General features: G+C 45.9%; 3 protein-coding genes across 4 annotated transcripts in view; all 3 read left to right on the forward strand.

Annotated features, from left to right (window-relative positions):
- Nucleotides 1-3,342: 3,342 nt before the first annotated feature.
- On the forward strand, nt 3,343-26,786 carry LOC142578188 (solute carrier family 23 member 1-like). Its single transcript, XM_075687589.1, has 13 exons — nt 3,343-3,569; nt 4,189-4,236; nt 4,335-4,379; nt 5,519-5,659; nt 6,277-6,434; nt 8,354-8,483; nt 13,339-13,520; nt 15,158-15,272; nt 16,164-16,305; nt 19,534-19,787; nt 20,521-20,798; nt 21,416-21,597; nt 25,350-26,786. The coding sequence occupies exons 1-13, from the start codon at nt 3,567-3,569 to the stop codon at nt 25,556-25,558; spliced, it is 1,887 nt and encodes a 628-aa protein (XP_075543704.1). The 5' UTR covers nt 3,343-3,566; the 3' UTR covers nt 25,559-26,786.
- Nucleotides 26,787-46,668: 19,882 nt separating this feature from the next.
- Nucleotides 46,669-54,872, forward strand: LOC142577747 (uncharacterized). Its single transcript, XM_075687202.1, has 5 exons — nt 46,669-46,817; nt 49,029-49,138; nt 53,505-53,531; nt 54,641-54,709; nt 54,769-54,872. The coding sequence occupies exons 1-5, from the start codon at nt 46,726-46,728 to the stop codon at nt 54,810-54,812; spliced, it is 342 nt and encodes a 113-aa protein (XP_075543317.1). The 5' UTR covers nt 46,669-46,725; the 3' UTR covers nt 54,813-54,872.
- Nucleotides 54,873-59,980: 5,108 nt separating this feature from the next.
- Nucleotides 59,981-72,089, forward strand: part of LOC142579067 (sodium-dependent dopamine transporter-like) — a 140,474-nt gene continuing 128,365 nt past the window's right edge. For both annotated transcript variants that reach the window (XM_075688898.1, XM_075688902.1), the window contains exon 1: nt 59,981-60,170. The gene's annotated coding sequence lies outside the window, so the exon portion shown is untranslated. The remainder of the gene's footprint in view (nt 60,171-72,089) is intronic.

Below are 72,089 nucleotides of genomic sequence, written 5' to 3' on the forward strand. Positions count from 1 at the left end.
TTATTTCTGCCGTTAGAGATTTAATTTAGTATCTTTGTACCCGGTTTTCTCCTGACATATTTGCGGGAGACTTGGTTCTCAAGTGGCTAAGATTTTCACATACGAAATTATCGTTTATTTTGATTGGACTATCCATCGAGAGGCAGAGGACTTGCTTTCTTGATAACAATTAAGATATCTCACAAAGCAAGAATATCTATAGGTATATGTCTGCAGAGTGCGAGATACAAGCAATAGGTGTACCTATCCCAGGCTAGTCCTCATGTTCTTCAGTTAATCTATACCTTCCCTCTGGTGCATATTAACTAAACAATGTGAGGAACAGCCACACCAATCACCGGCACGAAAAGCGATTCGTGCACTAGTTCCTGCTCGTATTCAGGACACTCGTTACCTTGATACCGTTGTCAAACCTTGTAGGAAATAAATTATGGTAGCCTATGACTTTAATTTGCATCATGTCCCTTGGGGTTTAAAAACGGACTCTTGTGGAAAGCGCTTGTCGGAATGGGCAATTAACCTAAAATGTTATTGCTTAAACTTGATTTAAACTTGAAGTATCTGGCCCTTGCGCCATTAAACATCAAATATTCATTCATTAAACTTGAAAGTAGTTACGTTTATTCAACGTCTTTCTAAATCAACATTGGACCTGACATTTGCCAGTTCGGAGATTTCTGTCACTTCCCGGTCTACTGTCGACTGTGCCTCAAAGAATGACCATCTGCCTATTAAGTTTCATATTGTATGCCCTCTTATTTCTTTGGAGTCTAAGGCCCCCACTTTTGTCAATTGCAAAAATTTCAGGATGTCTTGTAAACGGTCCTTAACTTTCAGATAACGGTATCAGAGCCATGAGTCCTTGCTCTTTATTATAATGTTCCTTCAAAAAGTCTCAGTTTAATGTAAACATGGATAAAAGTACTTCCTCTGCTTGATGGAATGCGTCGTGTACGCGGGAGTACAGACGGCGAAATGCCGCTTGGAAAGAGCTGCTTTACGATCAGTGTCTGTATAACTAGAGATATTATAAGTTCGCAGCTACTACATTAAAGAGAACAGTTTCGAATGTCAAATATGAGCATGATGAAAACCATGATCACTTCTTCTCTAAGCCCAGCAACAAAAGAGCTCTGCTCAAATTTCTTCGGTGTAGAAATTCATACCGACACCAACGAATAATACGTCTATGATTATTTCACCACGCGAAATATCTGCTTCTTCAGAATTAATCGGAAAGCACTTGGAACAACGCTAAATATCAATTTGTCCGAATGGGCCCCTAAGGCCTTCCATCGTGGATGACTTTGTTGAAGTCACTGTATCTGAGCTTTCCATTATCATTAGATCTTGCCTGCCTCAGCCCCAGGTCCTGATGGCATTTGCAACGCCATGCTAACTTCAAAATGCTGTTTGCACTGTCTTCTCGAGACCTTCTGAACATGGTGAATTATTCTCTGAAAAAATGCTTGGATTCCCGCAGAATAGAGGACAGGCAAAATAATTCCGCTACTTAAGAAGCAGGGAGCTTACTACAATCTACAATATTAAGCCTATTTCTCTTACGTCCGATATGGTAAAACTTATTGAAAGAGCTTTATATAACTGCACGGTGGGCCATATATCTGAAAATGTGTTACTGAGCCCATGTAAAATAGGCTTCCGGCATGTTCTTTCCATTGGGTGTGCGTATGTACACTTGGAAATTCGTGTCCAACTTACTCGGCATAGGGAAGAATTTAGTGCACTAGTGACTCTCGACATAGCGACAGTTCATGATAGCGTGGAATACCGACGACTGCTGGTCAGAACATAATCCTACAGCTTTCCTAGATATAAAACGCATGGATTTGCAAATGTCTGAGAAACAGAGAATTTTACTGTTTTCAAAACAGCTTTTCTTCAACACAGTTAAAAGCAGACAAGAGGGGTGCCCCAGGGGGCTGTTGTGTCTCCTGTACTATTTAACCTGGTGATAAGTTCAGTTCTGCTGCGCCAGGATGTGCATGTGTATGTCCATGCAGACGACATCGCATTTCTTGCGGCAGTGAGAGACATCAATTCCCTTTACCTGTCTTTGCAAGCATACGTTTGTACTCTAGAGACGTGGCTTCACAATCTTAATCTGCCAGTAAGCGTAAACAAAAGAGCAGTCTTTGTCTTTCCGCTTTCAAGGCCGATGCAGCTATCGTTTGTATAGGACCCTTCTCTGGGTAGAGTCGCTTAAGTGGGTATCACACATGGCGGAAAATTTAACTGCTGCTCTCATAGAAACTATTGCAACTAGAGGGACACTAGCCGTAGGTATACTACGTAGAATCAGTAACCGGCGTTCTGATATGCGCAGTGACAAACTAATCATGACTTAGGGTATGTTTGATCGATCGCTTCTGGGATTTGACTGCGTTTTGTTTTCCAGAAGTGCAAAATATAAAATAAGACCACTTGTTCTTTTATAAATAGAACCTCTTCGACTACGTTTATGTCTTCCTAAATTCGTTGTTAACAATGTGTTATACAATGAAGCGTGGCTACCTTCCCTTCACACGAGATTACGCATGCTTACGGTTCAAACCTACTTAAGAACTTATGAATCTCCTCTACGTCCTACACAATATTCGTTAACTTGTGAACCAAATTCACTTTTTTTAGAACACGTAGACATGGTTACTTACCCTACAGGTTGTAGTTGTGCAGGAAAAATGAGCACCTATAGATGTTTGTATACGGGAAATCATTCCATTTGATATGTCCACGTTGTCACTCAGAAGTGAAATTGCAGATATTTTTCCCAATAACGCTAAATTGCTGACTTAAACATATTTGAATGCCCTTTCGCAAGACTATTTGGCGCATTTCTCAATAAATGTTATAGCGACTGATGCTTCCTCGTGTGAAGAGAAGGCAGGCATGGGAATCTACTCATCATTCCTCGATTGGTCTTATTCACTTGGCCTGCGGGATTATACATAAATTTTTCAAGACGAACTCCTGGCAATAGTTCTTGCTTTCTGAAAGTTATCCCTTTATGCTACAAGAGTAGTTACTGTCCAAAATTCTCTTTCTGGGTATGCAGCGCGCTTAAGGCGTCTACAAAGTCGACAACTTTGAACATGTATTGTGCATTACTTTCGCCCCACTTAAGTTTAGTTCAGTTAGCATGGGCACCAGGCCATTGAGACATTCATCCTAATGGAATAATAATATTCAATAGTTTACTTACTCATTCTTTAAGTCCACCCCTTACTTTAGATTTTTTTCAATATTAGGTTCATGTCTACTTGTCTATTCAAGGTTGACTACGCTATTATACATTATATTATTTCATTTATTATCGTTTCCTTTTCATCTTTAATGATTGATTGATTTTCCCTTGTTGTTGTTTTTTTAAATGAAACTACCATCCGGCTTGTACCCAATGCGTCATGGGGGGTGTGTGCCATTATATAAGGCATCATCGTCATCATCAGGCTCGCGCAGGCGCGTGAGGAAGAAGAAGAAAAGTTGCACGCTCAAACGCTCACGTTCTCTGCTGGGTCCGCATCGAGCCTGCAGGAAGCCGCAAAATGGTAAGTAGAACTCGGCATTTCAGCAATGTCCCCCAAACAACATTTTCAGCTCCCGTACTTCCACGAAGAGCGTCCTAAAAAGGTCGGCTCTAGCGATGTTCCAAGGGTAGTTTCCTCTTCCGTTTTTGTCGATCACTGACAGCCGTTCCTTGATTTCGGAGGCTCACTCAAAACAACGTACGCTAACATGTTTTAGGTTGCGCCGCTGCAATACAAGGATATGTGATGCGCTTAACTTTGTTGTCGAGTCGCAGGAGGTGTAACGATTTGCGATTGGTCAATCTGATATGAAGCAGCTGTTTGCAGAAAACAAAAGAAGTGCCAGCTTTGAGGGTAGTACGCCGATCGATAGTTACGGATCACAACGCCGCAGTGGCGAGTTACATACAGCTTCCCCGAGGATAAGTCCCCACATTCAAATCGCCTCAAGATCACCGTGGAAAGGACTATAGGTGCCATCAAGGTAGGTAGCTCAAGTCTTATTGTCGGCAAATGAGCGAATAGCAGCATAGATATGGCTGCCACCTATAGGTACACACAAGTCCCCAATCGAATAAACATAGCGTCATAAAAAAGGAGAAAGAGAAAGAAGCTTATCAGTCTTTTTCTACCCCCTCAGGACCTGTCAGACTACAAAACGGGAACGCCACCTCGAGGTGGTCAAGACGTAAGCCCAAATTCATTCTATTTAACTGTGAGCGTACTCATACAGCGCCCGCGTTGTATCGCGTGCTCCAAAGGCAGGCATCAATGCTTCGTGCGCAGGAAAATGCCGTCCCGACATCGTCAAGGAATCGCTTCCGCGTGCTGGTGAGTGGGGACCGGCAATTGTGGCGGCATCAGTGCCTCGCTCTCGAAAACTTCGAAAGCGCGGACCTTCCGCCACCTGTCCCCGCGTTTCTGAATTGCATCAATGCCACCGCGGCTGGCGGCGTCTTCGAACGACCGAAGTGCACTTGGCGCTTTCGGGATTCGACTTCAACAGGAATCGTCCAATGCGATGAATTTGATTATTGCCCGCTGGCGCACTGTTGGATCGCCGAAAGGGAAGTATGCATGTATACTGGTACCTTAATTACGGTGCAGTCGTGTTTAGTCTGAGTTTCTAAACCGTAGAAGCAAGTACGTAGAAGCAATTTTCTGCGGTTTGTTTTAAATGCCGCAAGCAAAACGAAAGAGCAAAACAAAGTCAGTTAATCTTTAGAAAACAAAAATTGTCGATTGAAAGAAAATGTTCAATGGGGCATAATTTATGAATGCAACACTAAAAGGATCCTCTCGTGTAATATTAGCTGTGAAGATTCACAGAATGTATTCGGAATCCCGCTTCCTGGACATTATGGGTCATACCGAAACCACTCCTACATTTGAAATGCCGACACCTTTGCGTGGATGCTTACAAACTGGGAGCTTGCTTGTTGCTGGCATCCGCGTTTGATACTTTTTTGAATAAGGAAATTTGACAAGCTTCTGTGCAAACCTCTAGGTAATCCGATGTCACGCTGTATACCCAAGGGCCCTGCTCAAGACAATATGATTTGACTACTCGTAATTCTACTTCTCCCACACTTTCCTCAGCTGCTTTAACGGTGACATGCGGCAGTTGTTCGAATAGAATGGCCAAAATACCGTGTCCTTTCTCCATCTTGCTAACTTTGACTTGGCTTGGTTCTGGAGCTGAATCGTGAGGCTCGTGTGTAAGGGAGAAAACTGTCACATAATTCCGAGTAGCACAAGACCATCTCTGTATTTATCTCTGCATAAAAAGTACTTTAACCTTTTAGTCTCACGTTGGACTGAGGCTCGTGTGTAAGGGAGAAAACTGTCACGTAATTCCGAGTAGCACAAGACCATCTCTGTATTTATCTCTGCATAAACCGTCCTTTAACCTTTTAGTCTCACGTTGGACGTGAGCAAATTCATTGGACGCGCCGTGCTTCTATCGATAGGGAAGGCTTCGACCGCGGCTTCCAGCGATGCTGCACTTCGACAAGGAGCAGCCGCACAAGAGGAAGCGAAAGAAGTTGGCTGCCTTTTACGACGTGCACGAGCAGCCAATTCTTATGTTGGCCTTTCTTCTGAGCCTGCAGGTAAGACGGCGTAATTTTTCTTCCAGACGCGTAGACAAACAATCATGATCATTTAGCGGCGGTAAAGCACAAGGCGTTGCCACAAGATAGGGAGAAAAAAGAGCAAGCATTTTAGTAGTTTTGTAGTTATTCTTCGTACTAAAAAGGACACATGGTAAGGTTGTTTGTCGTAGCTCTCACCTCCTCAGTAGGACGCAGTACTAATAATACAGCTGCCCTCAGAGTGAAAATGGCTTCACTGGTCTACGTACTTTCACGTTCTCGACGCTTTTATACTTCCGAAATCTCTTGTCAGAGCATGATTTATTTACTGAATTATTGTTTGTCTCACTTAAGCCAAACCGTTACTTAGGTTACTCAGATATCATCGTCGATCTCCTTGGGATGATCTGTAATCGCGAGCTCCGACTGGCCTGTCGTTATCGTGCGGCAGTGCAATGTGGTACAGCCACTGGAAATTATAGAGCAAGAAACTCCCCAATGATCATTCAGTTGGCGCTCTGTGCTGCAACACTGCTACTATGCGTCTGTCTGCGTCATTCCTGCCAAATATGCGAGCAGAAATCCTTCACAGCGTCGTCTCTGTGGTAACTACGCCGTCGGCCCTTTTCCGGCAGCACTACATGACGGTGCAAAGCATGACGGTGCTCCAGCCCAAGGTACTGTCCGAGTTCCTGTGCACGGACGCGGACAACCCGGCCATCGGGCTGCTGGTGGGCTCCACCTCCTTCATCTCGGGCATCGGCACGCTTGTGCAGACCACCGCTGGAGTCAGGTGCAACTGCATCTTGCTAACGATCCTCGCGAGTTAATTCAGTCTAGGTCTTTGAACGTTGCCGGCAGATTGCAGAATATAAAAGCCTTGAGCACAACTTCACGAGTCAATTCAGTCTAGGTCTTTGAACGTTGCCGGCAATTCACAGAATATAAAAGCCTTGAGCACAACTTCTCTGGCGCCCCGTGATTCAACCCTACTCAATGTAAATTGAGCGACTCCACGAGAAATTTGCGTAGCAGTTCCACCTCTCTACGCAAGTCGTCACTGTTCTTCAGTGACACACCGTGGCAATTAATGAGAAATAATTTACTGACCAGACTCTCTAAGCGCCTACCTGAACGCACCGGAGCGGAGGTGCGTTTAGTAAAAATAAGAACGGTTTTCTAAGTCTTAAAAATCGCCAAAAACCGCAAATGAATCGTCGTGTGTTTATTTCAAGGGCTGACGCTATGTACCCCTTGTGTTGGATTGTAGAAATAGTTTCGAGTCCAAGTCCTGTCTGAGAATGTTTAAATGGTAGACTTCACCAATATTTCCTGTGCTTAGGCGACATAAGTGTGTGCGCATACTTAAGCAAGGTTGACATTTAGGCGAGTTGGTTATGGTCCGATCATAAAGTGAAGGCAGTGGGAAGCACGTTCAGTGCGCATACATTCTTTCCTCGTGACGTCACCATTGTGACGATGACGGCAAGGTTGACGATGGCGCAATAGTTGACACGGAAACGAATTCAGGGCATGCACCAATGGGGATTTCTTGTTTTATTTCTTGTGAACTCTATGAATTAAGAATGCCAGGGGATTAAAAACGCGGCGATATCTGCCACAGAAACCACGAAAACTGGGTGCAGTACCTTAACAGCTGCCGCCGCAATAAAAAAGTTGACAGTCACATAAGGATACGCTAAAAATGACGAACGCGAACGCCTGCAAGCACACCGGACATTAAATAAATTACTTGACATTCGCATTCGAATGAATTCTTGCTTCCTATTACTTATTTTCTCCCACCTAAGGTAATGGGATTGAATTCCTTTATTAAGCCTACCTTAATTAACTCTGGCTGAATTAACTTTGTCTTAACACCAAATGTCGTGAATTCGGCCATTAATGGTGGCCCCACAAACTTTTGTGCCATTGAATTTTGACCACGCCAGAAGTCGGGAGTTCGACTCCCACCAAAGGTCGTGGGTTCGAGTCCCACCAATTGTTGTGGGTCATCAATTTTGGTCCCCTTGATTTTTGGTGCCATAACGCTGGATGGTCAATTTTTCGATAACGCCGGACGACAAGATTTTTCTGCCCATGAGGCACATAAGGCTTTCACCTTAATAAGTAAGAATAGACCAATAAAACCTAAATAGCTTTATTAGCAAAGAATAAAGAGGCACTTAACCGAATGTATTCGTCATTCTGGCCCACCTAAAAAGTGATACCAAAAGAAAGGCGCAACAAGAACAGAATAAACACAAAATCGCTGTTTTTACACCAAGAGAATGTACAGTTTACCAAAGCAACAGTGATAAGCAACTTAAGAATACGGTAGACGACAAGGACAAGTGAAGCAGCTTATAACCAATTGTATTTAAATCTAGTGCCTTGGTGAGATGAACTAATGTGAAACTTAGCAGAATGCGTTGTTGGGAAAGTTGGTTCATTGTATTTGGAAAGATTGGTTGCGCTTTGTAGACGATCACAAGGAAGGTCCTGTCTTCTTCCTTGTGATCGTCTACAAAGCGCAACCAATCGTTCCAAATATAATGTGAAACTGGTGCCCTGATGATGGGGACTGAAGACAAGGTGAAGATAGCCCATTCAAGGGCCCCTTATACTGCCGTAGTTTTTCTCGTTTACTGAGTGTCGGCCCACTATCTACGTTTTACGAGAGGATAGCGCGAGCACTCATTGTCTTCGCAGGCTTCCCGTAATCCAGAGTGGCGCCTTGGCCCTAGCATCACCCGCCCTCGCCGAGCTGAAGTTTGACAGCATCCCGTGCCCGGCGAACAGCACATTCGACGACGGGGCCTGGGTGACAAGGCTCCTCGAAGTACGCCTCAACCTATTTTTTTGCGATATCAATTCTGTGGACACTGCAGGCGCATTTTGCGCCATCGGCTTCGGCGTCGCTGTTGCCGTCGCCGTCGTCGTGATGTTCCGTGTAAAGTCCAAGCGCGATAACATGGCGGCCGCGAGCTGTATGCTGTGGGCGCGAGTGAAAGCGCGCAAGGGTGAGCCGAGAACGATGGTGGCTCGACCTCGCATGCGTAGGGAGAAAAGCGAGGAGAAAGCGCACTCTCTTCTAACGTGTGAAAGACAGCAGGAGGAGGCTTTCTTCTCTGGCGGCGGCTGCGTATGGTGCGGCTGAGCACGGCCCCGCGGGCCCTAAATTGAAAGTGATCTGCGGTGGGTACAGACAGTGTCTACGCGCGCCGAGGGCTTATGACTTCATGCGCCGCCTTTTCGCCACTTAATCGGCGGTGAAGCGAGAGGCAGTACGAATGACAGTTCGCTCGCTCGCTGCTGCTGCCGCTGTTCCACACGCCAGCGTTTTGACAGCGAGTGTCCGCGGTCATCGCAAGTGATATGTCTTCACGTTCGCGTTTGCTCGCGTGACACCAAGTTTCTGAATTTAGTTAGTGAGCGAATGTTTACAACTTTATGCGGCCGATAAAACTTATCATCCTTACTTAATATAGCGGTCTAATGATTTGCTGTCGCAATCGATGCTTCGCCTTTTGTGCGAAACTGTGACTTTTTTTTTTACCAGATTGCTGTAGCTGGAGCTTATGCACGAACATGTGAATGCAGTTAATTCGTGCAGTAGACCGGACTTCGGTGATTAAGGAGTATGGCGCAGAAAAATATTTTGTGTCGTTCTCGGAAACAATAGCTACGTGCATAGAAAACTGCACCCCTTGCACTCTTATCACGGAGTGGTTTCGTTCACCCAGAAATGCATGGATTACTAACTCACTGTTAAAGTACATTATTAAAAAAAAAACGTCCGTCATCGCAGCCTTTTAACCTTACATTAATATCCCGCTGTCAGAAATATTCTCCAACCTTATCTTCTTTATTAAAGTGCGCCAAGTGCCGTTATTACCAGGATCTTATTGTAAAAATACACAAGCAACACGACGCGCTACTGAAAAATTATAAAAGAGTTTCTGAACAAAAATTATTACTCAGAGACAACAATAAATATAGAGCAAGGCGGAGGAATGTATACCGATCCTCTTAGAATAGATAACGCATTCAGTGAGCCTTTTTGCGCATCTGCGGATACGCAGCAGCCGGCGTGTCCTTTACCTGCAATACGTCGGTGTAGTCATTACTTTTATCTGCATTCGACGACTTCAGATGACAGTTCACCAGGTCATCACATCCTTGAACACTACAAGCGCTGGCTTAGATCACATTGATCCTTGTAAAGTAAAACTAATTTCGCATGACATATCGTCAGTTTTGGCACTAATCATTAAGAAACTGTTCTCTGCAGGCGTGTTTCCGAGCTGTCTTAAAGCTGGTAGAATAGTTCCTGCTTTCAAGAAAGCTAATCAGACTTCACTAAGGAATTACAGGGCAATTTGTATCCTTCCTTTTTTTTTGGTAAAGTGATTGAAAAGATTTTCCACACTCATATTAATGAGCTACTCAAATACATTTAGCCTTTTGTCTCCTCAGCGATTCGGATTTCGCCAAGGATATTCAACCGAACTGGCACTTATTACTTTAACTGAAAAAATCAAGCAAGCTATTCACAGAGGTCTAATTGTGGGTTTTGTATTCATCGATCAGACGAAGGCATTCGACACGATAAACCATCGCATACTGCCTGTTAAACTCAAATCAATTGGTTTATCTGGTCCTCCACTAAACTTTATTAGAGACTCCTTGAGTAGCCGGTCTGAAATCGTGCAGGTTAACGGCCATCTCTCATCATTCGAGCTACTTAACATAGCAGTCCCACAGGGATCAATTTTAGGCCCACCTTTATTTTTGATGTTTATTAATGACCTACCCACTATTCTTGCTAAGACCAAGTGCGTACTTTACGCTGATGACACTTCCATCTTTACATCCAGTAAAAAACTTACCACACTCCAGTCTAACCTTAACGCCGACTTAAACAATATTACTTTATGGGGCCAAAATAATCTTCTGCACATTAATCCCACTAAAGCCACATTTATGGTTTTCCATTCCGAACGAAATTCAATCGACGTCCTATCTTCTGTCCACATTGGTGATTACGTCATGCTGGTTTCGAACGAAGCGCGATTCATCGGTGCCATCTTAGGTACTGAACTAAAATGTCATGGACACGCCTGATCACTTGTGAAAAAGATTGCATTTGGCATCCACATTATCGTCAAGACAAGAACTTATTTTACACCTCACATCGTACGATCTTTGTATTTTGCTTATATTCATAGCCATCGTTCGTATTGTGCATCTTCATGGGCCAATACATATTCTACGCGTATTGAACGTCTGCAGCGACTTCAGAACCAAGCTGGGAGACTAATGACGTTCAGCCCATTTGATTTGTCCTGCAGGCCACTGTTTCCTAAACTTAACAACTTAACATTCGTCTGTTACAATTATTCCGTCAGAAACTATCCATATTTGCATATAGACTCATCGCACACGACATCATTGAATATATTGATCCTGAACACATTACTAACAACAGTACCCGGTTTCGCCTTCGCAATAATGTTTTTTTACCTGCGTAAGGACGAATTACAGCAAGTTCGCAGCCCTCTTCTCTGGCATAGCAATATGGAATTCATTACCTTCCGAAATAAAATCATCACACAGCATTCATACATTCTCCGCGCGCACCAAGAAATATTTCATTCAGGAATTAACCGACTCATCTTAATTTATTAATTAACTATATTGATGTATTTAGTTCGGGTGTATAACTTTTGTATTTGTATAAATAATTAATGTTATTGATAATTAAACTAGATTTGTCTCTCATATCGGGTTGATTATTCTTGTTAATATTTGTTGTTATTCTGCTTCTGCACATATGCTTTCGATTATTTTTCATGTAATTTGAATAATTAACATTACCATTAACTTATGTATCCAATTTCCCTTTATAGACAATCAACTTTCCTAATTATTATTCTTATTGTTCACATGACCGTACTTATTTGCTGTTTTTGTATAATAACCATATTTATGTAATCATAGGAAGTCCCCCTGGCAGTTTCTTCAAAACGCGGGGACCTCCTCCTGTAATACTATTACTATGTAACTCGAACATGATTGTTGCAATAAACTTGGCTTGACCAAGATAAAAACCCGATTTCATGGCTCAAGGGAAAATCGCCTTCTTAATAATTGCTGAACGTAGTTAAGTCGACAGCTTCAGAGTAAGACCCTTCGTCAGGTACTCAATGTAGATACCGATTAAATACAACATGAGACATTTTAGGCATTAACACTGGCTGAACGAAGAAACCTTTAGACAAAGGCGAATGCTCCGACAAAGAACATGTCTACCATCACCACTTGGCGAACAAGTACCCGTGTCGAAACGTTGGCAACCGGCTGAAGCTCACCTGGTTGTGTAACTGTTGATTAACAGGTTTCAATCTTTTTTGATAACTCTGATTATTAAAATTCACAGCAAATTTGTCACGGCAAACGCATTCCGAGTAGGCCAATCATAGGCGGGCTTAGCAATAATTTCAGTTTGCTCTTGGCTGGAAAAACGTCAAGCATGAGATAATCTACGCCACTCCTATTCATATATTTTCGATGAGTCGTGAATGTAAATTTATTTCCTGAGGTGTCTGGCATGTCGACATAAATTAATAGAAGTCTTGTCATCATTGCTAGAACGGCCTGTAAAATTTTTCTCGGAAAGATATTGACTTCTTCAGCACTGAAGATCAAGACGACGTGTCTCGCGTACGAACCTGAGCGGACCAAAGTAGCCTCCACTAGGGAGATACCATTGTTTTCCAAAATGGCACTTGTCCCCATGCCGCCATATTGGCAGTGCCTTGAAATAAAATTATGTAACTTTGACACATTATTGGAAAATTTATCAGAACTTCTGATTGAAGAGGAGTGTTCAGAGCTTAGCACTTGTTTTTGTTTCCGATCTAATGTCGCAACAAGCTCGCGTTTTGTTTGTCCGCGCCACTCAGTAAGACACCTGACCATTTTCCTTGCTTTTCTCAAAAAAAAAAAAAGAGGAAAGAAGGACCTGTTAGAAAGACCAATACAGGAAATAGGCTTTCCTTGTTCTCTTACTGTTAATCCAAGTCTCCATTTCGCTGCGACACTTCTATCAGGTCTCTGTATCTTCCTCGCTGCCGAAGACAGCTCAGGGACATAATAGATATTCAAGTAGGTTCATGTTACTGACTTGTAACTTGATTAGATACTGAAATCATCAACTTTATGAATGCGGTGAAACTAAGTCTCTCCTCTGTTCGTTGTCGTAAATACGATTTTGATCGGCTTGAGCAGAGGGGTAACATATTGGTGTAGCATCACGTGGTAGGTAGACATGTTGATGCTGTATCCTGGGTTGCCATGTTAACTCTCGTTATTCGAAACGCGCATCACGGGTGGATTTTTATTGTTTGGGACAGCACAGCCGTATATGTCAAATTGGCGTCAATTTTCACAATAGGTTGACTGTTAGAATGGCTCAAACCACTTCTGTAGAGTTCCCAATGCATCCACATTTATGTCTCGCATAAATGTATTATGCAGTCGTTTCCAAGCTCATATTGAAGACTATTGAACGCAGTGGGCATTATAAGGTGTGAGAGGTCGCGCGAGAATATAGAATTCGGGAATATTCATCTTTTCTTCTTTTTTTTTTTTGTCGAGCCGACGCTTACAAGCACGAGGGCGCACAATTGCAGGTGCAGGCCGGCACAGCCGTGGCCGCCTTCACTGAGGTGTTCATGGGAGGGCTGGGTGTCGTGGGCGTGTTCCAGCGCTGGATCACGCCTCTCACCATGACTCCCGCCATCGCGCTCATCGGCCTCTCCAACATCTCGGCCGCCACACAGCCCGCGAGCACGAGCTGGACCATAGCCGCGATGTGAGCAATAGCCGCCAACCGAGTATCTCGCTCCACGCGTTTCATTTTCGCTGGCACGCGGTCGGGGGTTAAGACTCTCCGATTCACTACGGAGCCTGTAGACATAACGCTTCTAGCCACGGTGAGCACATTTCTGTATGCCACTTCTTAAAGCGAAAGCTTTATTGGCGGCGAACTTGCGATTTCGCCGTGGCGGTGCTCCGAGGAGGCACATGACGTCACAACGAGCGCCTCGCCGCGGATATTTCTCTTTCTCTCGCTCCCTGGTCACTACTGCGGATGCGCCACCAGTAGCACCGAGCCACAGGAGTTCCGCCGATTCGCAGTGCCGCGCCTTTCCGCTGCCGCCGTTTGGTATGACGTCACGCCGTGTTCCTCGTCGTTGCGCTCGCCTCCGCTCGCTTCGCCAGCTACGTCGCATGCCTGATAACATGTCGGAGGATTGAAAAGGAGAGCTCGTGTACGCCGCAACCACAGTTGAGGCGGCAGTATGGATGGCGACAATTCTGATAAGCAGGAGGAGGCCTGGTATCGAAATCGGAACGAGATAAAGAGGAAACGAATCGCCCAGAAAACAGACGAAAAGTGCCCCGAACGACTGGCTAAGCGCCACAACATAGCTTGACAACCAGACTAACCTGTACTTGCAATCAAGATTAACCAAGGCTAACCATGCTATGCCTTAGCTTTCGCTACGTATATCCTGGCATAGCCGAGCTAAGCCACTGCCAATTTTTTGAAAGAGTTAACTTTAGTGGTGGTAAAAAAAAAGACTACGGATATTAACCTTTAGGTACGTTAAACCCCGTTTCTACGTGTGTATCTTAAGTTTCACTGTACTGCGCACGACTATTTTTTTAGGCAACTACAGCGTTTGAAGGGTTGTCCTACCGCATTTCTTCGGTAGTTACGAAGGAAAAGTTATTATTTCTTGGTAACGCTATAATAGATATAATGCCATAATAGGTATCTGACCTCTCCCGTAATGATCTGGACTGACTGGAAAAAAGTATCCTCCTACAACTTGCACATTCTTTCAATAGAGTTTGCAGTGCCTTGGAATAAAATTATGTAACTTTGACACATTATTGGACTGTTTACCATAATTTCTGACTGATGAAGAATGTTCAGAGCTTAGCGCTTCTTCATTTCCGTTCTAATGTCGCAACAAGGTCACGCTTTGTTTGTCTGCGCCACTGAATAAGACATTTGACCTTTTTCCTAGCTTTTCTCAAAAAAAAGAAAGGTAAGAAGAAAGGCCAATAAGAAAGAACTATTCAAGGACTAAGGAGCTGCAGAATCGTTGTTTCGATAAGCAATGACAAATAAACGTCTGGTCTAAACAAACAGGCGACCAACAATGCCAAGAGCTCTGTTGAACGATAGCGACCAAAAATCTATCTTGCGAAATTTGAGTGAGGAATAAATCAGTAAGCCCTAAATATTATGCCCAGTTAGGCTCCGGCGTCGCTGAAAGGGCAAGCTTTGTAAGGCAGAAGCCGAGGAAACATTGGAAAGGTAAAGTAAGAAGTGGTCAGAATAAACAAATAAGAAAGTTGGGAGAAGCAGGAGTGGCTGCGATAAGCGAACATTCAGGGTGAAGGTAATATTCTCTTTTTTTTTTCTTTTTTTGGCAGCACCGCGGCGCTTATCACGCTCTTGTCGCACTACCTAACACCCTGCCGTCCATCTTCAGAAATGGCGGCCGTGAAGAGGCTGAACGACTGCATAACGTTCTTTTCCATCCTTCCGGTAAGAATCAATGGTATTTCAGAAGCTGCAGCAGCAGCCACTACTGTTGACTACCGCCTGCAAGGAACCACTTACTACAAAAGAAATATTTCGGCAAATGGCGCTAATTGCACGCCGCATCGTCAGCATTCCGGCGCTCTATAAAAGTACGCTTGCAGCTGTAGTCCTGTAGTTAGCTCTAGCTATCACCAAGCTAACCTCGCCCTCTTGCGGAAGTATCAAACTACAGAGGCCCAGTAAATGTAGCGCTCTGGAGGCAGCGCCAAACAAAGAAGAAACTGAACATAGTTGGTCCAGTTCCTTGGTCCAAGCGGCGCTGCGTCCTTGTTATCAGCATCCGCGGTTCGTAGGCGGGAATTAGAAAAGAACAAAATCGAGAAAATAGAATCAGAACAGCATACCAACCTCGGTTGTGTCAGGGCTTCGATGTCATGTTGATGTCATTTCGATGTCGTTATCAGTGCGCAAGTTGAGGACGCACGAAGGATATATTCGAATTTCATTTGTAAGAGAAAATGCTATTGTGTTTACTTTTTTTATGCGTTAGTATTAGGAGGGTCAAAGCGAAAAAAGAAATTGCATTGTCTAGGAAGTGTGGAAAGCTTTTTTGTCGCTTGGTAGAGGTAGAGAGGGCATGGGGAGAGCTCGTCAGTTGCACTTCGCTCCTTGAAGACGCAGGACCTGTGTCGTGTGAGCTCCTGAAAAACACTTTGCATGTAACGTGGTGAACGTTGTTTAAGTCATGGATCTGGGACCTGAAAGGTGTGCTACGTCATGCTAACGCTTTTCTCTTTGATGATTTTATCGCTAAATCGCCACTGATTTTTTTTTATCTTGCTCTTTTTACCGCGCAGATATGAGTTTCGGTTTAAAATATCTTTTACTTTGCAGATCTTCGTCACCGTAGCCATCGTATGGCTTGTCTGCCACTTTTTGACGGTGCACAACCTTTTCCCGCAAGATCACGCCGGTCGCACAGACCAGGTGACAAGCCTCATAAGCAATACGCCGTGGTTCCGTGTTCCGTACCCATGTGAGTGAGCAGCCGTTAATTTGTGTGCACCACGCTCGCGACGCCATGTCTAACGAGCACTCAAGTACATAGAGACTTGCTGAGAGCCGAAACAGGTAGCCTAATAAAGAATGTATCTTTAGGGACATCGAGTCACCTCCTGCTCAGTAAATGGTTGGAATTTTTTTTTGGAATGCGTCATCGGGACACGGCATACTATTCTACGAAGTCAACACCAGGTGGAGCTTGTTATAAGTACAAGTATTACGATTTTGCAGGAGGAAGAGCTCGAGTAACGATGATAGTGTGTGAGCGAGGAATAAGATTTTCCACCGCTCGTGAGAGCTGCGCGACTAGCGGCGCGCGCACACACACACACACACACACACACACACACACACACACACACACACACACACACACATATATATATATATATATATATATATATAACAATTGGTACTGATTCTTCAAGTATTGTTGATATATATATATATATATATATATATATATATATATATATATATATATATATATATATATATATATATATATATATATATCAACAATACTTGCAGGATCAGTACCAATCTCTAGAAAACGAAACTGTGTGGTAAGTGATCTACTCTACTAGCTGATGAGCCTATGGGGCTGAAACATGGTGGCTAACATAGAAACTCAAGTAGAACAAAAATAAATTCACGCAGAAACTCCTCCGGAAGCTGTCTAAGTATGCGTAAGCATTGTGCCACTTGCTCATCTCCACGCAGCCGAGTGTCATTATCAATGTTATGAAGCGTGATTTGACCGGCACAGACACTTATCAACCCTCATTCGTCTTTATCAACCTTATCGAGCATGTGTTCTAGAAGAGTTGATGGTTAGGCTAGTTAGTTTTCCATAATTGAACTAGTAACTCAGTGCAATAAAACCCACAGACACCTTTCAACCAACCACCTGTCCACCTTTCTTGTGTCCGTGGTTTTTATTGCGATAAGTTACTAGTTCAATTATCGACCATAGTTCGGTCTTTATCAACTCTTATCGGTTCTTATTGACCTGAACATCCAGCGAAGGCTTTGCAAAACCACCACTACAATTGCTGAGGGGTGTATGCAATGCTTTATTGATGGTTCGGATGTTTGTTTTGATCTTGTTCTCTATTGAAACGTAGGCTGTTCTCTTCTGTTGTATGCTGATTGTATGGGTGTGCACGTAAGGTAGAGCGCTTGTAGCCTGTGCCTTACGCAAGTATGGGCTATTGCATATTTTTTTGCTTGCTTTCGGGGGTCTGAGCCTTTGTTAGAGAGGTATGAGCCATTGCATTTGTCTTACGTGACGGACGGACACATTTGTTCGCTCGGTAGACATAGAAATGTTTACGCATTCAAAAAAGAAAAGGAATACGCAATAAGCGATGGAACAGAAAATGATAGGCGCAATAATGAGAGACAGGAAGAGGGCGCCTTGGGCGCGTATCATATCATTTCGGGCAGCAGAGGACGCTGTATAACGTACGGACAGGTTCATGGTGTTGGTTCAGGAACTCTTTGTATCTTAACACTTCCCGCTTTCCACTCATATACAGGGTGATAATTTTTTTAAATTTTTATGGAATTTTAAAATCGCCCGTGGCAGATAGCCTAAATCTCGTCCTTGAGTTGGATTCTTTGAAAAGGGGGACGTTACTATCACGAGAAATTGAAACACGTATTCAAATAATTAACAAAAGTCACTAATTCTTCATTAGGTACATTACGGGACATATTGCAATTTACGAATTGTAGCTGGCGAGCTTGGAAGACGTATACACTTGAAATTAATTTCCAGGATGACACCACTTTCGAGATAGATATTATTTCCCAAATTGTGGAACGAAATGTATGGGCGTTCCAGTTACTTTTGTGCTTCGATGCATGAAAGAGCGTTTCCTTTAAAAAAATTTAATTATGCGGTTTTACGTGCCAGAACAACTTTCTGATTATGAGGCACGCCGTAGGGGGGGACTCCGGAAATTTCGAGCACCTGGGGTTCTTTAACGTGCACCCAAATCTAAATACACGGGTGTTTTCGCATTGCGCCCCCATCGAAATGCGCCCGCCGTGGCCGGGATTCGATCCCGCGACCTCGCGCTTAGCAGCCCAACACCATAGCCACTAAGCAGGTTTTCTTGAGAAAAAAAAAGGAGCAGCAGTGCATTTTTACGGCAAGTTTGATAGCGCACATCTCCAAACTAGCGCAACTCAGTAAAGTCCTTCCAAGTGGATACTTGCCTTGCAAGCTCACCGGCTAAAATTCGTATATTGCGATATGCGTCGTAAAGTAATTCAGAAGATAATTAGTGAATTTTTCGTTGATTAGTTGAATATGTGCTTTGATTTCTCGTGCACGTAGTCTCCGCCTCTCTGAGTAATCCAGCTGAACGACTGGAATTATGTGTGCAAGAGGCTATTTTTAAAAATTCTATAAAACTTAGAAATGATCCACCCTGTATCTTTATACAGGCGCGGCACTTTCGTCTTACAGAACAGTGGCAGGATACTTTGGAGACCAACCTACATTTACATTGTAGGGTGTCTTCCGGGCACGAAAGAGATGGGCTGAACGCAAATGCGTACGACAGCGCTGCAAGAGACTGACACGAAGAATGGCGTGTGCATCGTGCCTTTCGCTCTTGTCTGTGCCCTGCATTGCTGTGTCGCACGCAAATGTGGACAACGATTTGATATATTTGAGAAATGTAATATATATATATATATATATATAAGTAATACGTTAAGCGGAGCTATTTACCATAGTCTAAGCACCTCATGTTGCAGCGACAATTTCAAAGCTTGCCGTCAATATATAGGCACGATACCACGTCGGTACAAGAAAAGTCGCTTTGTGTCGTGTTAAGAGGCATTATGTTTTGTGGTTGTAACTCCAGCTCTCACAAGGCCACTGCTGTCACGACGCCATCCGTGACTGCGTCGACAAAAATCTGTGTTTTATTAAAGGATGGCGTCTGCCTTCTTTTGCAAACAACATCCCGAGAGTCTAAGAAAAACTGGTGCTTGCACAGTAGACACCTGCTCTATAGTATATACAGAATAACAAGAGAAGGCGACACTTCCGCGCCGTTTATTTTCCTAGTTTTCTCTTTTCTTCGGCCAGAGAGTGTTCGAGGCTTGCAAAAAAACTTCTCAACCCATGCATTTTCCTATCGAACTAAAAATGCCGCGCGCCCACTTGCGTTGTGCGTTGCAGTCCAGTGGGGCACCCCTACGGCTGGCTGGGAGTCCATGGTGGCCATGGCGTTCGTGAGCCTGATCACCATGATGGAGACGGTGTGCGACTACTATGCTTACGCGGTGGTCGCCGGCCTGCCTCCGCCGCCACCACGTGCCATCAATCGCGGTATCTTCATCGAGGGCCTGGGATGCCTGTTGGCGGGCTGCTTCGGTACCGGCGTTCTTTGCGGCTCGCAGGACTTGAACCTCGGCCTGATTGCCCTAACCAGGGTACGGCTTTGGCTCGCACGCCCTGCGCTGCCATCGCCACAGTTACCGGGTTTCCCGCGGGGCTGCCAGCACGCCCATTTTTCCACTAGTGATGTTCATTCGGCGTTTGCCTTGGTGGGGCGCGCGATCAGACGGCGCAGCAACCATGAAATGGCTCTTGCTATTGGTGGAACGCATGACAGTAGAATCTCGTATACGTTTCAATCGCAAGGTGTGGATTTTTTGTGCCAGCGGATCGGCATAAGCAGACTTTAGAGCGGCAATAAGGGTTCATGAATATTTTCGAGGAACTGGTCGCCAGCTGTATTCCGCAAAGATACTACAACGCCAGCCGGGGTGTCTGGGAAGGTTTTTCTTTTTCTCGTTATTTGGCTGTAATGTTCCCCAGAACGGGTAAGCCGTGACGTCTGGGCAACCTTCAAACGCTTATATAAGTCTGATGCGATGTGCCCGCGCCTTTTCGCCAGCCGAAACGAGAACCTGGCCCATAATTCTATCTTTTTTTTTTTCTTGCCACGAGGAAAGACAGTGCGCGTCATTAGAGGGCATCTCGAAACTTTGAGGAAGGCTTTGTCGACAGCTTACTTGGTCCACTTTTTCCGTAAACGAAGCTAAGGAAGCAACATCGCCAACACTAAGCTACTAGTAAAACTACGCGCGGTGAATGGTCACAGCTAAGTAATGCGAACGAAGCCCCGCGGCGCAAACTGCTCCTCGTCTCGCGCACGTGCAGTGTGCCAGCCTACGCGTGGTCCAGGTGGCAGCCGTGATCATGATCGTGTTCGGGCTGATCACCAAGGAGAGCGTGTTCATGCTCAGCATCCCCACGCCCATCGTCGGCGGGCTGCTGCTCGTGCTCCTCTCGGTGCTGGCGGGCGTAGGACTGGCGCACCTGCGTTACGTGGACTTGACCTCGTCGCGCAACGTGTTCATCGTGGGCGTCTCCCTAGCCTCGGGCATCGTCATACCGATGCACGTCGGACCCGCGTGCGATTTCGCCATGACCCGCAAGTTATTTTCCGCCGTACCTTCGCAGTTGCATGATAGACGATATCCACTACGGGCGATATGGGAGAATTCTCTCAATATTTTGACGAACGTGCCTATAGATGCTTAGACGGCAACGGGTAATAAAAAAAAAAACTCGAGACGGAAGCCGTGGCGTAACACCTAACCGTTCCTTTCTTTTCTTAATACACTGGATGGCCGCGTTGATTTGACGTCACCTTTTTCAACAGTGGGCGTGTATTCTCAAAGTAAAGATATGGCGCTAGAATTGTTTGTGTAAGCGCAGATGTTGTGAAAGCGTCATGTCGGACATATATTGTCAAAATTTTTGTCAAAATTTCGACATTCACGGTTGTCGAATGTGCAGTGGCCAGTGAGGCTGCGTGAATTATGCACAAGTCATAAGAATCAAATAGTGATATAGATGTCCATTAGAACAAAAATAATTTCAGTCGATAGTCGTAGTCCAGCTATATGCTGTTTCGCGCAAGAATGTCGAGGGGTGCACGTATGCGCATGCGCATAAAAAGGGCACGTACTGTCAACTGATGGTGCGCAAGTATTACCGGCTGCCCACCTCCGTCATTCGGTTAGAGATTACTTCACCGATGTCCATGTAGTTCTGTGCCGTTCAAGTTCACTTTTGATATTTCCGCGCATCGTGCGACAACTCGTTCCTTGGGGGAAATCTTGTTTGATATTCCAGAGGTCCACGTGATCGACAGGGTGATCTACGCGTTCTTCTCAACTGGATCTGTAATAGGAGGCTTCGTGGGATGCTTACTGGATCACACTATTCCAGGTAAGCACACTTGCTTTTATTTTTGTAAATATAAAAAGAAGTCGCAATTTCCCCCGTAAGACGAATCATCGATTGCGATTGCAAATGAGTGTACAGCTAGCTATAGAAAATGAGGATAGTAGCTTTATCGGCCCTATAAGCTTATCAACATAGGCATACTAACTAATTTAACAAGCCCGGTGCCACGCGCGCACAAGCAAATATGAACCCATCTCATTCGAGGACCAAGGAAACTAGCTGTCAAAACGCTGCAGTGAAGTAACGCGGCAGCAGCGGCGAGCGAATTGACCTTCGTGCAGCCACTCGCCTCAATGCGAACTAAGTCGCGAGAACACAGCGCAGCGCGGACTCTCGGACTCTGTACGCGTCGCGGATGGCTTTCAAGATACGGCGGCCCAGCCGGGCGGCCCGAAGCTGCACGCGCACCCATTTCCTATCCTCCCCGCGAAGCCTTGCGTGCGACGGAAGGCGGCTCGCTTCCACCCCGCTTTTGTCCGTTGCGTGCGCGAGATTGAGCAGCGATCGCTGTCTCACCCTCGCACGCTTTCACTCGCACATACAGCGTACGGCGCGCGGCGACAATTTTATCGGCCTTGCGCTTTTTACGGAACTTCACGGCGGCGCCAACGGCGATGACGACGCCGTGAACGACGATGGCGATGGTGGAAATGCGCCTGGAGTCTCCATCTAATTGCTATTGCAATAAAAGGAATGTCATCAAAACATACTGGTAATTGTCATGATGGGCTCGCACAAACTTGTGTACTTATTAATGTACTCTTTCGGTAAGGGTAATTTTTATCAGTGAAACTCACACACTATAGGACTCGGTGGCTGCACGTCCTTTTTGCATCCCTGATAGCAGATATAAAGGAACTCAAAACAAGTGTTTAAAGTTAGATGGTTTTGATGGCGCCGAAAATTCGTGTTGCAAGCCCAAGTTGCTTAAAGTGCTCACAATGATCAAACCGGGCTTGACGAATGCGGCAGTGAATTTGGTAGGCATTATCGCTTATTGCTTGCTTAATTGAATATTTCTAAAAAAAGAAACAATGACTATCCACGTGTCTGGCCCCAAAAGCACCTTGTAAAGTGTTAAGTGAGAAAGAAACTATATTGTACTAATAAGAGGTACCATAAGCTATCTTTGGTGAGCTTCTGTAAACGTGTCAGCTGTATAATAGTTTTGAAATACTATAGCAGACGCACCATTTCTTGTTGTTGCCTTCTCAGATCGACGATTTCATTACCATTGCACTGAAATATGATATTAACGGCCGCATTGAACGAAACGCCCCGTAAGTTCGATCCGGCTCTGTGAGACAAGTGGCCTTTGCACACATCGAACTTCATTTAATCATCCTTATTCACCCCCATCCCATACCCTTGTATGCCCTGAGGCATTTACCCTCGCATTAAAAAAATTTCGTTGTGTCATTGATATCTAAAGCAAACCAATCAGAAGGACGCGATTATCATCATCAATAGCCTGTTTAATGTCTAGCGAAAAGCAGTGCCGCAATATCCCGATTTCAAGTCAACAGAACTTATCCTGCGCATGCAAATTTTCTAGTGCACTACGTTTCACCTGTTGTCACTAACGACTTACTTTTCCTTCCTTCGGCACGCGGCGATTAGGTTAATTATATATTACCGCATATCTACAATTGTATGTATCCCATCATGTGCCCAACAAACACTTTTAATGCGTCGTGATCTGGAATATTACGTATTCATGGCCAGTTCCTAAATTGTACTGCCATATGTTTACTTCCGTATTGGATCAAATAGGAACTCCCACTACAGCCGTGGCCTTCGGCTCTTAAAGGGCCCCTGAAACGGTTCGGACAAATTTTGTAGACGCGTAGGGTTCAGCTTAAATAGAACATTCACACCACAATTTAAGTGAAGCGTTACGTATTAATGGAGCTACAAGCGATTAGAACTTACCCTCCTCCCTAGCTATGCTTTTCCTCCTCAACTCGTTCGCCGAGCGGGCGGGGCTAAGCTCCACCTTCACTGGTTCAGCGTCACGATGCGACGTCACATCGTCCACTTCCGGTTGTTTTGGAGCCCGCCCGCGCGAGACCTCTCCGCTAGCCGCTTGGTGGTCGACCCCAAGCGAGAGCTATCGAAACAGCGTGCGTTGCGAGCATTCTGTCGTAGCGCCGACCGTGTCTTGTATTCCTGTAACCACAGGCAAGCTGGTCATTTCGGCAAATGACTGGAGGCATAAACTCAAGCTGATGAAGGAACGTTAGCGTAGACGTACGTGAGCGGCCTGATTGGTCTGCACGGTCTATACACTTGTTGGCGCAGCGCTTAACCAGCCAAACAAAGCGCTAATATTGCTCTAACCAAGTGTAAAACATTTTAAACATTTATAAAAACAACGTGTTGATGATTACACTCCTGCGAAAAATACACACCAGCAACAAAGAAGAATACATTTCGTTGCTGCTACTGTGTATGGTTGAGCTCTGTGCCACCAGGTGGCTGCACCGTGCAGACCATTCACATTTGCCCTTCTGCTCATCTCATGGGTCATCCCGTTACGGCACAGTCAAGCGGCCAAACTCTGTCCCCTTGCGCTTGCGTTTGCCCTAATACCGGACTCACGAAACGCTATTGCGTTAGTAATCTTCCGGTGTAAAGTGACGGCCACAAACGCGCAAATCCTGGCGCCGATCGGATAGCGGCAGTCCGATGCCCAGCAGCCAGTTCGCTCGTACGCTGCCTTGCAGAGGGACACGATGTCGCAGCTTGACACATTGCCACTCGCTACGTTTGCAGTCCACAAGGCAACAAAGTCGAATCATAGTGCTCGCGAAAAGACTGAGACCGATTCTGACCGCGGAGCTCTCGTCAAAATAGAGTACGTTGTAACACAAGCAGACGACACTTGCTGTGTGCCGGAAGTGCTCAAGTGTACTGAAAAATTATTCTTGTGTATTCTCTTTATGTTACTTTCTTTTCATAAAAACAAACTAGCTAACATTCCAACTATTATGAAGATCATTTGTTTACCATAAAGTTGGAAAAATTATCGATCACGCGCCCTTGTCAGCCAATCGGATAGCTCGCCCCACTGACGTCGTATGGGTGATTTCGGTCATATGGGTAGGGGCGGCTTAAAATTCCGCCGAGCACTGTGCTGCGATCGGCAGCGATGTGCATTTTTAAAACCTTATAATAAATTACACGCTTTACGCGGGGCACTTAGATGTGTCAATTAATGATCAGAAGGACCTACTCTAACGACTCAGTACGTTTGTAGAAAATCGTCAAAAGCATTTCAGGGTCCCTTTAAACACTTGAGTGTGCGTTGTTGCACAGTCGGCGCCGAACGTTTACGCAGTGCGAGTTATATGAAGAACTTGAATTTCTGCTATGTTACCACGTGCTCCCTTTATATTCGACGTATCATCGGCGGATCTTGCGTCTCTAGTGTCTCTGTGAAGTAGCTCGACTGTCTTCGTGTGCTATACCATCATTGCAGTTTTTCATGATGCCCCAATCACTCGTCCACCAAACGTGTCACATTACATCGATCATCAGCACAAGGTAGAGATTGAACAAAGTAGCACGAATTATTTCTTTTTTCAGACATTTATACCACCATCCTCCTGCCCAAATACTTGTCGGCTCAGACAATAAACATTTTCACGACGTCTTAGCTCACACTGTATAGACAAGAGTAATTTGGTTCTGTAGGAACGAGCTTGACTCTGAATGCCTGTGCACGTGTCCAGGCACTGAGGAGGAGCGGGGCATCCTGAAGATGCGCGAGTGCTTCGACGAGGCCGGCGCGCGGGCCATGCTCGCGCGCGATCCGCTTCGCCATTGGCAGTTCTACAGCGTGCCGTGCTTCGAGAAGCTGCTGCGGAAGTTTCCCGCGCTGCGCAAGCTGCCCGTGATGCCCGAACGAGAGCCGCACGTCTCGTACGTCGAGGACGAGTGATGCTATAGGGGCTGGAGCCCATTCGTTAGAGACAAAAAGGAAAGATGCTTATAAGTTATCGGTTTATGTACATTTCTTGGTGCTTCGATTTCCCACCGCTCAAGGTTGGTAACCGGTGTTTCTGTTGTCTACAACGGAAAAATTTGTTTCTGGGCGTCCAGCATTAGTTACATGCATAAGTTCAAACGCGATCAGATCTAAATCGAATGAGCTGCTTTAGTGGGTTTTTAGCTTCGCCTGCATTTGTAATCAGCTAAACACTTAATTCAAGCTCCGCGATGAACATTTGGGCCCACAACTTGCTTTAACACTAGCAAGGGAACGATTGCACGTAGCAATTCCTCGGGGTTATAAGAAATATATGTTCTGGTCAGGATTTCTCTTTGTTTCTTTTTCTTTTTTTCCTCAATGCGATGTCATTAAAGATGGGCTGCACACACTCACAATCGAAGTGCCATAGTTGAGTTACCGGTTCCGAGTTCTGGTCTAGTTTTTTCTTGTTCTTGTTTTAATTTATGCTGATGTACAGCCTACGCCAGGACGCATTCTGCAGGTTTCTTTTGGGGTTAGTGGCAGAGGCTTCTTCAATCTTACGATAACACATACAGCGGCGCCATGGAAAAGCTTCGCTGTCATTTTAGTAGTATACTCTCGCAGAAGCAACAAGGATACATCTCGTCCGTGGTTTGTACTTGCCCGATGTTTCTAAAGACATGTGTTGTTAGAGAGTAAAGCGACGAATTTCTGCTGTTGGGCTATTTATGGCGCACCGTAGTTCTGCTTCACAGGACATTGCACCACTCGTCATTTACACAGTGACGCTTCATATCGGTCCGTATCTAGAGCGGCTACACGAGCCTTGTGAAAAGCTTCAGCCAGGTAGATTTTTCCCGTTTTCTCGCAGCGATCGTTGCAAATTTTGGAAATGGATATTCTCGAATGTTAGTAGTTCTTAGCGCCTATTAAACGCATATTTTCAAATTGACGTCATAAGTAGGCCCCCTGACAGTTTCATAACTGTGGGACCACCGAGTGTAATAACGCCACTAATGAGTTTACCATGTACAAGAATAACTTGAATCTAAACTTACGAAAGCTTTTTCAAATTGCTGCAGTTTTCATCCGGTTATCGTTTCTTCTCCTGTAGCAAGTGTTTCAACAATACTGCTCGAATAAAAAAGATGATGCTGGATGCCGCAGACAACCGAATACCATGGAGTAAACTCTCAACAGCCGACATCTTAGAATAGATGCGCAGAAACTCTGTAAAAAGAAAGCTTCATTTTGATTGCTCTGCAATAGTAGTTATTGCAGCACCTAGAAAAAATGTGCAAGGCACCTCAACCTCGTCGACATGTTTCAAATTTCCTGCGTAGAAAAACTGTTCGACCATTTGCAGGTAGGTATGTCTTAATTGGAAAATATTCGATAGACGCCGCGTGAAACGAACGGTGGTGTTCAGTGTCCTTGGGAGAGCAGAACAAGCAGGTGAAAACATGTTTAGGCTGCAATTTAAGGTACACTAAAGGCAAATATAAGGTCAAGCTAAAGTGATAGATTAATGCACAAAAACGTTTTAGGCGTCAATGTTATCGTGAACGAAGCATTCATAACCGAGAACTTGAGGTAAGCGCAAGACACATTTGAGTCTGCCCGGGACATTTCAAATACCATCCCGATGACTTGGGCACACATACTATCACTTGTACTCAAAAACTCCCAATAACAATTTCGGTGCATAGCAAGACGGATGAAAATGCTACTTGTGCAGTTCTATTTGAATTTACAAATAACTCATTGACGTTACCCTTGACAAAGACTGGGCGGTCAACAGGTTTTCTTTTTGCACAACTCTGCGCTGCCCACGCTTTTGCTTTTCAGTAGTTTTGTTATCGCGTATTGCTAGCGTTGGTTTTGCTGGCTCGCGAAACTCTCTCAAACTGCAGGTAGCAGAGATTTCTAGTCCGTGGCTACGTTTACATGAACCCTATGCGAGCGGATAGAGTTAAAAATCGGGTTGACAGGCCCGAATTTACCGCATTTACATGAACTACCTTCTGACGAGTCTGGACAACGCCGGCACACAGCGTCGAGCAGAGACATGAACGCATTTGAACTGGACTTACCCTTCTCGCAGCAGTCTGCAACAGCTCTATTTTATTTATTTATTTATTTATTTATTTACAATACTGCCAGTCTCTACTGAGACCATAGCAGGAGGGCACTATATATATGCACATAAACAAAGAACACTGATAATGTTAAGTATGAATACATGTATAACGTCAGTTTTGTACCTTAAAACATGAGCAATTTTTACTACAAAATGTATACACCAAACGAAAGTACATGCGAACTTTCAAAAAAAAAAAGTAAGAAATGGCAATTGAGGTATTCTACAGTGCATACCCGACTACATACACAGGACACAAGTACATGGTGGTTTGCACGATCAATAATAGCACTAGCAATTTTAACTTGCTAAACAATTTTTTCAATTTCTAATTCAAACTGAGACAGTGACTCTGTGTTAGTGGTGAGAGGCGATAACATATTCCATTCACGGATGGCAACCGGAAAAAAGGAATATTTAAACACATTATTAGTACATTTATATTCTACTAAGGTGTTTGTGTGTTTGCGCCTGGTAGGTCGTGTTTGTGAATAAGAAATGTAATTTGAAATGTCAATTTTGAAAGAATTATGCAGAAGTTGATAAAGAAATTTCAAACGTGCCTGTTTCGCTCGTGCTTCGAGCGTAAGGAGCCCAGAAATTGCTAGAAGGTTAGAGGGAGAGCATTCACGTCTAAATTTGTTATGGATAAATCGAATGGCCTTCCTTTGTACTGTTTCTATTTTCTTTATGTTAGTTTGGGTGTGAGGGAACCATACAGTGTTTCCGTATTCGAGGATCGGCCTAACAAATGTTTTGTATGCTAGGAGTTTTGTTGACAAGGGTGCGAGTTGAAGTGATCTGCGAAGGAAAAATAACTTTTGCATAGCAGATGAGGTAATGTGGTGAATATGCTCGTCCCACCTTAGGTCTGACGTTATTGTTAAGCCTAGATATTTATATTTTTGTACTTTAGTCAAAACTGTACCATTTATGGTGTAGCAGAAGTCTGAAGGTTCTTTTTTCCTCGTTATGGTCATACATGCTGATTTTTTTACATTGATTATCATCTGCCAGCCTGAGCACCATTTAGTAATACTACTAAGTGATTTGTTAAGGGAGTAGTGATCTTGATCATTTTTAATTTCTCTATAAATGATACAGTCATCCGCGAATAACTTTATTTTACAGTCTATGTTAGTGGTTATATCATTAATATACACGAGAAATAACAAGGGCCCAAGCACGGAGCCCTGTGGTACTCCTGACGTAACTGATACTATATCTGATGTTGTATGTTCGAAAATAACAAACTGACACCTATTAAACAAAAACCCACGAACCCAAGCAACAATTTCTGTGTCTCCGATAATGCTTTTTAGTTTATTTATTAGTTTGGTGGGACAAACACAATCAAACGCTTTAGAAAAATCAAGTAGGATTAGGTCCGTTTGGCCGTGGTTGTGAATACCCAGCGCGAGATCGTGTATGACTTCTGTTAATTGAGTTATGGTCGATAAACCCCTGCGAAAACCATGCTGGTTAGGGGACAGGATGCCTTCGTTTTCAAAAAAAATTGTTAAATGTTTTAGAATTATATGTTCGAGTAGTTTGCATGCCGTGCTCGTTAACGATATTGGTCTGAAGTTTGATTCAACGGATTTATCTCCCGACTTGTAGATCGGAATAATTTTAGATATTTTCCAATCTTTGGGTAGTTTTGATGTCGATAGGGATTTACGGAAAATAAGGCCGAGGTATCTGCTGCACCACTGTGCGTACCTTTTAAGAAATTGGTTGGGTATATTGTCCGGACCACATGCTTTTTTAGTGTCTAGGGCAAGAAGAAGGTTAAGAACACCAGCGTCTGTGATAACGAGTGGGTCGATAGTGGAAACAGTCCGTGGAACTAAGTCCGGCATGACGCCATTATCGTTTGTGAAGACCGAACGAAAGAATTGGTTATATCTGTTGGCTTTATCCGCATTTTCACTTGACGAGAGCTGAGTTATGAGTGTGTTTTTTTGGCGAAAGTGGTTCCAGAATCTATGTGGATTGTTCTTTATAAAGCTGGGGAGTACGGTGTTGAAGTAATGGTGTTTCGCTTCTTTCGATTTCTGTTTGAAATTTTTTGCTGCAAGCGCTAGCTTAGGGGTCTGAGATGGAGTATTGCCTGTTGCCTTGCTAGCTTTGCGTAACCTTTTGAGTTGGCGTTTTGCATGTATTACTTCCCGAGTAATCCATGGGTTATTTTTAAAGGGTTTTTTCGATTTAACAGGAATAAAATGGGTTACACAGTGGTACACTACGTCTTTATGGGCCTTATCGTTACGAGAGGTCTCACTGCACAGTACTTGTATTTTTCTTGTCATGATACCATTACCGCTGCCGGCGCATAAATCGCGATGCTTCAGTGGTTCCGTGCAAGTCTCAACGTTAGCTGGTCCGACCCGTTCGCGTTTACATGCACGCTGAAAGCGGGTCGGGCTGATTGATCCAGGCTCAACGCTCGTTCAGCCCGACCGGCCAGCGTTTACATAAACTTTACACGCCAATTTCAGCCCGACAAACCGACTAGACCCGCATCTGTCCGGTTCACGTGTCAGGTTCAGTCGGTTTCACCCTTGCATGTGATGTCGTGTCGTGGGATGCTCTAACCGTGGCCCGAACGCTTCACGCCGCTTCACCGAGAGCAGCCGCAAAGGCCAATTCAACGATCTGTCTTGGCTCGGTTTTTCCATAGCCGCGCGTTTGCGTTTTACGCAGAAAGCTGTAGCGCCGTCTGTCGGCGCTGTTTTAGTCACCGACGTCAACGCTCGGGGGGTGTGAGAGTTGAATTGCGCTAAAGGTATGCGGACCCTTCAGACACAATTTTCTCTAAACTAAGTCCTTTCTTGGCACGAAACAAGTGTATGCGAGGTTCCTGGAATAGTATTTTAACGGTACATGTGGAATTAATATTCACCTTTAGAGCCCCTTTAATGAGGGTAGAATATATTTATTCGCAAGATGTGCGTACCTAAATGTAGTGACGCACGGGAAAACGTATTGAGTAGAATGAGTGATTACCAATCCACTTGTAACGACATATCCGAATAGGCAGACGTAAGAAGGGCGAAGAGGTTTTGTTTTGTGGAGAATATCGTCTTTGTCTCTTTGATATTCCTAAAGCGCAGGAAAAGAATAGTTTTAGATAAGACGACGCAAGTGGCTTGCGTAAGCAAGAAACACGGCCTGCGGGACTGCGCAAGCGCAGTATAAAACTTGTGTTGGGGTCCCTCGGATGGCCGGCTTGCCCCAAAGAGGCCCCTGTACTCTCGCGATTAAGGAGTACTGTCCGAGAAGCAAGGTTAGGCCAATCCAAACCAGACCAGACAACACAAGGCAAGACAAGCCGTTAAAAAGATAGAATAAGTGTTTCAAAGCGGACAATTTGTCTAGTTGGTTAACGTTCACTTTCGTAGCTACAGAGAAGATATGAGAAGTAGAGGGAAGAAGTGCACAGGGCAACTTGGCCCAAGAGTTGTCTTGACACAAACAGGTCATCATCAACATCATTATCATCAGCCTATTTTATGTCCACTGCAGGACGAAGGCTTCTACCTGTGGATTTCCCGATAACCTGATTAATGACATGGACGTGATCCATTGTAGAGTATCCCTTCCTGAAGGCAGCCTGTTCGCTTGGTTGCCAAACGAACAAACAGGTCGCCAGTGCCAAAATCACCTATTACTTTCTTTTTACCTCCATGGTGCGGTGCTTGCTGCTGGACATGGAGCAAAGGAACGTTTTTATTTACTCCGAAGATACCGCTAGGGCCCAGGGGCTCGAGGCCGTCGTCTAGGTAAAGAGGCCTAGGTCTCAGAGAGAGAAGTGGTTCTTCTGGGGAAAGGAGGAAAGGCAAGCACTGTCTTCTGCAATCCATGCGGGAGCACGGCTCAGCGCCAGCAGGGTGGGGGAGATGGAAGTAAAGGATAGAGAGGGTAGGAGGCAGGAAGGTAGGGGGTCGTCCTAGCAGCATCAGAGCAGTCCGGCCGGGAGGGCCCAGTGGTTTCGACCGGAGGAATAGGCTGGTGATAGACCGCATAGGAGGTGGCCATAAACATAAAATTTATTCCACCACAACCTCCTCCTCCTCCTCCCTGGCTGCTTTAATGCCGAGTAGACAGGTTCATTATCCATTACGAACTACGCCAGCGCAAACCCACTATCCAGTTGGCACCTATGGTCTACTAGAATAGGTCCGTGTGTCGTCCGTGTGCGAAAACATGGCTCTTTTCGCAATGACGGCCTCAGGTGCTGGAGCACTCCTGTCTACTGCAGCGTCATCTGTCGCTGTAGCCTAAAGTCACTGCTGGCAAGCGGGGCCATAATGGCGCAACACAGGGCCTCCGGGCTCAGCAGGTATAGTCACAGAGGTCATGCATGTCTGTGCAAAGCTTGCCGATTGCTTGCTGCGGTTTTTACTGCCACGTTCGCAAATTTTTAAGAATGAGATGCTTTCAGCTCCGTTGTCGGCGACCTTCAAGTGACTTTGAACCAAAAGCCTGAGCCGTTATCTGGGCACTCAAACGCGAACATCCGGGCAAGTTGCGAGAACAAAACGAAATCATCCAGCAACCAGTCAAAACTAAAAAAAATTCGGTCTCTGGCCCCCAACTTTTTGTAGAGTACCGCATTACATATACACTAGTTACTGCCCAAACAAGTTGCAAAAGATATTGCTTGCGAGTTCTTCCTAATATTTGCTCACAATATCCCTCAAGCTGTAACTTCCAGTACGCTGAAATTTTATTTGTCATTTCCAATAGCGGACGTTCAAAAGGCAGATACAGGGCACTATACGTTTAACTGTCATCGTTTGGTACTGAGACAGGGTTGCCTGTGCCCTTTTGGACGCCAGCGGTCCGTGAGTTCCGTGGCGCGAGTTTTGCGCCACCTGGAGGGATGGCGCCACTCTGCGTGGTGCCTCCTTCAGGTGATTTTCTTCTTCTAGCTGGGCAGTGCGCTCCATCTCCCTGGCGTCTTTCGCTGCCTGTCGTACCGCCTTCAGCTGGTTTTCGTCTTCTAGCTGGGCAGCGTCCATATGGACCACTATGGTGTGGTGTGGCGTGGTGCGCTGTGGTGCGCTGTGGTGCAGTGTGGTGCGGTATGGTGTGGTGGGGTGTGCCGTTGCGACGATGCACTACACCCATTTTAAGATTGTGGCTAGTATCATCTCCAACCAATCTGCTTTGCCGGTTGCCATTTCATGCTACATCTACTCTCGATTACGGGAGAACCAGTAATTTTTTATGTGCACGGCCAGCGCCGGGCTTTGTAAAAATAATATTTTTTTCCATCGTGGTTCCTGCACGACGATTAGAACAACTCCGGGCTTCTACGGATCGGGCACATTGGGAACATTCGCTGTAATTTGCCCTTCGGTGCGCTCTTTTGCGGAGCGAAACGTCCAAACGATGGTGGCTGCATTGGTCACAGAGTATTCTTTTGTTTTACTTCACTGAAACCTGGAGACCACTTCTTTCGGCTGATGCAGCATGAAACGAATGCAGCATGAATTCTGCGCAATCCAACAGGCACAGTGCAATTGCTCCTTCCGGGCTTCTCATCCTCGTGTGTTTCGAAATACTTCGATAACAAAAACATATGCATGCTTACCCAATTGGCTTACAGAACGGAATGAGCAGACGAATGTTTGTTTTCTGCAACTGAAACGCTGAGCGGACGATCAGGAACACTGTATGATCTGTTGTTGGAAACGTGCAACCTTAGACGGCGTTTTTGATGTATCCTAACAGTTTTTATCATACGGACGACACACTGCCCCATTCCAGTACACCATAAAACCCCTTTCCCCTTGCCTTGTTTGTGTATTCTTGTGTGCCACAAGAATGTTTTCGAATGTTGAAGAAAGACAGGAACATGGATAAAAAGAAATGGGTGGCTAACTTTTACAAGTATCTGTATCCAAAAACCGTAATCACAGAATGGAGGAAGAGGACAAGAAAGTTGGCAACCAAGCACAGGGTAATTGAAAGTGCACATAGACAACCAGGAAGGATCAAAAAGAAAGTGAGAGAAACAGAGACAACGAATTGGATGCAAAAAATGCAAACGAACAATAGGATGCAGATCTACAAGAATGCGAATAAAAGAAATTAGAAAGACAAATTTGTACGACAAGACGAAGTAAAGTGCCTCGCTATTTGAGGGTCGAGCTGGTTCTCTAAGGACAAAAACATACCGCAGCAAATATTCGCGCTCAGATGAGTCACGTATACGCTGCAGCAGAATTGCGGAGACCACTGAGCACATCCTAATAGAATGCGAAGGGATTCACCCAGCGAGACCAGTACGCAACGTACACCTTCCAGAAGCGCCTGGATTTAAAGTGGACGGAAGCATCAACCAGTCAGCAGTCGAGATAAGCAAGAGACGTTTAGAGTATTGATGGAAAAAAAGCAGGCAAGAGATTCGATCAGATCTTGTACAGGCATAGGTAGCGGCACAAGGTATGTGAAGTATTGAGGGGGAAAAGAGATTAGGGAGTTGTATATGAAAATGCTAGGGCGAAAAATGTATAGCATACCTGATTAAATAAAGCAGGTTAGGTGACTATTGGTCACCTCCGCGTTTCAGAGTGGATGCCAACAAATCATCGTCATCATCAGCATTATTATTATCGTCACTCAAAGAAAGACACTTCTGGAGATTCCACCGCGTGAACTTTTGTTGAGTATATGTAAATTTTTTACTTTCACATGGAGCATCGGCACTATAGCTGCAACCATATAGAAATGTTTGCCGAGTTTCCTATGATAATCTTTACGAAAAAAAAGAATATCGTAAAGTTATGTCCTTGTTTTGTCGCTATATCCATTAAAATTTCCTAATGCTTCAAAAATTTACAAAAATCGAACTTGCATTCAGGATCTCTGAGTTTCCGTTGATTGTTATATTCCGATCATCATTTCATCATTCCATCATTCCATCATTCCATCATCACTAGGCTGATGATGATGATGATGATTCTTCCCCTTCCCCTCTTAGCCCTGTACAGAGCAGGGCTGAGCAAAGGTACTTGATACTTGATAAAGATACTTGATCATGATACGATACAAGATAGTCGGTTGGCAAGTATTTGAGATACATATACAATATACGAGAGCAATTATTGTATCCGATACGATACTTTCCATTTGTATCTTAAGATACATCGATACATTCGCAAATTTCTTTTTATATAGCTATATAATGTAGATCGTAAATTCAATATTAAATGTAACGCGGTCAGCACAAGGTTTGCTTGGGCCCAAGTTTACGTTTATAATACTTAATTTCTTAGGATTGTTCGCCTAATTTCGGCCCTTTGAGTATTAAAGAAATAGAATTTCTATGTATGGGGTGGGGGGGCGGGGAGCGCGGACAATAAAAATCTACCAGATCAAACTTTCATAACGTATAAACAAGTGCTAGTCCGTCCTTAATGTGCAGCTTTCGTAGCTCATTCATATTTCTCCGAATTCTTATCATCTAACGACGTCCCAAAAATTGCTTTTGGTGCTTGGGAGCAGCAATCACGTACACAAAATAGCCGCCATACAAGGTATGCACAAGTCTCCCTGAAGCAGCGCCACCAGCGCTTTCGTTCACAGCAGCCAAACTTACATCCTTGAGATCCTTCAAGTCGCTGATGTGTGAAAGGCACTAGATGCAAGGCAACCCGATTATTGCATTCTTCCGACTTCGTAGCAATGCACCACGCAAGATAAACTTCGATAACGACACTATAGCTGCATCGGAATTTGCGCTAAAGATGCCGCACGCATTGGCGTACCCAGCTCAGTACTGTGGCTACGGGCAAGTGTCATGGCACCGATGCAGCTGAAAAAAAAAAAATCAAGAAAACAAAAGGTCGGCTGCGCACAGACATTCGCTGGCTTGTTTTTGTCAAGACGGTGCGACCATCCGCCACGTGACTCTGCTCCACCAATAGGGATGCACAGACCTGATCGCCTGCTCTCGCTGGAGGGCTCTGGCGGAAAGATCAAAGAATGTCGCTGCCTTTAGTTTTATTCAGGTGGCTTAGTAGCAACAGTATCAGCTTGAGGAGCGGATTTCAGCCAAAGTTTATAGATTCGCACAGTGATGTTGCGATAGCCAGTATCCTGTATCTTAAGCTGCACGATATATTCTTTCATGTATCGCTAATACAGATACTCATACACGTCTTGCCAGACGTATCATTATACAGATGCAAGATATCAAAAGAGTGTCTAAGATAGTATCTAAGATAGTTGTATCTTCTATGCTGCCCAGCGCTGGTACAGAGTAGAAGGCTAGAACACACTAGCTTAGGCCGACCCCTCGGCCTTTTCGTCAATAAAACCTCTCTGTCTCTTAACCAAATTTAGTTTCATGATTTCCCTTATTGTACTTTTTTAATGTGTTCTGCTACTTTTGGAACGCTAACCACTGTAGTGTACATTTCAATTTATTTCAGTCATGATTGGTTCTATTGTATAAAATTTTTCATTTAGTTTTCGTAATATCGCCCCATTCTAGCTCTGTCCCTCACAGCGGGTTGCTGCCATTTTTGAAGACAGCCGCCATCATAATTTTACCGCGACCTCTATTCCTATTGTTTTACCGCCCGAGTGGCCCGAGTGACCGTCTATATACCTCCTGTGCATCTTCACGTATGCACGTAGTACTCAGTTCTTCCCTCTTCGTTCCATTCCCCATTTCACTCACCTCCACTCTAGGGTAGCAAACCGGACGCTCGTCTTGTTCATTTCCCAACGTTTCCTCTGCTTACATCGTGCGTTCTCTTTCCCGTCCCCGTCTTGGCCAATTCCTCGTTGGGGGTATGTGCCAATGTCTGCCATCGTAACAACAATCCCAATGATCATCATCACCACCACCAAAGCATAGGAAAGGAAAGAAGAATAGCATGCTGCCCGTTGTGCCCAATGTAGCCGCATGGACTACAGGGGCGTGTCCGCCTGTCCCTGACCGCCACTGGTCCACAGGCAGCCTGTCGCTGACCAACGGAAGCGCCTACAAACCGAAGCATCCTGCATAGTCCAGGCCTCTCTGATGAGAGAACTGCAAACATGGCAGAAGTGCATAGCACTTGTGAGGTCCCGTCGGGGGCTGGAGAATCCATCTTAGGGGTAAAGGACGCACTGACCGGAAAGGCGCTGGGCGGCGATGGTTCGGTCACGTGCGTGGACGAGCCACAAACTTACGAGACGCAGCGACTGGAAGGGACTTCAATGGAGGTCGTGAGCGGCTGCACATCTTCAGGCTTCACTACGCAGACCGATGCATCTGGTGCGTGCATTTACGTACTTTTGGTCAGATATGAAATTCTGCTAAGCATGATAATACGTGTTGTTCGGTGAACTGGTTCATGATACGGAATAAATAATGGAACGCAAGAACAGCAAGAACGCACGGGCAAGATAGGGAACAGCTCAAGCGCTCTCTATGTAGCGCTCCGCGTGTGTTTGTTGCACCCTGCTAAGTTTATTTGCAAAAGCTTGCCTGTAGCATATTCAGTGCGAGGACCAACTTACGCTTTGCCTGCAGGAACTTCCGAATCAAGGCCCCTACTCACTTACACTCATTCAGACACACACACGCACACACGCACACACACGCACACATACGCAAAAAGCTCTTAGGTTAGAATTGTTCTTAAGAGAAAATTGTGGCCGTCCGTAGTTTTGACACAGTCGACAGTCCTACTTCTTGCCTTTCTAAAAGAGAAGCACCTTGTGCATAGGTTTAGATTAACAGCATTATCAAACTTAGTTCGTCTGTGGTGGGCCATATGTAATGCAGCACGCATCGGTTCTCGTCTAAGCTATGCGGCGTCAGCCTCTCTCGATGTTTTGAAGGCCGGGTGACCAGCCGCTCAGTCCAGCCCTGATAGGTCCCCTTGAGCTGAGTGGTTCGGGCGTCCTCCTTCAACCAGGCCATTGTGGTTCGCGGGAGCGGGCACTCGAACATGTTGATACGACATCGCTCAGCGTCATTCGCTTCGCCTATTTGTCTTGTGTTTCCGGTGCTGTACAAATAATCAAAGCACTCGTATGGTGGCCACGGCAGGAAGTGACCATTCTTTTCGCTTTGACAGTCGTTGAGGGGCAAAAGCGAACTTCAAAAAATTGTTAACTCTTAATAAAGGTCCCTTGTCTGTGATCGTTGGCGAACGAGTGGTTGTTCTGGCGTCTTCGTTACGCTCGCGACCAAGGAAGTTATATACAAAATATTCGACATTTTAGCATGCAGGATCTTTGCTCTGGACGAGCACTCTCTCCACCTCACCGCGTAGTTCACCATAAGACATGTGTACGAAACGTCAGTACCAAATGCCAGGCTCGCGCTTATTCTTTATTTTCTAAAGGAAAAGCTTTAAAAAGCACACGCCATCAACTTGCACTTATGACTCGGCTAATTTCGGTTTCACGCTGCTACCGTCGCACCTGCGGTGCAAGATGGACTTACGGGAGGTGAATTCATTTGATTGCCCACGAATGGCAAGCGAGACGGCGAGAAAGAGTGCGCGACTTAATGGTAAACGTGGGCTAGAAGTCGAATCGGAGATGTCCCCCGCGTATGGACCAATCGACACCTTCTACCCTGGCGACGTCACGCGCATAACGCTGTTGGTACTCCGACGATTGAATAGAAGAATGGAAGAGGCCAGAAAAGAGCCCGTGGTTTCTTGTCCTATGTTTTTTTTTTTTAACTGAGGGGTAATTTAGGAGTCCTTTAAGGCCGCAATAGGCGCAAAGCATGTGATTGGAACACCACAGATGCGGTGGTGACTTCGTGCGTGAATTCGAACTCAGTTACGTCTCTTCCGCAATCTTTCCCAACCAGAATTGCCATCAGAGGGCAGGAGAGGCAGCGGGGTGCCCAAATCGAGCAGCCGCTCCGTGCCAAAAAAGAGCTGTCGCAGCGCGATGTTCTTCGTCGGCGGCGATGCCGGCATGCCGTCCGCTTCCCCGACCAAGTCCCTCGAACGCCGCCCGGCCGTGTTCCGGAGCCCAGCGGCAGAGTCGCTGGGCGACTCGAGCGAGCGCTTGCGCGGCGGCCGAGACGGACCCGTGGCGCACGATGCCCGCACTGGATGCGCCACGAACCTGAAGCTGCTGGCAGAGAACCTCGTCAACGAGACCGCGTACGTCCTTCAACGTCTACATCATATCCATTTATGTCCCAAAACGTGTGGCCCGGTTCATGGGCCCTTCTCTGTAAACAGTGTGCTATAAAGTTTATAAACAGGGATAAGGTGCCTCAGAAAGGCTGGCCAACGTTTCGATAGGAGGACCTATCTTCGTCAAAGGCGGCCTCGTCATCCTCGGTATGTTAGTTTTTAAAGGGTTAATGCAGTGTCGTCAAGTGCGGTTGTGTGCTATTCCATCTGTTAGCCCCTTTCTTGATTTTGGACTTCTCTGTAAACAGGTTTGACGCCTAAAAGAGGACAAACGCTTATCCCAGTGATCCTTTGCGAAAAACAGCACCTGAATTCCGCTACACTCTCCAATACAGCGGGGCGGGCCGGGCCCTCTCCTAGGCTCTTCTTCCTCCATGGCATGGGCCCACCTATCTTTGATTACTAAGTCTCCGGGACCGGTCCATATTGCTCGGCTAGGCACGCAACGACGCTTCAAACTTTAGGGGTGCAGGCAAATAAAGCTTCGCTTTAGAAGAGGAACGTGGTACTTGTGAGATATCTTGTCTACGTGAATTTATGACTCGGGTCTTTGTTTTACTTCGAGGTACAAGTTTTAGGTCGACAACCCTATCATGTTCGTACCCGAATAAGGTGCGCTGGATGAAGCGGAGAGAGGACAGAAAAATTTCCAATTTCTGCGGGTGCGGGAGGTTTATAGTTCGTGCTGTCTTTACCATACAACTATTCTACAATCTAGATTTAAACACTTGGAAAATAAGACTATCACGTTATAAAATGTTTCGAAAGTCATATTATTTTGCGCTGTGTTCTGGCATAAATCAAAACTTCCTTCACCGCCTCTTGCATTTGTGACTGACTCTAGATTGGCCTAGCTTTTCGATTCATCGTTGAACATTTAAAACCTTCCGTGACATTACTTGCCCGACGCCTGCTTTTCGGGTAACCGAGAACATCGATGCGATCGTGCCGTTTTAGCAGTTACACCCCGGCACTTTCTTTATCTCTCAGCATGAAAGTTGTAGCGCATCTTGATAACATGCGTACCGGTGCGTTTTGGATCGATCCTTAAGATACACTCATTGTATCTCTTTAAGTGCACTAGCTGGTCAAAGATGCCGAGACTAATGCAACGGCACAAATGCTCAACTATCGCTGTCTCAGTAAATGCGCATTACTGAAAAAAAAAACAAATTTTGCTCCGCTCCTGTTATCGAACTAGTTGACATTCGTACACCTAAAATGAAAGCTGATCTGTGGCAGATGTGAGTAAACGACAGCTCCACGCTGTCAAGTTAACATGAACTCGCGTTTGTCATTAGCCAAAATGTGTGGCGAAGAGCGCATTGTATAAAACCAATAGTTGCTTCCTCCCTGAAGAGGCACATTCAATTTAATTCGGGGGTTTTAGGCTCAAAAACCGCGATTTCATTATGGGGCAAGCCGTAGTGGGGACTCCGAATTAATTTCGACCTTCGCGGGATCTTCAACGTGCCCCTAATGCACTGGACACGGGCGTTCTTGCATTTCACCCCCATCGAAATGCGGCCGCCGCGGCCGGGATTTGATCCCGGGACCTCGTGCTTAGCAGCACAATGCCATAGCTGCTAAGCAACCACGGCGGGTGCATAAAGGTGACTTTACCGTTCGTAGGAACCGCTCGTTTAGATGTCTTGCTAGCGTCTCTGAACGACGGACCGATGCGTAATGTTTTCACTCCAAACGTTCATAGAAAATGTGCTCTTTCGTGTCTGCAGTGGGCACTTTACTGTCAGTCACGCGAGGCATTCACCGATAAACTGTTCAATTGTGAATGCTTCCCATCCCCAAAGAAACTTCTTTTAGCGAATCAGTCAGTTTGAGATTAGGGACTTGATCTTGCTGTTATTTTGTGGCCCAGTTTAGGCGACTACAGCAAAGCGCAGGTCGAGTTCACACCTGCTGTATCGGCCAATAACCGGAAACGAAGCACGCATGTGGGTTCCGCGAAGAGGGGACGCGGGAAGCACCCACGCGTGCAGAGACAACGGATTAATCGCTTCGCCGTATAGAAAAGGCACTAGGTCTGCACCCTCGCTCGGAGCAAAAGGGTAGACGGCCCAGCTGAAGGAGAGCTTCGGGCTTGGACTCGGACAGACGCCTTGGCGTTTGAATAAAGCGTCCCTTTATCGGACAACGGCTCTTCCTTCGCGCTGCCACCGTGCACTGGAATCATCGAGGGGCGCCGACTTCGGATCTTCAACACCTTACCTCCTTGACTAGTTTTGAAGCTACCAGAGGACAACGGGAAAGGAAATTAACTGAATCCATGATCCTGCATATAGCTTAAAGAGAGACGCAAGGCCACTTTTCTATTGAAGCACTTTCTGGCTTTCGCAGGCGGGAAGGCTCTGAAAAAATATGTACGCCGGCGATCTGTTTTTCCGAATGAAAGCATCTTACGTGTTCTTGGTCGCGGCTTCTAGAATAAAAATGGACGAAAAAAAAAAGACAGAAAAAAAATACGGGAGAGTGGGCGCTAAAGTCATACTAAACACAACATTCTTCACTGACAACACAAATACCTACTGTGTTTCTCCAAATATGACGACGCGGGTGGACTTGTTCTGCGTAGTTTCAATACAGCTTCTCGAGCTTAAGCTAATCATTTTGGCGAATGAATACAATCTTCCGAAATACGACGCTCCTTTATTCCGCTCTTCGTTACTTCAAAGGCAGCACGGAGGAGCTTCACCTCGGTCGTGTTCGATAGCTCCGAGCGAAGGGCCAAGTCGCGAGGATCTCGAGATGCAGTCACCACCGCCCGAGGAACCGGTGGGCGCAGCGAGCGTGACCCGAGCGGCGTCACACGTCTCCGAGGAGGCGCCAGCATATTTTACCGAAGCGCCTTCCACGGGCGCTTTCGCTCCGTGCCCAACCGATTCGGCGTCAGCGTACGAGGTCGACGCGGCAGCCAGCGAACCGCCCCTGGAGACGGTTGTGGTGCAATCTGCTCCTCGCGCTCCGAGCAAGTCTACCGTGCAGGTAAACTAGCTCTTGCTGGGGGAAGCACACGTCTGAAGATTTGAAACCGAATTGATGCTAAGTTAACCACTTAGCCGTTAAATAAGCCCTCTAAGACTCCAACGACCTTGCAGAACAAGTAAGCTATATATTAGGCGGCGCAATGTTTGCTTTCGCGGGTAGCAGAAATTGTGCCTTAATCACTGAATAATTATGGGGTTTTACGTGCCAAAGCCACTTTCTGATTATGAGGCACGCCGTAGTGCAGGACTTCGGAAATTTTGACCCTCTGGGGTTCTTTAACTTGCAGCTAAATATAAGTACACGGGTGTTTTTGCATTTCGCCTTCAACGAAATGCGGCCGCTGTGACCGGGATTCGAACCCGCGACCTCGTACTCAGCAGCCCAGCACCATATCCACAGAGCAACCTCGGCGGGTGCCTTAATCACTCATTAACATTCGAAATCAATAAAAAGCTAACTGATTGCTTTCCTAAACACGTTTAACTTAAGGGTGTGGAGACAACCAGCACGCCAGGTATATATATGGTCACAGAGTAGATACCCTAATGTTAGAAGTAATTCCGAGATATTAACTGCCAAATCTGCCACGAAATAACAGTTATTTCCCGTAACTTTGCGTATTTTTGCTTCGATATGCGCAAGGAATGCTTTCTTCGAAAGAAATTAAGTGTAACGAAATATTTCGGCTCAGCTTTGATGACGCATATATTGAAGTTGATGCTACAATGAAAGCGTGAGATTGCATATACATAAAGTGGAAAGGTGGGTGGGACAATAAATCATATTTTCAATCATTTTGCAGAAAACGGGTTATTACTACTGAAAAAGGAAATGAAGGCCGATGTTGAACTTTTTCTTAGTTTGTTCTTGTGTTCTTTTCTTTATTTTTGTACTGATGCCTTACTGCTGTTTACAAACATAAGATCTGGACGGCTTCTGGTTTTGCACACTGAAGCATCCTCCTAAATTTAGCGGGCAATGAAGAGAAGGGCGAGTAGTAAGAGCGTTGAAACAGAAGCCCACAGATTTTCAGAACTTTCTCCCTGTATATTATCGCAATTTCACAATTTCAGTTTGTCGTAAGTTATACAGATAATTGTAAGTATTATTCTTGGCAAATCAGTTCTGCAGAAGCGTGCAAGGGGAAGCAAAGTTTAAGAAAGGAAAAAATTGTCATCCACCCGATTGCAACACGATGTTAAAAACGAAACCCATACAAGTGTTTCTCCAGAGAAAAAGCTTCGCAGTTGAAGAACAATTCGTCCTGGTCCTGGAAATTAGCTATGTAGCTTTCTTTGCAGCTTGCTGCTACATTCGGGTGAATGACAATATTCCCTTTCAAGTATTAGTCTTAAAGGGATTGACAGCTGACCAGATTGTGTTGTGATAAGTTGATAAAAATGCAATGACCATGATGTATAGCGACAAAATCCAGCGCGCTGTTCGCGATTTAAGTAGGAATTATCATTTTAAGTAGGCAAAGAAAGTCTCAAAAATTTGTAAGCGGAAAGGCCTGGCGGTGAAATCTTGGTACTTCGGATGTAGTCTATGAGATTACTGCACCTAAGTAGGATGTTATTAGGTACAACAGAATTATTGCTTAAAATTGCAGTTCCTATATTATTAGACTTCCACTTTATTCTACGCTTCGGAGATCAAAACCGCATGCAGGACAACGGCAACACGCTGAACTGCGTATCACGTGTAAAAGCGTCGTTTCGTTTCGATCCGATTTGCATCGTCTTGACTGGTTAAATGCCAAAGCAGTTGAACAGGAAACCGCGAAAACACGTAGCCATTATCGCAGAAATACTTTAACGCCTCGGAAAACATGAATCGCAGGAACACCGAATTAATAAACAAAACAATACTTTCTCACAATCACGGCCGCGCTTGTGTTCTTCCTCCCACTAGTGCCGGCGTATAATTGCTATCGCGCTCACCTATAACCGTTTTCAGCACGCCTCCAGTGAGCGACTACATCTTCATGGCTTATCGAAAAATTCAGAAAAAAAAGTTGCGTGGCGTTTTCTGCGTTACCACTTCACGATTAGACACTCTGACCGATAACCCTTCCATTGCATTAAAAAAAAAATAGGTTCCACGAAAATTGGTTGTCAGTCTCTTTAAGGAATTAACTGTTTTATGTGAACTGAAAACTAAAAAAGGGCCCTTCAGTACATTGAAACAACTTAAGACACCCTTTCTGTTCCGGCATAGCAGAGAGATAAGGCATGTGACCGGAAGTTTCGGAGTCGCGGGATCGCTGCTGTTATCGCACGCGTGCTGTTCTGGCGCGTGAAAAAGTTTTGAAGATATATTGTTTTTAATGTTGACTCCTGTATTCCTTTACAATACGTTGCAATGCTTGTTTACCATTAAACAAACAAGTAAAGAAAACAAGCAGACGTTTGCGAAATCCATGATTTCACGGCGAGATGGTCAGGGAATTTTAGCTGGTAAATAAGTCCTCCTGAATATCGCAAGGTAGACGAAAGCTTCTTCAAAGGAAAAAAATATATATTGTGATGTGCCCGACTTTATCATGGAGCAAGGAGCTACAATGGAAACAAATACGGTTTTCTCAGAGAGAAAGCTTCGCAGTTGAAGAAAAATTCGTCCTGGTCAGAGGATCGAACCCGCGACCAAAGCATTTTTGGCGTTTGTCCCGGTACAATGGAAGCCCGTGCAGTTTTCCTTTGTAGCTTCGTGCTAGTCGGGTAGGTGACAATTTCTCCGTTTCATGAGGAAAGTTTGCAAGCTGCGTTGACTCCCGTCTTTCCTTCCTACGTCTTTTTCTGGCGCACCCAACGTCCTTGTAAAGTAACATTAGGTCTTTCGTTCTTGCCGAAGACATAATTGTAGTATTATCCTTAATGCTTCCCTTAGTTTTCATCTTAATTAAAGAGAGAAGAAAACTACAAGCAAAATTTATTTTAGTGTTAAAAACACGACATTTCGGAGTCCGACCGTCTCCTGCAAGGCGTAGCACTGCTTTAATGCATGTTTTCTTCTTATCGCTTCGGCAGGTGCGTGGACACTTTTCGCAGTCCTTGAGGGTAAACGATGGGAAGTGTTCCCCATGAAAGATTGATGTTACCCGACGTCGTTTGGTTGCTCCAGGATTCCAGAAGGAGTCCCTACCTGTTATTGTTTTATCTCTCCAAGACGACGGCACTGCCGGGGTTAATCTAGTGGTCAAAAGCACGGAGTGCTCTGCAACCGCACTGCGTTCCCTGTTTAGGTGGCGAAGAGGCCATTGTTGTGTTGACGAATTCTTTCTGGGAAGTTTTTAGTTTGCCCAATATACGGCACATCCGTGGTTTCTGAACTGCGGGTGGACATTATGGTATCACGACCCAGGTTGGCCTGTGGAATCAGGTCAGGGCCGGAACCCGGCTCCGCACCTCAGAGACCCTCCTCCCAATATACGGACGTGGCACATTTGGTGCAGTTAATCTTGTACACAATACCCTGCGCCTTTTCGATATTACAGCGGTTTTTGGACGAGGCAGGAGGCTTCCGACCACGGAGAGAGACTTGTGATCAACGTTAACTCCTGCCCCCTGGCAGCACAGATCGCTGGCTAATAAAGAACTTTGAGTCAGGGGTCGCAAGCCGCGCCCATGCGTTGAGGGACGCTAACCATTGGGTGTACAAAAGAACTAAGAACGAGTACAAAAAAAACGTGATAGGTCCGCTATGGAGTTTGCGTCGCCTAACACTTGGGTGCGTCTTGTGACCCCTGACATAAAGCTCTCTAATGTATCACTGACTCCTCGAACGTGTACGGTATCGAGACACGGTGCTGTTGCCAGGGTGGGTTGGCAGCCGCCGTCTTCCTTTCATTGTCATTCTGTGTCTCGATACCTTATGTTCGAAGAGCCAGCGAGACATTCACCCGTGTGTTGCAAGTGGCAGGGGCTAACGTTGCTCGGAAGCCTCTCTCCACCGTCGCAAGCCTCCTCCCTCGTCCAAACGACCACTGTCCCATCGAAAAGGGCGCAGTGCATTGTGTACAAGATCAACTTCCGCGTTGCATATTCTCGAGACTGCAAGCTCCGCAGAAAGAATTCGTGAACACAAGAATGACCTTCGCCACCTAAACAGAGTACGCAGTGCGGTTGCAGAATACTGCGAGCTTTTCGACCACCAGATTAGCCTCGATGGCGCATTCGTCTTGGAAAGATAAAACAACCACCGGCGGCGGTTCCTTTGAGAATCATCGCACATACAAAAGACGCCGGGTAATACCAATCGTTCGTCAGGCACACTTCGTGCCTTTTACTCTCAAGAACTCCGAAAAGTCTCCTCGCGCCTGTCAAAGCGTAAAAAAAGAAACAGGAGGGGGGGGGGGGGGAACGCGCATATAAGTATTCTGCTACGCCTCACGCCACGTCACCACTGAAGGAGCCGTTCCGGCTCCGAAACTTCGGTGTTTATATTTTATTTAAAATAAGTTTTGGCTGGACTTTTCTTTGCTATTTTATTCAGTTGTCCCGAACCAGGCAGATATCTGCGGAATGTTTGTCTTTAATATACACACCTTTAGTGGCCCTTTAAACCCCGACTGGCTTGGACTCCTCATTCTCAACACGCTTCTCAAAAGAAACTAGGTAAATTCTTTGGCGCATTCTAACTACTTAGGAGTGATTGCCTTAGAATTTGTTATCTTAATCGGTTGGCAATTTTCTCATAAGGACCAAAGACGTGATGGTGCGTTCTAAAGACCATCCCGGCTACTGCAGGTTCTCAGAGTTGAAGTCCCAGAAGCACCCGTGCGGCCTGAGCACTTCTCCGGCTCTGAAGCGCCCATGGCCGCATCCACACTGCCCCTCAACTCCGAAGTGCCCAGAAACAACAGGCCCACACAAGTTCTACGCCACCCGCGCCCACATGCCATGCCGTGAGTTCGGCTAAAGGAAACGTTCAGCCGAATCTGGAGGGAGAGGGGGAAGAAAAATGTAGGGTTAACCAGGTAAACTGGTTAACGAGGTAAAAGGAGAAATAAATTGAATGATAATTCGTGCGCCCGCACTCGACAGAGCGCTTCTTGCGCATTCGAACGTGGTGCCAGCAACTCCAGTCATCTTTAAAAAAGCGCATTATAGAAATGTTGGCTTTCCATACGGATGGATGCTGACGTTCAGTGTCACTGTGCCTTTTATTTTCTGAGACTCGTTTGTCGGCCAAACGGTTTAGTGGAGCACAAAGATCATGTTTTTAAGCATCAAAGAAAGAACATATGTCCGAGTATATTCTCGATGACGCCGTCGCAAGAGCGACAGTTACACTATGCAATCTCCATCACTCAGATAAGCAAAAAGTTTTTTTTTTTTTTTTGATAACGGCGCGCTTCCTCCCCGCCTTCCTGCCTGGCACGCGCGAGATACAACCGCCATCCTCGGCTCACCCTCGGGTCATTTCACTCGCGCACACGGCATACAGCGCGCGACCACGATGTGTGGAATTTATACGGAACATCACGGCAACGACGTGATGGCCAAGACGACGGCAGAGGTGCGCCTGGAGTGTCCCCATAGTTGCCATTGCAATAACATAACAAGAACCACTTAGAAATGATTGCTGAATCAGTTTTCCGGGTCTTCTTGCTGCTTTTAAGTGAGCCTGACCACACGCGCATCTGAGTTCGTCGTAATATCTCCTTTGAAAGGTCAAATAGGAACTAAGGACTTCAGAGGGGAATTTCAGCTTTTACATCTATTACCAGCCATTTTATAATATTATTTCACATGAAAGCCGAGCTACGAGCCGTGTTGCACCGCGCGATGCTGAGCAGACGACGTTCTGTCGCGGGCGCACACACATGTGACAGAGACATGTGGTTTGCGTGATCACGGTCGTGGTCACCTGGCGCTAGCTGCAACCTTCCCCTGGAGTGCTACTTTAATATTGAACAAATTATAGGTACCTTTTCTCTTGTTATTGAACGCAATTTTCCATTCGTGGAAAAATACTTACTACTCCATTATTGAAACCACGTTTTTTAGTCCGTCAAGTAGTTTGCAGTTCGTCAAATTGTAGGTACCTTTTCTCTTGTTATTGAACGCGATTTCCCCTTCGTGGAAACCTATTTACTACTCCATTATTGAAACCACGTTTTGTAGTTCGTCAAGTAGTTTGTAGTTCATCAAATTATAGGTACATTTTCTCTTCTTATTGAACTCGAGTTCCCCCTCGTGAAAACCTATTTACTACTCCATTATTGAAACTACGTTTTGAAGTATGTCAAGGCGGAGTATTTCGCAGCTATTCTTCCAGCACACAAGACAAGGTCTTCAAAAGCGTACGCATATGAGCGACGTACTTCAGTCTAAGTTGAAACTTCCCAGACGGCCAGAATAAGTGCAGCATCACTGTATTCCTTAAGTACAATTAAATCACTGCACACGTTAAAACAGTTATCCGCGAATTAGTCAGAGGTGACGCCTTAATGTCATTCGTTAACGCAGCAGAGGTCATGTGGAAATATGGTGCTTAACTTCAGTGGCCAGTAGCGTACCAGAAATATTTTAGTCGAGTCACTGTGTTTGTTACAGGCATTAGCTATGTACACGTGAAAACAAGATTGAACCAAATTTACGAAACGTCGAGCGAGACGACCCTGCAACCGACGATGTGCTGCACTTCGTATGACTTTCGAAAACTGCATAGAAATAGTTATCCTGAAATTTCATCACACCGCCTGATAAATGCCACTTACTAGATATCTTACAGGTAATTATAAATAAGAAAAGGCTCATTAAACGAAAAAGTTGCGTTCTGTTTTTTTCCTTTACGATAATTTGCTCTGTTGAGATCATCCTTTGCCGTGGAAGAGAACAGCGATCCGAAATTATCATAATCCATACTATTTTACCATGTAATACTGATTCATAAGCAGCGAGTAAGCCTTGCTGACGTCATACAACGCCCTACAGCAAAGTGTAGCCGTATGTATATAAGTGTGATAACATAAAGCACTCCGCAGGACAATAGCCTAGACGAGAGGCAAGACGCTAAGCCCCATTCTACTTTTCTCCTTGCGAACGCGCCAGGACTAAGTAAACCGTTGACGGCCAACGGCAATCCTCGTATACTTCTCTTCTGCATGCAGAGCCATTGCGAGCCCACTGTGTACCCGATGGTGCTGCGCTAAGATCAGCATGATATCCATGGCGATTATGTCCCTCTTCGCTGCCTTCATGATTTACGCATTCAGGGAAGGTGAGTTTGTTATTACGTAGACCTTTACCTTAGCGCACTTTCTTACCCGAAGCGTCGGCCGCAAGGAGTGTATTTTGACAGCATTTTCGTAGCCAGGTGCGCGCGCGTATTTTCCCGCGTGGTATGCTGTGAACGATGAAGCTCACTGCAATATACGTTTTTCTTAGCGTACTCTCCGCTCCAGGAATTGTCTGGACCGTAACTCGAGAGCGAATATTAGGAGGTGTGAAAAATGCTGCAGTAAGAAATGGTAGACGGCATATGCGGTTAATGTAGCTCTGGTTACAATGAGCTTTTTTTTTGCGTTCTAGCAAAGAAGCCGAAGAACTGTGCAATGTTCTTTCGATATAGATGCGTTTAAGAAATTTTGTGGTATTCTCAAGCAAGCACCGGCCCGAAGCTCTCTCGACTCTATGATGATGATGATGATCATTTATTGTTATCCCATTTCAAAAGGGTTAGTCACACGCAATCACATTGCCTGCTTGAGCTAATCAGGTATGCTATATATGCTTTTCAGTCAAGTATTTTGTCTACATCTCTTTCATCTTTCTTTTTTTTCTGATAACTTCTACGCCTACCTAATTGTATCATTGTATATGCCTGTGACGGATCCGGTCCAGCGCCGTCTGTCGACTGGAGAGGATACTGCACTTCGAGAATGCTCCAGGGTGTTCTCACTACCAGAAGTTGCTCTAGAAGCGCACCTTCTATCCGGTGCATTTGTGCAGATGCCGTGCGCACCTGGCTAGAGAAGTCTCGCTCAACAAACGCCGTGAAGTGCCGCAATTGAAGCGAATGACCCCATCAGTCAGGTGGTGGCACACAGGCTCGAGCTGGCTGCCGAAGGACAAAACGTTCCGGAGCAAATATTCGCAACAAGATCAGGCATTTGTCTGCTGGAGGCAAAATGCGGAGGCAAACTCGGCACATCTTAATCGAATGCAAATTTGTTCATTCCGCGAGTCCCCTAGATAACGTCCACCTCCCAGCAGGGCTGGGATTCAAAGCGTTTGGGGCCATTAACCAGTCAGCAGTCGATATAAGTTAGATGCATTTAGAGTTGCGGTGGCAGACAGACATACAGACAGACAGAAAACATTTAGGTCCTGAGGTACACTACTGCTCAAGGCGGTAGAACAGCGGGCCGCTCCCGAGTCGGGACGGGTAGACCGAGCCTCACCGCCCTGTCGCGGGCCCTCTGGACTGCCCTGAGTTGATATAGAAGGTCTGAGCTCCTGAGCATGGATCTAGTAAAGTTTTTCTTCCTCCGCCGGGTTCTTCTTTCTTGGTGCTTTCGTTCGTTCTCGGCTTTTCCTAAGCTGCTGCACTGTTCTCTGCTTCGGTATTCGGGGACTAAAGATGCTGGATGTCAATAATTTGAACTGAATTTATTTACAGACAGACATTAGTGGTTACAATGCGTATATATTAAACAAGGAAAGCGAGGTCACATTAACGAATGCGGCTGAGCAAAGGCCTCGGGGCAGTCCGTCGCTCCGATCGGGCACCTGACGAGATGAGTCCGTCGTCTCTAAAGTCTGAGACCACACTCTTCTCAGCCGCGCACATTCTCACCCCCAGCCGGGAACCATCTCGCCCCGGGCTGCGTAATTCGCACTGGCGGTGGCAGCCGCTCGAGGCACCCGAGCCGCCCGCGCCGCCTCGGCCCGACCCAAACGCTCCCCAATGACTCCCTTCTCCAGGTGCGACTACAGCGGCTCGCTGCGCGAGTTATCGCGCTCGCGAGAACCAGTGCGCGAAAAGCCCTGCCGCTCCCTTTTTCACCGAATAGCGTCCGGCCACCGCCTTCCCAAAGCAGGCGCTCCCTGGCAGCGGCCCGGGTGCAAGCCAACAGTACAACATTGCAATGCAACAGATACGCAAACACAGGGTGCACCCCAGAGAAGTCGAGCAAGCACGCACTTCAACCAACCAAAAAGAATGCGCACATGAGTTTAACCAAGGCGAACATTCACAGCGACCTGACAGAGCTCTATTCCTCTTCGGTCGTGCGTTGAGGACCCTGTAATGAGGGGCACTGCCGGAGCATGTGATCTAACGTACAAGCGGCGCCACACTCTCGGCATGTTTCATTTCATTTCATTTATTTACTCTCAAGGCCGTACAGACATTACAGAGAGGAGCGGCAATAGAAAAAGAAGAAAAAATGGCTAATGACGCAGCACATGATCCCAGATAGCCGACTTGAACACACCATGATCTGTGATAGTGACGATGGAGACGGGAAGACGATTCGAGTTTGACTTGTTTTCGGAATGAAGGCTTCGAGGTATAGATTGCTATTACACTGAGGCACCTCAACCTTCATTCTATGATCAATACGGAATGACAAATGGCTCGGAGGTGAATAAAGTGTCATTTTTAGGTCAGTATTACTGCAGTATATCTTATGAAACAGGCATAAGCGGGAAATTCGACGTCTATTAGAAAGCACAGGTAGGTCAAGCTTTTGCTTCAGGCGAGAAACGTTGGCTAAGCGATAGTAGTTAGAGAGGATAAACCTAGCTGAGCAGTTTTGAACCGATTCTAAGGACTGTGTTAACGAGCTGGAGTACGGGTCCCATATCGGTATCAAGGTCTTCAATGAACTGGCTGTGGGAATAAAGGCTAGGGTGTGACCTGCTACGAAGCATGCAGAGGGTAGATCCCTGTGCTCTAGAGAGCTTCATGAGGCAAGAAAAAAAAGCAGGGAAGAGGACCGGATCCATTACAGGCATAGGTAATTGTACAAGGTACAAAGGTTCTAAGAAAGGGAGAGAAAAAAATAATACTATGTAGAGAGAGAATGCTAGATTGATAACCTTCAATAGTTACCTATTAGTTCAAGCAGCCTAGCTGACTACTAGTAACCGCCCCGTTTCGAAGGACATGCCAACAAATTATCTTCATAATCGTTAAGTCCGGGTGAGCCTCGAGCGTCGCAAAGTTCGAGAATACGGGAATAAATCTAGCCTTGTTATCTTGTAAAAACAGCAAACGCATGCTCCAAACAGTGGAGGAATGACTATATTATTGCAGAGTGATATTAATTCACAATGGAGCAGCGTTTTGAAAGTGAAGAACTTGAATATACTTATACTTAAAGTGTGAATCGAATGTCTTTATTTTGATAGTTTCCTAGAAAAGTTACTAGAGGGCATTAGTGTCTACGAAAGGTACTAGCGCGGTGATTCATCAAGCATGGGTGGGAACGACTGGCGTGCATGGATATTCCCAAAACTTTGTCCTTGTGACTTCAAACGGCTAAGTGACTTTACGCATTGATCATTCCGAGCAAACGTGTTGCGTTATGAATGAAACAATTCCCAATTATTATTCATGTGTGCGACTTATTGCCTTGCTCTGTCTAGCAACCTGCGATTTCTTGCAAATTTAGAAAGCTAAAGCGTTAAAACAGCGCCACGTGAACGTCTGAAGCCACAAGCACCAATATTAGACGAATCCGTGTACGGTGTACCACCCACTATTCCAATTGCAGCTCAACGATCTGAGCGCCACTATCTCTCTAGTATTGATGAAAGGAAATTCTACTTTCCTTCACGTGGAAAGCAGCGGAAAAGAAATGAAGGAAGCAATAAAGCACGACAGGAAAAAGAGAATTTTCTCTCGTGTGTTTTTGTTTCGCGCTCCTCTTCTCAAAAATAGAATACCAACTAGCATCCTCCTAATGTAAGACCCCCTTTATACATGCGTCGAGAGCGTTGTCATTGCAGTACCCTAAAGCTTCCGGTTGCACACTTTGCATCTAATTAGCCATACTTTTTTCTGCTGCATGCGTTATGTGTGCGTTCGTCCGCTTGTCTGCGTGCATGTCTGCGCGCGTGAATTTGCGGGCGCCAGTGTGCGATGTGCTATAATGTCAGGAACAGATACCATGCCCGGTACCTATCTGCCCACACGTATCTTTTTCTTCTTACGAAACCCCCTAGTGAAACCAACATTGGCTGTGGAGCACAAGTGTCCGCAAGTGAAACTTTGTTTGCGAAATGTTTCATTGTTCAACCGGTAAATTTACCGCAATATTTACTAAGTAGATGCCGGGGTCTCTCGGCACCTCTGCCTAAAGAAAATTAAAAGCCTATTCTCCATGCGTTTTAAGTTTTTTCTTTGTTTAGCTTTTATAAATACGTTTTGTCACTCACTCACTTGAAAATTTCCTGCACGTTCTGGAGCTACGACATTGAGGAGAACGGCGACAGTCGCGAAGCTTGCTTACTCTTCAATTTGCTCACGTCTCTCTACATGAATTGGGCATTTCTTTATCATGTATGCTGCCACTTTGTCCCGTTTGTTCTCTCTCACCTCAGCCGCTAAAGAGTTCCTTGTGTCATCGTGGTTTCAGATACTTTCGTGGATTTAGTAAACTGGGGTAAGCATATATTGTTGTTTCTTATTGGCTTTCAGCGAGTGTTGAGGAATGCCCCAATAAGCCTGTCATGGCGCTCATTATGAACCCCAGTGGCGTGCCTTTCAAACCGGCAGGGCCAACTGTAATCCCTTGTAATCTTGCAATATATATTTCCAAGATTACAAGAGCGTGATGCCGACGCATGTTTTACCTTGAATACAATATGACCAAAAAACAATAAAGTCAAAATTATAAGATTACTAATATTGATTGTTTACTGATTCAGGCAGCGAAAAGGAATAGCTTGCCAACTGAACATTGTACAGAAGAGCGAAAGCTATGAGATGGAGTTGAGCTGCCAGTCATAGTTTCAAAGCGTAATATCTAAAATAGTGTCTATTGAAAAAATTACTAAGCTCAATAAGTAAGACAGGTTTCATAACTCTCGCATCTGACAACAACAAAAAGTGGTTACTGTTATTTTATTCATCAGTGTGAAAGGGCCTCAAGCAACCATTTTTGTAAATTGTAACTTCTAGTTCAAATTGCGCGAATATCCCGAAGTTGGAATGCATCATGTAACCGCGCAAACAACAAGGTACAAAGAAGGAAACACACAAGACAGGCATGTTCCCTTCTTTGTCCCTTGTTGTTTGCGCGGTTACATGATGCATTCCTATATAAACCACCAACTAGCCCGCCCATCCCTGTTAAATATCCCGAAGTCCCGAGTGCATGTTTTCTGCTGTCTTCATGTTTTCCGAATGTTTAAGGTTCTGTATGATGGAACAACTTGCCGACACAAAAGTGCTTCTTGGTCAAATATCCCTCTGAGAGATTTCCTAATTTCTTTTTTTTAAATCTTGACCATACAGAAACCCCTGGTAAACAGGCACAGAACATTGCATGACAAACCTAACAAATTGACGGGACTTTTTCGGAGGCGCGTCAGTATTCCACGTTCGGTGTCAAGGGTGTTTTAGCTTGGATCGCGTCAGGATTCATTCTAACCGCTCGTTACAACATTTTCTAAGAAAGATTGCACACAAGCACTTCTATGTGCCGAGCTTAAGGTTCCTATGTTATGTTCAGGACTGTGAATTTGCACCTGTTTGCTCGTTTTGCTACAGCGGCAACGTGGAATACTTCCAGCATCAGAGCAAGGTTCGTAGTAACGCAGGCTCTCCTTCCGGAGGCAGGTAAGAGGCGCCTTCTGGAGCACGCTGTACTCTTCTGATGGCGACGTCATTGTTTCCAGAAAACATCACGGAATCCGGCATTTTCAAGCGGAACGTGCCTTGAAGGTGCTGTGCTTACTTCTTGGCGTAAGAACCCATCAAGAATGAAATAAAAGGATGTCCTTTGTTTTCATGCAACACACTTTCATGTTGGTAGTTCTTGTGTTTCTAAGTGTGCCACCCCTGCTTTATAAAAAAATACAAGGTCACGCACCCTCCCTGTATTAGGCATACTGACCATAAAGCATTCTTTCTTTAAATCTGCCGAATTTAAATCCTTGAGTTGGTTTAGCATTCTCTTTGCAAAATATTTATTCTTTGTGCGAAAAATGTACGAGAAAACTAACTTACGCTTGCAGGGTTAGATAATTGGGAAACAGTCACGTCTGAAGAGGACTTCAATTTTTATTCTTTTTGCTATGACATACGGTCGTAATTCTATGCGCACGCAATTCTACTTCGTAAGAGACAGCTTTTCTTCTGTTGTAGGATTGCTGGTACTCCAAAATAAAAAAAAATAATGACAAAAATCAATATCTTTGACATTCAATCGTGCTTGGAAGTGTTTGGTGCCTAATGGGCAAGCAAGGGCCTGTAGCACGTACAGTTCTCTGATTTTGAGGCGGAGGAAAGTGCTGTTCTTCCCGATTCCTCTGACCTTTCCAAGTTCGTCGCCACTTCCTCCTGAACCTGTCTGAGTGCAGTCACATCAGCCGTCAATAATCGCTACTGCTGAGAACCCATTGTTCGATATTTTAAAGCCCGGCATCATTCTTTAAATATTAACTCAGAGTAAGCCGAGGTTTAGAAAATTTCGAGCTTCGAACAAGCTCGGAACCGGCGTGTAATTTTGAAACCAAAGGCAAGGGCCATCATCACAAGGTATACGTAACCTGCGCACTGCGCTGTAGAGAAGTTGCAACGATATAGCAGCGAGGCCCTCCCGGCTTATGTCGGGCGTCGCCGTATACCTCGCCGATAAAAATTCCCTCTCTTCCATACAAGCAACGACGTGCGGCCGAGACATATGTGCATCGAGGTTAAGATCTTCGAGCCACTCGCTAACCGCACACCGAGAAATAAACATCGGGGCAGAAGGACCGGCAACCCGAACAACTGGAGCGCTGTTTTGGCACGTGCAGCAGCGAGACCTCCGTCTGATCTCGCCGTTGCGAACGCAAGATTCCAAAAGGCGTGCGTGACGGTATGCGACTGTTTGTGCGCGAGTCGTCGAATATTTCCGCGCAGCTCGTCGACTAGTGTAACCACTGTTGTTTAAAAGGCGAAAAGAAGGCATACACGATACATGCATCAGATATCCCGGATCTAGCCTTGATTTGAACCTTTTCAATCCCTAAGCATATTTCCACAGCCGGGTAGTGTTGAAACGCTTATGTTTAACTTAAGAAGGGTATAGGGCGGGACGCCGTAGATACGGCAATACTCACATGTACGTCCAGCAGTGATACGCACGCCCTTATGCACGATTAGGCATTTGACAATATGAATACCGATGTTCCGAAGGTACTACCATACAAGGGAAGATTACAATGCACAATGTGAGTGAATGCATTGAAAATTTGCATAAAATACTGGTATTCGTTAAGCCAATAATTTTTTTTCGTTTTTCAAGAACATAGAGTATTCATGTAGCAGAAGTGTTGTGGAGCTAAAGACACTGTAGGCTCTGCCGCAGTCTGGTAACACACAATAAAGCTTGAACATATCTTGTTTATCTTTATTATCTGTGCCCAGTCACAATAAAGCTACAGTAGTCGAGTAATTAACCAACTAGCTCATCAGCAACTACTCGCAAATCAATAAAGATGCGCTACATGGCGCAAACATTCACTATGTACTCTCTTTTCACACGACCGCATGCTTGACGTTTCTCCGTACGACCTTTCGCGGCCAGTGCTGCATAGAACTAACCGCAAGGGACACATCCTCGATGGCACGCGTTTACCATCGGCAGCCCCTTCAAACTTTTGCTAAGCCAGGCTTTTATAAACCCCCACGAGCGCAGACCGCGACATCCGCGAGCTTATCTGCGTGGCTGCAGCGTGTGAGGGGCAGGCAGGCACTTGTCTCGGTACCGCGCCAGGGCGAAGAACCTTGAACTGGTTCAGCCGAGTCTCTGCGAGAGCCCTGAGAAGGACGAGATAGAAGCCGTGTCGGAAAACACAAACAAATACGACGAAAAACGTCGTCGCCGAGGAACCGTTGAAAGAAAGGGGCTTGCGTAAGTTCGGGAATGTACACACGAGGCGGAGTACACGACCGTTTCAAGTTCTTAATATAAGCACTAAGCGAAGCGACACGGAGGCAGTATGAGCAAGTTCCCTCGGAGTATGCGCAGCCACCAGACTGCGAGTTGACATCGCCACGAGCGTTAGAGAAAAGGGTTTAACAGAGCCGATATCCGCTTGCACGGGCGTTAAGACGGGCACATATTTTCTTTCCGGGCAGTTATGCACGATTGCCCCGAGCCGTATATGTGCTCGTAATGGCTGTAAGCGCCAATACTGAAATCAAACTTGTTGCTGCGGGGTAATGCGAAGAAACGAACTGCTGAAGCAAAGAAACGGCACTAATGTTTTGCTTTTTCTATTCGCTACATTTCTCTGCCACTTGGGCTTATCTTCTTGTTTTCCCCTTCCTTGTTTTGTGGACTGTCAGCAACACTTATGTACTGTCTATCTGGAGAGCTGCGGGGCTCTTCGTTTCTATTTGTTCAAGATTTATTACGCCTATTGGCCCAGCAGTATCACAAGGCGATACATCGGCCTGCAAGACCGGTTGATACGCAGCGGTTAATAGCCCGCAGGGCAATGGGGCAACCGGTCAGTCCTGCCCCAATTAACCGAGATTGTCAGCACACGTCCACGTTGATCGTTCGGAAAAGTTGCACCCTTTCCGTTCGGAGATGAATACGGCTGACAACGACAGTTGTGTAGTGCTTTCGTACACACCCGCCAAAGTTCATTTTGGCCCGGGTCTTTCGCCTAAGCGATCCTCACTTTACAAAGCAAGCGATATACGAAACGCCTTTGCATTGCACTCAACTTCGTCATGTCTAGAGTTCGGGCTGCTGTATTTTCCGATCGTAGGACAATGTGAGATGCGAAGAGAGGTTATGGTTGGTTTGTTCTAGCACTTCAGAAGAAGGGGGGAGGGGGGGGTATTGAAGAAACGATATTGCAGAAGGCGAAATTTTGAGATTTCGAGGCAGCAACAGCGACATCTGTTGGCTGGCGGAGTTTAAATTAGAGTGCGTTGGTCTCCGTCCGCGCCTTGGTTCGCGCTCTGGTACACGAACCAACAAAATAGTTAGTACACTACGCAAATTTGTTAAAATTGTTACTGGCCAATCACGAGAATTAACTCATAATTAGCGAACGCGTTCGGTCAATTACAAATTACGTCTTACTAATTATAAACTGGTTATTTCTGCCCATACTTTGCAGTTTCGTCATTCAGACATACCGGGATTCCCATGGAGATGCCATATTCTATGGAGGACATGAAAGTCACGTTTCTCTTCAAAAAATAAGATGTGTGGAATAGGACAGATCCCTTCCTATGTGAGTGCTCAGAAGTAAATTTCGGAAGCTGCGACACATGGTGGTTTGGTGCCGCCGCATCCAAAATTTTCTATAATCACCGTGCATATACTGCGAAACGCCTGATGTTTTTTTAATAAGATATAGGAACTATTTGTGCACTATGGCTTGTAGCGAGTGGGTAGATATGCAAAACGTTTTAATCATTCGCAGTTTGCTCATAGTTTCACAAATTCACACTATTTTGCACATTCTACTTCTCATTATTTTTCTACTTGTACTTTTCTACAGTCAGAAGGTCCCCTTTCAGCGATGTCACATTGGAACTCCATCTAGATAAGTGCACCGATGCTTATATTTGCTTATGGGTAAATAAACTCTAATTAACTGTTAGAAATTTGCGATATCCCCCGTTAGTTTCGACATCGTATCTCAAGAAAGTTAATATGGCAATGCTGTGGTGTCAGACTGAGCTGTGGTTGAGCGAAATCGTCCTGGTTCACGGAACTTCCGTTTTCTTACACTGGGCCTGTTGCAAATTCAACGCATCGAGGTATCCGGGGATGATGGTGCAAGCTAAATCGAGTGTCCTATGGAATATATAAACCGTAAAGCACAATCTGTGAAATCATCTGGTAACATAAGTCATCCCTAGAGGCTAAGGAGGCGTGCACGACATTTGAATTATTCGCGAGTTATTTACACTTTAGAACACAGTGCTCCAAAATTCCAGTCACCAATAATCTCCGCTTATTAAATGTGCTTTATCGACTTGCACACATTACTAGTGGTTACTAGCATAGTTAGCGCTACTAGCAGCATACGTCACTAAAGGCCACTACAAATGAGCAACGCTGCTTTATTATTGGGGTATGTAGAAGGTGTGGCCAAGCGCAGAACCGACTGGGGTAGCAAAGTCTCGTCCTTGAATTATGGTGTCGAATTCTTTCGGTCTCTCGGTTAGACATCTTCTAATATCGCTGCACGATGGAATGGCGTCAGTGGCAGCAGTACATCTCCAACGTGCGGTAAGGTAGCACTTGGATGTCTAGCTTTCGGTCGGTCCGCCATGAGCCGCGAGGTGACGTGGACGGCTGTATGCAACATTTGATAGCTATACAGCAAAACTGCACGTTAAGCGTGCAGGTGTAGAAAAAGAAAGTGTTCATACATTGCTTATACACCAATTCTAGCCCATCTCTAATAGCTTCCTGGTCTGCTACAATGATATGCCGGGCGCTAAAAAGAAAAAAAGAAAGGTAGTGCAGTCAGGGCGTCACAGGTCAGACGGAGCAATGGCTTTAAGAAATTTGTAGTTTGGCCCGCTTCTTATTGAACAAAGGCACCTCTTACCCTGCTGCACAGCCTTCAATTTTCGAAAATATGAACGTTTTAGTGCAGCGCAGATCTCGTTTGCTCAACGCCTGCGTGCGCGCGTCTGTCGCCAGCCGGTCCTGACCGTGCGACACGAACCAGCTAGTCTGACTCCAGGTCTTGTTACCGTAGCCTTTCCCTGAGGGTGGGTGCCAGAACGATCAGCCGGCAGTGCTGCCTAGTCGAGCGTCTGCCCGCCTGCAACCGGATGCCTTCGGCGTCGCGCCGCCACCGAGGAGGGGGTAACGGGGAGGCGGAGCCTTCGGCGGGGCAAACATGGCGAGCGCCGCGCGGCCGCCAGTTCGGAGCGCGACTCGTGCCCAACCGGCTGCTGGCCACCGTGTCGCATCGCTTCTCTGCCGCCACCGCTGCTTCGCGCCGCAGAGCGCGCGCGCCGCCCTGGTGAAAGTGGCGTACTTTCGACGCGAAAAGGATACGCACGAGGAATGAGCATCTGCCGTCGCTGCCGTTGCTGCCGCAAATGAGTGAGTAAAACCGCATCTTGTGCGCTCCGTCGGTCGCCGCGTGATTATTGCTTGTCTTCGAGTGCTGATCCCTATCTCTCCTACCACCAAAGTGCGGATGCTGTAGGGCGTCTCGGTCGTGAAGCCAGTTTGCTCGGTCTGACAGAAGTTTCCAGAGCAGCCGGCACGTGGAAGCGGGGTTAGCTCGCTGCCGGGATTGTCGTTTTCTCGAATCTCACACGTTTCCCAGTCGTGCTTTCGGTGTGACAGCTTGGTTGAGCAATGTCGACGCTTCACATATTCCACATTTCTTTACTCTTACGCGTGTCAGAATCGGCTAGACATTGCTTTATTCAGCTGGACCGAAATGTTAGCCGTCTGGGCGAAGCGGGCGCTGGCAGCGGGCGGTGGCTGGCCAGGAATGGATACGACCCTGTGATGTGTGCGTGTGTTCCTTTTTAGCAAGAACTTTCATAAACTTCCTTCCAACTATATTGCAGCGCGGCAAGCCGCGTCAGGGGAGGACGGCTGTCAGTCGGTGTCGGCGACTCTGCAGACGTCACCGAGTCGAGTGTGTGATTAGTCAGAAACCTGTTGGGCTTCCCCGCGTTGCGCGACGTGTCGTTGTCGCCTGCTTTGGCGACAACGTCACAAGAGCGACGCATACGCTCCGAACCTCTACGATGCGGCGGAAGCACCCGACATACGACGCTGCCGCGTCGTGCGTGAAACAGTCAGGCTGTCTCGGTATTGACGCACATGGCGACTCGTGTTCCAGGGTTCGAATGCCGCTAGGCGACTCCAGTTACGTCGGGTTGGCGCCGAGTACTTTGTGTCGGATGTGTTGCTGTTGCTTCACAGAAACACGTGTAGCGTTTACGGTACTCCGGTAGTGCGTCATAGCGAAACCGTCGGGAAAGGTTCGAGTAAATCGGACGACGCCATTTGCGGCTGATGTTTTACTTGACATGTAGAGCCGGGTTTTATTCTCTTAGACAACTACAGCTTTGAAAACGGTAAAGAGGGGTTGTATATGGACTTCTGAACTGACAGATGCATGCTATGCGAAACGGATAGTGACTGCACAGAATTTCGACATAGACGAAGATCTGTCACTCCACAAGCAATAATGCACCAAAACCGATCCCCAGTATATCACTGCTCGCTTCGCGACTCGACCGCAGCACAGGTTCGATCTAAACTCTGGTAATTTAGTCTTGTCGTTTCTTGCTTTCGGGTGTTTGAGGAATGCTGGCGGCAATTTAAGCCCTGATTAACCTAATGCATCCTCCAAGCGGCGCACTACACCCAAGACTATTTCACCCTGGTGTGCAGGTAAAGCTTTGAACACGTGACTGGGTCCAGCTGCAGAAGAAATATCGAGCGAAAGGGACAGGCAAATAAGAGAGTCGGGGGGGGGGGGGGGGGGGCGTTTTCCAGTGTCGTAATGAAGAGACTACGAGAGAGGAAAATTTCGAGAACCTGGGCAGAATTATAATGCACATGTCGGGCAGTCTTTTCCGTCCATATTATCTCCGATTTGATCGGCGCACAAAAGAAACTCTCGCGCGGTTTCCTGTAGGGTGCGTCAAGCCGATTATTCCGTCATTTAGCACCGACCCTCGGGTTGTGGGTAGATGTTGTCTTGCACTGCAGCTAGCGTACGCGAGTTATAAGGAGGCTGAGAGAGCACGACGCCTTTTGTTTACAACAGTCCTCGGAGCGGAGCTATGTGTGTTTAGTAAAATGCGCCAAGGCGTGCACTCTCGTATACGCATCACAAGAGCGATTGCGACTCATTCGCCACAATTTGTCTAAGGCATAACACAATAAAGCATGCTTTTGGATTCACTTGAAGATGTGTTTACCAAAGGGCACATTGCCATTTAATAAAATAGCCGCAAGAAAAAAAAAATTAACAAACCCTCACAGGCGCAGAGAGACATTACCGTATTAAAGAAGGTACTTTGTTCTGTCCTCTTGCATTTTTTACGGTTTTTTCGCGTTAAACAAGCATATATTAGACCACCGCACTCAATACACTGAGTCTCTTTGTAGTTGTAATTGTGACTGATCGAAGTAGTTGCCCGAAGCGATATATAATAAGAAACTTGACAAATTAAACGGCAGGTCTGCAAATACTTAGTGAGCGGAGCAGATAGTCAAGTTTATGTTGTGGACTGTCGGCTCTCGGTATGAAAAACCTAACATCTGGATATCATGTAAGGCAGTCTGCCTCACTTTATGTGGGCTCGAAAGGCAGCAACTCACCGCTGAACTAATCGAGGTAATTAACAAGCAGACTTCTAGCTTACGAATGTTGTATTCTTTTTGCAGAGTGTCAGTGCCATAGTTGATATTTGGTGCGATGTCGGTATCACCTGCTATGGGGGGCAGAAAACAGAGCAAAGCAACTCTAAAGTAGGCGCATTTGTATTATAGGGGTATTCAAACAGGCAAGTTGTTGAATCGATCAGGATACGTGTCGACTCGAATAATAAGTGTTTTTACTGCGTTTGAAAAAAAAAAAGCTAAAATGAGAAAGACGGCAACGTGGTGAAGGAATGTGGCACAAAACAGTCTTGCCAATTCTGTTAAGCGTAGGTTACGATACACGAAAATCCGTTCGACTGAGCAGTTTGCAGATGAGAAAAGCGAAAACGCTCGTCGCAGCTTCCTTTATGTTATTAACGAGTGTGCGAAGTCGCTTGTAAAGCGTATTCTTGTGTTTCTTCATTCCACTACAAGTTGGTTCCAATCGTCGCGATAGCTCGTATATTTCGACTGCAATCGAATACTCAAAGAAATCGAATGTAAATTTCTCCAGTCGGATGCTTCGATTCGACAAAACAATATTCGCTTCTTAATCGAAACTTCGAACACAGGGAAACACCCAGTATGTAGGCATGTTGGCGCAGTTCACATGCTGTTGTTTAATACAAACCCTTGAGGTGCTATCTGCACAGCTGTGCACGCCAAAGCAGCGCATCAAAAGCAAGAAAATACTGATGAAAATAATAGATGTGTGGCGCACACATCTTGAAACACTTCTGATTGGACCTATGCTGCAAGTTTCAGAAATTTGTGCGAACTGCTTCAGTAAAATGAGTTGGAAGGCAGAGGGCTAGGTGCTTGCTTTGGGCGTTACTATATGCCGTCATGTAGCGAGTTCACTTCTTTCATATTTTTCAAGTGGCTGGATAGCTGCTTTTCAAGTTTTCTGTGCCTAAAAGAGTTATGTTCTCATAACTGACGTCCCGTTTCTAATAAAGACGTTGCATTCATTTGCATTTGACGCTGCCGTAAAGAGCTCTCGCATGGAGTCCACATTCTGTACAACTTGACGGAACTCTCAAAAGAATTGAGTACCCTTAATCGGTTATGCAGCTACACGCTTTCGATGATTGGGAAGATGCGAGAAATGTGGCGAAACAAAATTTTTGTCAAAGGACAGAACTATTGGCGGCCTAAGAGGTTCGAATCGAGGAATAAATTACCGTTGTACTTTGGCTATATACGAGCGCGGAACTTAAGCGCGAGAACCAACACTGCGAGCTCGGCGCTCGCTTTGTTTCGCGATGAATGGAGGAAACGCGTACCTGAAGCGCTAAGAATGCGCCTGTGCTACGAAACGCCGGGCGATTGGATTACGCCGCACTGCGTCCGCGGCTGTGCGATCCTCTGACCGCGCATGGCAGTCCGTGACTCGATCGCTGGACGGCTTGATAAGAACGCAAAGGCTTTTTGAGAAAAAAAAAAAGAAGGCTTCCTCGTGGGCAGCAGCTCGAACCAACCTCTTCTTGGGTATTCATTCTACGTCGGGTAAATATACAAATCGGCGATGACGACGATGCCACTGTCGTGAATCACACTCGACACCGGTGAGTTCGACGTCGACCTGCCTCGTCAGCACCGCGTGAGTCAAAACTGACTTTCGAGATGCCGGCACTTGCTCCGTTAATCCTTTCCGGTGCGAATTTCGTTTTTGAATTAACAATTGTGCCGTTCGGTGCAACTAAGTGAAAAGAGTAAGGAGAAAGATGAGGAATCAAATTTCCAAAGCAGTTCCTCAGTGATGTACGTTCGCAGTCTGTAGCGAAATATAGTATATGGAGCCTAAGACTTCTAAATTACGATAACCAATGTGTTAAGAGTGAGTGCAAACGATTCTTTTCATGCACTTTCCAAGGCATTTTACACACGTCGGATGCAGCTCAGATGCAGCTCAGACACACTTTATTACAGCGTAATGAAACATTCGAGCTTCTATCTAAATGTCAGAGAACGAATGTTTTGCAGCACCAAGTCCACGTAAGTTGATCTAACTAGAGTTGATGACGCTGACTTCTTAGGTTCGTTTTGCATTTTGGTTTTCTTTGCGTATGATGTCCCTATGATTTCTAGGGGGAATCATAAGCACAGAAAGAATCCAGGACAGCTATTAAAAAAATATGCCTTCGCGAAGCAGTTGCGTGCCGATGTAGTGTTCTTGTTCTGCACGACTTGGATAATTTGCTTTTCTTGCAGCTTTTTGTTTTCTACTGATTGTTGTAAGCTTTTTTCGATCTCTCAGTCATTTTCGAGCTCCTATAGTATATTTACAATTACGATCCTTTCTCTTCTCTTCTTATTTATTGTTCGTTTCCTGCGACCTTCCTGCCGCTTTCTCTTCGAGGCAGACAGGCACTGTGCCCTTTTGCAGAGGCCGCTACCAGTCTCTATGTCTGTCCCAACAGTTTCAGACCATTAGATTCATGGTCACTTAGCGCAATATGGAGGCAGAAAGAGAGAGGAGACAAGGTGAGCGCTAACCCTACGGCTATCTTGTTCTATTATGTATGGGTAGCTTATGCTATGTTATAGGCCTGTTCAAATAGCGAAATTTTCGAATCGAATCGAATACGAATATTAGAGAATAAAAATGTCTGAATATCGAATGTTTTTTTTCTTCATTCCTAAAGAAGAAAATTGAGGCTAATATACACCTATCTATATTACTGTACGTATAACTGAACTTCGGGACAACCGGGGAACTTGAATATAAGAAATAAGTGTTACGTAGTTGCGTAGTGCACCATGATAACGTCAGTAGTAGAAAGGCGGAACAGCTCGTAGAAAGTAGTAGGACAGTAGAACAGTACTAGAAAGGTGGAATGCCCGTGTACGGTGTTGTGTTAGTTTAAGAGAGAAGCGCGGTAGTAAGTACAGCACCGCAAATTGTCTTAACGGAAAGCAAACACGAATTGAGGCAACCACTTCGTATATACGCTGACTAAAAGCGATCCATTCGTATTGAATGATTGGAAATAATGGAGCGTAAATTATCTCATCCGCGCGTTCGCCCTAGAATTGGTGTGCCTGCGCAGCAACCACAGCTCTCGCGCAAAGAAATTATTCTGAACAGTCCTCGCTTCTGTCGTTATCTCATCGTCGAGATGCCAATAAGCATTGTTGTTCAACATATTCGAAATAAACAAGTATTCAGTTATTTAGAACAGCGACTTCTCGAATCAAATAGCAGACAGTATTTTATTTTTCGAAATTTGAGTGCTCGCACAGCACTGTAGTTTTCACTTGAAACAGGAGTAGTAACAATAACGGTACAGCGTATGTTGGCCCTAAGAAGCCGCTCGAGGCAGAGCGCCGAGGGTCACATTTTTGTCCACATTTGACCACATTGCTGCCCGATGTCGCCTACTGTCATGGACGTTATGTAACTCTTCTTTTCACAGAGGTCGATTGTATCTCTGTACTATGAGCAATGCAAAGCTTAAAGAAGCTTTTGGAAAGGAAGTTTGATGAGGCAACTCCCTTTTGTCAGAAATACACAATGGCAGACACTTTTACTGGAACAGAAGAGCGCCACCTGATTGGTGGCCTGTCAACGCGGAAGTTGAACTTTTACGGTGTCAACGGCTAACGTTCCCTACCAGTTTGATTGATTGATTGATTGATTGATTTATTTATTGATTGATTGATTGATTGATTGATTGATTGATTGATTGATTGATTGCGTTTAACGAACCCCAAAGCGACTCAGGATATCTCTATGAGAGGCGCCTTAGTGGAAGGATCCGGATTAACGTTGACCACCAGGGGTTCTTTAACGTGTTTCTTTAACGTTCTTTAACCTAAGTGCACGGGCGTTTTTTCCTCAACGCTGTCAAGCGTTGCCCGCAGATCGAGGCCATCACGTCGCCCGCGTGAACTGCGTTCTTATTTGTATGCGGCTTTGCATCCAGGCTAAAGACCCCTCTGCACGGCCGTAAACATTTAAACACAGCCTGCGCAAGCTGCTGAAATACGAGTCGAGCACGTGCGTTGACGGACAGTTCACGGGCCCCTAGCGGCTCGTTAGCCCGACACACACCACGCGAAATCATACGGGGCATCCGACGTTGAGGGAAGCTCGGCGCAGCAATGCGACAAGGGGGCGGATGGAGGCGGCGTAAGTAGGGGGGGCCTCTCTGTCTGCAGCATCGGCAACAGCGCCGGCTGGGGTCACGTCCGCTCACTGGATGACTTGAGTTGGCGCCGACGTCGCCTCCGAGGTTTCGCGTTTCCCACATGGCGTGCGCATCGTGCAGCGCGGCGGTGGGAGATTGCTCGGCGCCTTCGCAGAGGCGCTGACCTTCCGCGTAACGAAGTGCGGCTGCTCCTCGCGCCTCGCCAACCGATCGCTCGCGTACAGTGACGGCTAGGCGAGGCGTCGCGTGTACACGCGCCTCGGTAGCCATGGCAGGCTGCGCGCTTACACCGGACACCCTCCGGAAGCGGTGAAAGTGGCCGGCCGCTGGAGCTGCCGTTCCTATCCCGTCGTACGGGAAACGGCACGTGGTTCTGAGCAGCGCCTGCCACGCTGTGCTGTGCAAGGCCGTTGCAGCTGCTTTGGCAGAGGAGTGACACTTGGTTTGGAAATAATGGCCCTGGTGCCTCCAAATCTTCCGCTCTCTCCCCAAGAAATTTCCTCTTCCCGTACTTCACCCGCCGAATCATAAGACAAGCAGTATCTTGTCTGCTGTTCAGCTGCTCGCCCAAGTTTCAATTGAGAGAGGAGAAGCTAGGGGACAGTCTCGCATGACCACCCGATCCCACGCTGCCACCACATTTATTTAAATTGCATTTTAAGTTAATGCGAAAAGAACAAACGCTGAACGTGGCCAACGGCCCGACAGGAATGGAACACGACTTTCTTGAGGTCCAACATTCAAAAGCGTAGTACCAGCCCGTAGTGATAAGCAAAATAATGCTGTCTTGTGTATTTTTTTTTTCATTTTTTTTGTGTTAGAGGTGTGGTTTATCTGCGAATGTGCCTTTCTCACGTGTCTCTGCAGCCTAAATCCGGTTACCCGTTACTGACCATTTTTTTCATAGAAAAAGGAAACGCGACGGGGAATGTTCTTTCTCTCTCTCTTTCTTTCTTTCTCTCTTTCTTTCTTTCTTTCTTTCTTATTTATTTGTTTATTTATTTATCGTACCCTCAAGGCCTTACATCCTTGTGGAGTAGAGGGGCATAGAAAGAACACTTGCAGATTCGAGGAGCGTTTTACACGGAACAGAAAATTAGAAAAAGGAAAAAAAAAACTGAAAATGAAAGGTAATAGGGTGTTGTCAAATATACGTGGAATGACAAAGCTTGTGGCACACCCGTCATTGCACTATGCAAGAATACACGTGAAGAAAAAAAAAAAAGGACGAAGACAAAAAAAAATTAAAAACACAGATAGCAAGACATCAAAAGGATCTCAAGTTCTTTTAACCGTTAAGTACTCCCTCTTGGTTTGGATCGAAATGCGCACTGGCGCACTCGTTAGTGAGCGCACCCGCGCTCACTAGCGTTGAGCTAGACATTCAGTGTTCAGAGGCTTCATTCGAGCAGCGGCGGTTCTTGTAGGAACGGCAACACGGGAACGAGCGAGTCGCTTCCGGGATGCGCGCACCTATGCGAACTGGGACTTCCTGCAGCAGGCGTCGATAACGCGCGGCGTTCGAACGCGCGCCCCCGGTAGTAAAATGTCGCGCACCTCAGGGGCAAATTTCACCGCTGGCACTGGATATATTGCCGTCGCGAAGTGCCTGCGTGTATCTGAGTGGCCCGATTCGTTGGCCGCGGACACCGGCGGGTGCATTGCGTGCTGACCGCGCGCAACGTGTTATGCGCTGGTGCGCGCGCTGGCTGCGGGCGTCCGTTATCGCCGACTTTCTCGCATTACGTGCGCGATTTTACAATCACGGCCGGCTGTAGGATCGGCGAGCGATGGAAAAGCGGCCCGGGAAAAGAAAAAAAGCACATGTAAGCTGGGCGCGCGAGTTAGTGCGGGAGTTAAAAAGGACACTAGAGGGAGAAAATTGAATTCGCCTGACGTAGTAAATTAAACACATCCGCGATAGCAGGAACGCCGCCCTTACCGCGAGAAGTGGTGCGGTAAGCCAGAAAAGGCGCGCAGAGGAAAGACTTGTGGCGACGCAGCCTTGAAGTTCCCCCACTAACTCACTGTAAAGTCATGGATGTTGAAGGTGTCTGCTGTACAGAGCCTTGGTAATTAATTATCGGTAAAAATAGGCTACATTGTGTTCTGAAGAAAGAAAAGTTCGAACATGGCAAGTTTCGGGAACTTTTGCGGAGTCAACGGGACTCAAATACGAATATTTTTTTTAAATCCCTGACGTCAAACTGACATAGCGGCGCTGTGGTTTTGTCGCAAAATTGAAAAAGCCGAGCTGTGACTTTCATATTCTCCTCTGATATTCTACCTATTATCGCCAAGTTTACTAAAATAAAGCATTGAAACAATACTTTATCGATCTAAGCTGATTTAGTACTTCCAATGAGTGCTCACCGAACATGCTCTCATGATCTATCACCCTGCGGGGCTTCTTCGTCGAGCTGGTAGAAAGGTGGCATCTAGTTCGAAACACAAAATCGTTGGTGTTACGTATAGAAAGAAACGAAGTCTGATAAAAGAAAGGATATCGAAGAATCGATGTCATCGCAGCTCAGCGTCTGCGCCCGATGCGCTCAGGATGTCGTAATGGATTCACCAGCCCGGCAAAATTCTTTAGGATATATGCAGATGCTGTTCGCAGAACCTCAAGTAATTGGCAGCCTAAGGATGAATCCTTTACTGCTTAGGCGCACGCTCAGTTGAAAAACGCGCCCTACGTTAGCTGCGTGCTGTCTTAGGTATTTGGAATACTTTTTACGGAGTTCCAGCATTCTGAACGCTTCTCGTAACAGGGGCCATATTTTGTTACATTTCGTTCCCCGATTCGAGGTATTTTTTTGTAAGCAGTAGCGACGAGTGGCTGATTTTGACAATGACGTTACTGTAGCAGCATAAAATCAAAATGACAGGGGCTGATTGATTGATTGATTGATTGATTGATTGATTGATTGATTGATTGATTGATTGATTGTGTTTAACTTTTCTGAGGAAGACGGGACTTATGAGAGATGCTGTAGTGTAGGAGTTGAGGAGGACTTTGGGATGAAAAACTTGGGAGGTTTATTTACATTATTTACAGTGAGAGTCAATTAACAGTCTTAAAGTCATTACGGGCCGGCAGCAACTCGGACGCTGCGGCCTGCGGCAAGAAGCTCGAAAGAGAAGAATCAAGGAATGCTCTAGGAATGCTCTCTGCTGCTCCCGGTCTGCGTCTATTAAGCCCTTCGGTGTCTCGAAGACACGTCACGTTCGGCCAATGGGAGAGCCCGCTCAGGTGACGCCATTTTCGGCCAATCGGCGAGCCCGCTCAAGTGTCATTTTCGGCCAATGGTACGCGCCCGTGCGATGGAGTCACACCCGGCGAAGAGAGTCGCTGCTTGGTCCCCCTGCGGTCTTGCCTTGCTGACTTGCAATGCGCCGTCACAATAGATGGATGGGGGCGACGCCGCCAGGTTTTCACGGCGCATTACAGCCGTCTTGCTTCGGGACCCACTTTACCCGCAACAGTGCCAGGCTCTCGCTTCACTTTCGGGAAGAGTCAAGCAGTGAATAGCTCCACCAGCGGCACACGAAGTGGGGGCCGCCAACTTGTTTGCACGTGCCGAGCCTCAGGAATGTGGTATCCGTGTTTCTGCGCTCCTTAATTAGCTGTGGTGCGATTCGATGTGGTCTGGAGAACTCGAAGTAGGCTCAGGAAACGGTCCCGTATCTGACAGTAGCATGTTCCACAACTGTCACGGTGACAGTGGACACCCGCTAAAACGTGTGATTATGCTCCTGCTACATATTCAACTCGACGAGCGCCGCTGGGGCCATTGTGACTGCCGCCGTCTCCATTTAATGTTGAATTTTTGCTAGCCTGTGTTCTCCCGAGCAAGATGAAGAAACTGCCAACTTTAGCCTCATTTTTTTCGTCAACGGGCAACCCTGTGCACCTCCGAACTCGCTCGGCAACGGGCATCACTATCGAAATAAAGTTTAGTTGTTTCGTTTACCTCAAACGAAGCAGTCTATTCTTTTTTGACCTCTCTAGGGATTGCGAACGGTAATTTTTGAAGCCGTATCGAATACGAATTGAATAATGCCACAAAGGAATCGAATCTAATGTTGCATACTGTTCGCATACCTTTCAAATAACTAACCACTGTCACTCATAATATAAAACGGTGATCACGTCGCAGTATTCGTAACGTTAGCAAGGTTCTGTCGTTACATTGCGCATTGTGAAGCGTTGTTTATTAGAAGCACAAATGTGGCATTAAGAACAAATAAGCCGCTTGTTCACATACAAAGGACTCTTCGGAGAGTGCAGATGATCGCTAAAAAAGATTTAATTAAATTGTGGGGTTTTTACGTGCCAAAGTCGCGATTTGATTATGAGGCACGCCGTAGTGAGACTGCAAGTTAATTTTGACCACCTGGTGTTCTTTAACGTGCACCCTATGCACGGCACGCGGCGTTCTTGCATGTCACCCTTGTCGAAATTCGGCCGCCGCGGCCGAAATTCAATCCTGCCCATTCGGGGCGCACTACGCCACAACTGCGGATGCGCATGATCGCTGGCTAGCCGTTAAAGATTGGCTCCCTGAGCGGCGTAGCGTGCTCAAGTACATAAGGTCACATGTTCTATCACTATACTATGTCCACGGGGGTAAAATGTATCGTGCATTTGCTCCAATTTTATGTTTGATTGTGCAGAGTTCGCACTTTGACATATTCGAATGCTGTTCGAAAAATATTCGTATTTTTAAACACGGACAAGCCCGAATGGAATAGGACAGCATTAGCGTACAAATCTCCCGTGGTGTTTTTCGTGATTCGTCTACTTTCCTGCGTTCCCTCACCGGAGCCTGCAGCATATACGAGTATACAACGCCCGCCCAGATGCGCTGAAGCTGAGGTTCGTTTAGACGGTGTCATTTTATTCGCCGTCGACCAGTGCTAGCGGCTTATATTGTAATGCTTCCAGTGCTTCTCAACACGTCTGACACAGTGCTCTTACATAATTGTGTGGAGGGAGGAAACGAAGGAACGGAATCAACGCACACCAAAGATTTTACGTACTCCAGCAACGACAAGTGTACACGTCAGGGTACGTGGTTCCATTTCAGTGGACCATTTGGACCATGAATTCCGGCGGGCCATGAATTCCGGCGATATGGTACAGGCCGTGTATCCAGTAGACAGGAGACAACTCTCTGGCAGCAGCTTGCAGTGCACTACTAACATCCTAAATCTAGCATTACAGTGGCACTACAGAGTACTATTCATCTATTCAGTTATTTTAAAGCGCCCCTAAATGCCTTCTTTCAAGGTCATTGCATAGTGAAAGGGGGATAGCGAATAAAATAAACTTATAACCACAAATGAAAGAACAATACAAGTGCTCAACAACGCCAGGTGTTCAAAATTTTCGAGAGTCCCCACTACGGCACGCCTCATAATCGCATCGGGATTCTGTTACTTGAATATCCATAATTTATTTAGACTACCA

Source organism: Dermacentor variabilis, chromosome 4 (genome assembly GCF_050947875.1).
Source record: "Dermacentor variabilis isolate Ectoservices chromosome 4, ASM5094787v1, whole genome shotgun sequence".
In the NCBI taxonomy this organism is placed as follows: Eukaryota; Metazoa; Arthropoda; class Arachnida; order Ixodida; family Ixodidae; genus Dermacentor; species Dermacentor variabilis.

Excerpts from the sequence above, each read along its gene's own strand:
- LOC142578188 (XM_075687589.1), top strand. Across the intron at positions 6,435-8,353 it reads CAGACCACCGCTGGAGTCAG|GCTTCCCGTAATCCAGAGTG; the intron begins GTGCAACTGCAT and ends TTGTCTTCGCAG. Across the intron at positions 8,484-13,338 it reads GGGTGACAAGGCTCCTCGAA|GTGCAGGCCGGCACAGCCGT; the intron begins GTACGCCTCAAC and ends GCACAATTGCAG.
- LOC142577747 (XM_075687202.1), top strand. The coding sequence starts at position 46,726 with ATGGCCGCATCCACACTGCCCCTCAACTCCGAAGTGCCCAGAAACAAC. Across the intron at positions 46,818-49,028 it reads CCGCGCCCACATGCCATGCC|AGCCATTGCGAGCCCACTGT; the intron begins GTGAGTTCGGCT and ends TTCTGCATGCAG. Across the intron at positions 49,139-53,504 it reads GATTTACGCATTCAGGGAAG|ATACTTTCGTGGATTTAGTA; the intron begins GTGAGTTTGTTA and ends TCGTGGTTTCAG.